This window comes from Fringilla coelebs, assembly GCF_963513975.1.
Source record: "Fringilla coelebs genome assembly, chromosome: 1".
Lineage (NCBI taxonomy): Eukaryota > Metazoa > Chordata > Aves > Passeriformes > Fringillidae > Fringilla > Fringilla coelebs.
Window position 1 is genome coordinate 136,907,126 of NC_140028.1, and position 52,068 is coordinate 136,959,193.

The 52,068-nt window shown below is 41.1% G+C and overlaps 3 protein-coding genes across 4 annotated transcripts; 1 reads left to right on the forward strand and 2 right to left on the reverse strand.

The window, feature by feature from the left end:
• Positions 1 to 1,227: 1,227 nt before the first annotated feature.
• Positions 1,228 to 14,364, reverse strand: MASTL (microtubule associated serine/threonine kinase like). Of its 2 annotated transcripts, XM_084213337.1 has the most exons (12): positions 14,227 to 14,364; positions 12,466 to 12,605; positions 11,635 to 11,723; positions 10,244 to 10,350; positions 9,803 to 9,938; positions 9,038 to 9,210; positions 6,631 to 7,866; positions 5,701 to 5,839; positions 5,119 to 5,133; positions 3,204 to 3,317; positions 3,011 to 3,112; positions 1,228 to 1,558 (listed from the first exon to the last, which is right to left on the reverse strand). In XM_084213337.1, the coding sequence occupies exons 1-12, from the start codon at positions 14,359 to 14,361 to the stop codon at positions 1,401 to 1,403; spliced, it is 2,544 nt and encodes an 847-aa protein (XP_084069463.1). In that variant the 5' UTR covers positions 14,362 to 14,364; the 3' UTR covers positions 1,228 to 1,400. The 2 variants fall into 2 exon arrangements, with proteins under 2 accessions (XP_084069463.1, XP_084069462.1); XM_084213336.1 differs by lacking the exon at positions 5,119 to 5,133.
• Positions 14,365 to 17,475: 3,111 nt separating this feature from the next.
• On the forward strand, positions 17,476 to 35,735 carry YME1L1 (YME1 like 1 ATPase). Its single transcript, XM_084204427.1, has 19 exons — positions 17,476 to 17,654; positions 19,191 to 19,322; positions 20,163 to 20,328; positions 21,227 to 21,325; positions 22,773 to 22,882; positions 23,906 to 24,056; positions 24,148 to 24,255; positions 25,055 to 25,137; positions 25,989 to 26,079; positions 26,868 to 27,020; positions 28,328 to 28,460; positions 28,935 to 28,997; positions 29,470 to 29,582; positions 29,929 to 30,084; positions 30,829 to 30,980; positions 31,866 to 31,992; positions 32,092 to 32,165; positions 32,807 to 32,893; positions 33,957 to 35,735. Exons 1-19 carry the CDS (start codon positions 17,625 to 17,627, stop codon positions 34,098 to 34,100), a joined length of 2,172 nt encoding a protein of 723 aa, XP_084060553.1. The 5' UTR covers positions 17,476 to 17,624; the 3' UTR covers positions 34,101 to 35,735.
• A 2,656-nt stretch (positions 35,736 to 38,391) lies between these two features.
• Positions 38,392 to 43,565, reverse strand: LOC311152125 (patched domain-containing protein 3-like). Its single transcript, XM_084202968.1, has 4 exons — positions 42,591 to 43,565; positions 42,193 to 42,314; positions 41,149 to 41,294; positions 38,392 to 40,123 (listed from the first exon to the last, which is right to left on the reverse strand). The coding sequence occupies exons 1-4, from the start codon at positions 43,320 to 43,322 to the stop codon at positions 38,544 to 38,546; spliced, it is 2,580 nt and encodes an 859-aa protein (XP_084059094.1). The 5' UTR covers positions 43,323 to 43,565; the 3' UTR covers positions 38,392 to 38,543.
• Between the last annotated feature and the right edge of the window lie 8,503 nt (positions 43,566 to 52,068).

The following is a 52,068-nucleotide window of genomic DNA, read 5'->3' on the forward strand; positions in this document are numbered from 1 at the left end:
TAGAAAACTTCCTTTTTCTTCACCATTCCCATTCCTTTCCCAGCAACCTGAGGGGACAGCAGAAGGCCTGGCAGACTCTGTCTGCTCAGAATTCCATCAATAAATCTTGTCTTGCAGGAAGCAGGGTAATGAAGGAACAACTCACTACGGCTACAAAAAGAGTCAGTTCATGAAACCAAAAGGCACTTGGCAAAAATCACTGGCAAAACGCTTGGCTTCTGGCACATGGCCCTTGGCTGGTAACACCATCTAGCACAAATGATCTTTATCTAACGTGTATTAACCTGAAAAATTAAAATCTTCTTTAAGTTAGAGATACATATGCAAGAAAAATACTGAAGACTACTTAGGCAGAATGATCTATAAATAAACCTCTAAAACCTAGCAGACACAAGATTTGTATTGCATTTAAAGATAAATTTAAATATACTTCCCCCTAATTTAGGTTTATGCAGAACATACACTTCTATTTTATATTCTAGTCAAAATCCAGGCTCTGGCTGTGAGTTTACAAAACAGTCTGTTAGCCTACAATATATTATAGTCTTTAATACTTGGCAGCTTCAGAATACTACTTGTTAGAAAACAAAAAATCACCTGTCACTTGTCATCTGACACAAGGGAACACACACACACTGGGCATTTTCTATATAAAACCAGTAACTGCTAAAATGTATGTTCAGTCCAGCTTCTTACAGCCCAAGTGGTTACAACACAACAGCTTAAGCAATGCATTTGTTCAACAGACTTGCCCCAAGTATCCTCTCCCTGTGCCATTTCTCTAGGACAGGATAGTCCCTGCCAGTCTCATGTGTCACTTGTAGCCAAATTAACTTGGAATAGGGTTCTATCTTCCCATCCCTTCTTGGGAATAGGACAAACAGAAGACAAGACATTGCAATGCTGCATTAAGATTTCAATCTTCCACCTTGAATAGAAATGACCAGTTTTGCACAGTGGATATATATTCACACTGCTCAGACAGGACTGCTCCCAAACCAGCTTGCCACCACACTGAACCACCAATAGGTAAGTTAATTAGATACAATTCCTTTATATCCTTTCCCTGTTATGTTTAGCTGGGAAATAATGCCACAGTTAATAGCTGGAATAATTAATTACTATTTAAAAGCCCCATTATTGCCAAGAGTTATTAGGTCCAAGAAACACAATCCTCTGGCCTCTTAGTAAGGTGCAGGAGATGATAACAAGTTGCACGAAGGCACTTGATACCAGTTTCATACAGTAGTTTCACTTTAGAATAAAGAAGGCTATAATAAAAATAGGCTGGTAACTTGGAACACACTAAATTCAGCAAGAAACTTAGTCAAGACCAAACTAGGGTTACAAGACAACCTATAAGTGTGCAAAACCATGGAGAACGTCCACTTATCTTGATGCTATAAGCTAAATCCAGACACAGTCAGGTGCTGAGCATTGTTTCTAGCATCAAAGTAAGAGGTGTCAGTCTCATCATCCGGCTGAGGTATAAATGGCATCGTCTGGTTCTGGAGATTATCCCAATCCACCCCGTGAAAGAGGGGGTGATACTTCAGTTCTGAAACAAAAGGTCACATAAGCCTTAGAAACTTCCTTATGTCCAAGCCCCATAGTCACTTTGTTCCCTCATCTATAACTGTCAGTAGATTTGCTCTATATTCCTTTTCTACAAGTTCATAGAAGTGCAAATTGCAACTGGGCTTTGATTAGCCCCAACTTTAGTAAGATCAAACTGTTGGCAGGACAAGTAGCTGCCACCCCCATCCATGGAACCTGTTCCATGCAGCTCCACTGAGCCAAAAGCAGCTTGAAAGCTGCTCTTACCCAGAAAGATTGAATTTAGAGAAGCACAGCACTACAACAACATAACTGGGATTTCCCAGTACTAAAGGCTTCATGCTGTAGTGATAAAAGGGAGAGCACAAATTTGGGAGAGGGGAGAGAAGATGGCAGTGATGGAAACTTAGGTACAACAAGAAAAACTTAATGGTTGTCCTGAAAACTACTCATCCAACTTCACTTCAGTGGACTATAAATTGGACAAAGAGGCCAGATACAGTTGTAAATCTTGACAAAGAATGAACTTCAAAGAAGCTCAGATAGGAAGAAACCACTATGTCATCTGTTTTAAAATTCTGCCCTTGACAGGCAATTAAGATTTCACTCTAAAACCCAGAAATAAAGACAGTAACTTGTGTTTAACTAAAACACCTTCAAATTGCTTTTCGGGAACTCTCAAAGCCACATAATTGTCTGTTGACATAATAATCTTCATTCATAATCTTGTGCCTTCTCTATTTTAATCTGGCTTGATTTCAGCTTCTAGCATTTAGTCTCTTTATGTGTAAGCCTTTCCATAGTAATTTCCTTCCCTAGTGATTTCCTAACAGTTCTCATAAGATTTCTCTCTCTATTTCCAAAACACCTCACTCTAAATTTCTTTCCATTATCAGCTTTTTTTAATCACTGTTAACAATAGGAAATGTTTAAGCCCTTCTACAAGGGAAAAAAACAAAGTAGACTTTGTACAGTATTTATTGTCCAACTTTGTATTCTCCTCTGCACTCAGCAAAGACAGACTTATCCCTAAGAAAAAACTGCTCTCTCTGAATTAGCTGTTTGTTGTAGGAGGCTTCTCCCCCAAAATAGCATCTTTTGATCAAGGTTCTCAACTTCGTTTAGGTTAAAAAATCCAAATACCCATTAGATAAGAGAGAACTTTGGTACATCAGATGTCAAACACTAAAAATGCATAGCGGAACAGCAGTAAAGCAAAACAGAAATTCAATTAAAAAAATTAAAACCAACAAAACAATCCAGCCCCAGAATTACCTTGTTCAGAAAGGAAAAGCCCCACAAGAAATACAGAAAATACCACAACTTGTTAAGTGCTGTGGTACTATACATGGAACCTAGTGAGGCACTGAAGTTTATCAGCCTAAGTTTCAGAAGGAGGAGGTCACCACTTCAAAATCTGCAATAAGTTGCAAAGAACAATTTTAATACTAACCCTTCAGTCCAGCTCTCTTAGTAGCGTCAATTGTAAGAAGAAGATCTATTGCATTCTGGGCATTATCAGACAGCTTTTCTTCACCCTCAGGCCAGGGAATATCTACAGACAAAGATAAGAGTTGAGTTGGTAACTCAGACTATAAAACAAATATTGGAAATACATACTTGCCCTGATTACTGAAACAGATTACCTCTTTTCAAAATATTTTGAAAGACCTGTGTTGGTGTTTCATCATTAAAAGGTGGAATTCCAGTTAGAAACTCAAACAGACAAACTCCAAGGGCCCACCAGTCTACAGCAGAACCTGATAAAATAAATCCACATAATTACACTACAAAAATGATACTTGCAAAGACTTTGAGATTAGCAAAAGCTGAAGAGTGCTTAAATTCTGCAAGTTTCTTGAAAATTATGAAGAGACTAGTTGTGTTTAATATTCATGCAGATTAAAAATATTTTAAAAGTTTTTTTATAGCCACTCTGCTCCTTAATTCATTATAGGTAACACTGGGGCTTACTGCTAAAACCAAGAAAGCTCTTAGTAACAATCTAATTATCAACTCCCATCACAGAGAATCCAGGAGCTAACTTCTTCAAGAGACTGTTTTGTGATAAGAAATAGATGCCTCATGACTAGAGCCTGGATGAGTGCTCCATGTTGCTGTCTGTGCCCTTCTCTCAGTTCTTTAAAAGTCTCCAAAACTTCACAATATTGAACTTCATTTTTGTTTGTCTAAATTACGATGACCGTCATGAAGACAGCTTGCAGAAACGAGCCAGCACACATGAAGTTGGCATTGCCTTCCATTACACTGCACTGACTGGGGCAATGTGTAGTTACTAGCTATCTCTGCTTTGTTATTAGATAGTTCTGGTTTTCCACATTCCAGGGTTTTGTCTTTTTGCCAATCTCTCCTATTAATGTACATTGAAACCAGCAGGCAAAGCAATCCCAGACACCACTGCATGCATCCTAAGCTTCCTGCATCTTCAAGCCATGCCCACTACACCATATAAAGAATAGATGCCACAGTTGCTGATCAAAAAAAAAAAAAAAACAAACCAAAAAAACTCTGAAAGATAATAAATTGTACTTGGCTTTTTTGGCATGTAAAAAAAACCCCTAAGACACCTCCAAGCAAATGAATGTTTTGAGCCATTTCACAAAGACTACTGTGAAGTTTAGAAATGCTGAAAACCAGAGTGTTTAACCAGTAATCTAATAAACTTCTGGCAGCTCCTAACAGCGGTAAGAGTGCCCACCAAGCTAAGCACATCAAAGCAGTGAGTTCAAGCCACTGTTATTAAGAGTATCTGGATGTTCAGTAAAATACTCCCAGCTCCAGTCAAAGTCTAATAAGATCACAACCTGAACAGTGTAATAACCAGGTTTCAGCAGCAGTTTTTCCCACACAAGTCTAACTAAAATTAGATTAACTCCTACCATATCCCTGCTAAACAGGACCTAAGGACAGCATGAAGCTGTGCTGGGGAGGTGGGATATTAAAAGAAGTTTTTTCACCCAGAGGGTGGCTGGAACAGGCTCCCCAGGGAAGTGGTCACAGCACCAAACCTGGCAAGGGCTCAAGAAGCATTTGCACATTGCTCTCAGGGACATGCTGTGACTCTTGGGGCTGTCCTGAGCAGGGACATGAGTTGGACTGAATGATCCTTGTGGGTCTCTTCCAACTTGGGATATTCTACGATTCTGTGATTTGCAGCAAGAAGCAGTAACACCAGGTCTTGAGCACCTGAACCTTCTGCACCCATAGACAAAGTAAATCAGACTGACTGCAATAAAGTGAAAGGCAGCAATGAGAAAAAGTGTCTCTGGCTTTACCTTGTGTTAAACGATTTAAGAATGCTGACTTTCCTTCTGAAGTACATGTTTACATGTGTAATTTCTGATAGCTTAGTCACACTGATATGATGTTTCCTGATTCTGTGAGCACCACACATTTTTATGTGGAGGCATATTGGACATGTCTTTCTATATAGAAACACCGTTCACCCAAACAATGTTCTCAGAAACTGTGATCTGGTTATACTTTGACTGTTCAGTTATGCTGAACATTTCAGTTCTGCACAGAATATAGAAAACTCACCAGAGATCAGAGTCCCTGCATATGAAAAAACAATGAAGTAAAAATATTACAATTATTGCAAAAAAAGCCCCCAAAATGTAACAAATACAAACATTAAATATCAAGTATGATTCTCCAAAGGCATAGGAATGAAGATTTTTTTCCCCTAAGGTAGTATTCCACAATAAGGAAAGATAGCAATGTTAAATCTAAGTGAGAAACGAAAATAAAATAGTTTTGTAACATGATTAATTTAGGATTTAAACTACATTTACAAGCAGTTCAACATGTGAAATATTCAGTGAGGGAAAATTTGAAGCTCCAAAAACCCTAACAAGCCTCAGGCTGCCAAAGCAGCTTCCAATGCTGATTGGCTGCAAGCAGGACTGTGATGGACAACCAAAACCTCTGGTTATGAGAAAGCAGTAAAGGAATGGAAGGAGCAGCTGAAGCAAACACAGCCACCCATGACGGCAGAAGCTTAGCACTAGCTATTTCTGAAGAATTCCCAAGCTTATTGTTTGAAGGGTTTAGAGTTCTACAGATATTTAGAAATATAAAGTGACATCTTTCAAGTACTGCCAGATGGCTGCTTTGCCTTACCATGAGGCTGTGTCAAAAGCAGCTCAGGTGCCAGGTAGTCTGGGGTCCCCAGGATGCGTTCACCTTCTACAGGGGCAGCTCCTCTTCGAACACTCTTTGGAGTCCTGTACGGTGTGCCAGCATCCCCTTGATAAGGGGTCTGAAAAAATGGGACAAGGACTCAGATGTCAAACAAAACCAGCTGAGAAACTCCCAGCTCCAGGTTTAGTCACAGATGTAATAATTGATATTTAAGTTCAAGCCAAGAACAAGTCACAAAACATTCCCTGAAAAGCATGTGTGAAATGTGCTTCCATTGCTTTATCTCAACAGTCTTGAAGCATAAAGATGCCTACTCTTGGAGAAACTTTTCTTTAAGTTCTTCCTCCAGTGACACATCAGCAGCTATCACTGTTCACATCAATCTTTGTAATAGGCTTGTAACTGGCACTTGACAGAATACATTACACCATCATTTTTAACAGGATTAAAAACAAAAAGCAGCAGGTACAATGGCAGCTACCAGCAGCTGAACATCATTCACACTGTCTTGGGAAGAGTGCAGGATAACAAAAAAACCCCAAAAAACAAAAACCAAAGACTTCCCATTACATTAGGAAACCTATAACTGCTCATAGAAAATACAACTCTGCAAGACAAAATAGCACAAGCTTTTTTTAATCAATTCACTGTAACAGCAAAGATTTCTCAGAGATGGACAGTCAGTGCATATTGAGCCAAAGGCAAACCAGTGAACATAAAGCTACTGCTAAATTCTTACAGGTATTATAATTTTGGCCACACAAGTGCAGCAAGTGAAACCCGGTCAACAGAGGTCATTTTGACAGACTACCACAAACTACTTGAGTTTTCCCTAAATTTACTACTGAAATAATTTCAGGTCCCTAATGTCCAAGCATGTACAAAGTTTCTATCTGCATCCTTACCTACCTGATAGACCTGATATGATCTTCCTTTCTGTAATGGAGTGATGGCTGTTGGGTAAGAGCCACTGCAAGCAGGCGAAAGATCCATTATATCTAAGGAAGCCATGCTGCATGGCTCAGATATATTGGATAGATTGATTGGACTATTATAACTCCGAAAAACAACAGCATTTTTTTTAAAGAGACTGAGTGCTTCCTTCATCTTTTCTGAAGGGGAAGATACTGCGTCAAGGTAAGTTTCTTCCACATGCTGCTGGTCATTATCATTTTTCTGATGTAACGGCTTGCAGTCCTGGACTGTATGTGCCTCCTCTCCACACTGTGAGGCATCTCGGGACCCTGGTGATGTTAGTAGCACACCTTCTGGTTTTAGTTCCTCAAAGGAGAGGTCTTTAACACTTCTGTCCAAATCTAAAAGCTGTTTTTCTAGATGGCCTTCTGTGACAGACACTTCAGGAAGTAAGTCAGAATCAGCACTGAAGACATCTAAAGGTTTTTCATCATCAGTGACTAAAAAGCTTGAGTTCATGTACTCCTTTTCATCATCCTTTCCGCAGTCTGCATCCAGATCACACATAAGATTTTTAGCTACAGTTGGAGTAAGTGATCTTTCTACTGTTTCCTGGTTACCAATAAAACTCTTAATTTCTTCCTTGCTTTCACAGGTGTCACATAGGCATCCATCATTACAAAGCATTAAGGATTGAATTTCTGTTGTTAAACCTGTCCCTTTGTTTGCTGGAAATTCTGAGATCTGACAGCCACGTTTATATTCTGCATTGCTTTTTTTAACATAGTTAAATTCCTGACAAGGACTAGTGTCAACTGATTCAAAGCTTCTTTTTACACCCGGCTTTTCAAACACTACTTCCTCTTTGACAGGCTCATTCTGCCTTGAAAATGACTGTTGTAATCTGGAAGTCTCCACTGTTTCAGAAGCGATGTCTCTTTTATTTACAAAGACTTTTTCTTTCCAAATCTTGTTTTCAGAAATACACTTTCTTACTACACCTTTCACATCCAGAGCGCTCACGGGAGTATCTGTTATATCCGAACGTTCACTTCCCAGCTTCTGCCTACTGCCAGACTCATTGCTGCTAATGGGAGAAACGGCAGACTCAAGTTCTTTCCTCTTTAAAACTTCAATACCTTTGCTATTTGGCAACATAGCATTTGAAAGGAGAGGTGACCCACTGTTACTGGTTTTGCATGTTGTAGAACGAGGTTCATCTTCACTTGGCTGCAAAAAAGCACATTAAGTTTTGAGTATCAAGAAAAATATGATTACAGCATTACAGAAACATTTAATTTGAAACATTTTATTACAGCCTCCATAATGAAATGCAGATTTGCAAGTGTTACTCATTCTAACTACTACTAGTGAGAAACCATACTTCAAAATATAAAAAAAACAAAACCAAATAAGGCATAAAAGAAGTCAAATTACCAAGTTAAGAACATAAAATAAGCTTACTATAATACAATAGAAAATGACATATTTTTAAATGCCAAAGGATGAAAAAATAGAGCAATTGATGTTGCATTTGTGATTTTATTTTAAGAAGTTAAGCTACAGAAGTTTTCAGTTTCCAAGAAAGTTCAAAGGAAAGAACCCCCATTATAGGACCCTGTGGTATATTACACTTCAGAGATGATAAAAGAAAAATCTGATATTCCTAATGTTTTGATAACACAATACTAAAACCAAGGCCTAAGAAACAGACAGGTGCAGAATAATATATTGTTTTAAATGTAAGGTGTTCTGTGTGTTCGAAATAGGAATCATGGCAAGGAACTACATAGCACAGCAGCATTTTCTTTTAGGCTTGTGTTTGTGCAGAATTTCACTAACAGATTAAGAAAGGATAAAGTATTTTAGGATAAAATATTACCAGCTATAATTATTGGTGTTAGGTTAGTTGATTCAAAACCCTTCAGTAATAAAAAGCCTTAAACTTATCAGTTAAACAGCTACTAGAAGTTTGAAGTGGATTTTATTGTTTTCCCAAGTTCTGTCCTTTAAATAAATTTGCACTCACAGTGCTGAGCAAATAAAGCTACAGGGACAAGGTCAGCTTCCAAAAAGCCACTCCTCCCAGCAGTGCCCACCTTGTGCAGGATAGGGCTAAAGCAGTGATGGTCAGTGAAGCCTTCTCTTTCACTCCTTTGCTGCAGGCTCAATAGCATTTGCTTCTCCTGTTATATTGCAAAGGACTAATATTTGTTTTAAAAGGTTATATCAGTTTGACCCAAAATCCTACTCAACACAAATTACAACCCCTGCTCCTTCTACTGTAGGAGCGTTTCTCAACACTTGAAATAACTGAGGCAAGTAGAATAAATAGAAGATATTTGCATACACAAGTACAAACTCATTTTAATTTAGAGTGGGAAGATGGAACAGTCCTGACCTCTACATCTTTCCCGCACCTAGGGCTGCTCCAGTTTTCCGATTCCACACTGGACAGGTGTGTGTGAGACTGACTACTGACACTGGAGGTACCAAACCTGTTTCTTGACTGAAGCAGAGTAGGAGTTAAACTCCTTGCTGGCATCACAGGTGTTAATTGAGAATTATCCAGATCTTAAGAGAAAAAGAAATTCAAATGTTGATACAAACAGGCAACATATACTGACTGACTTCACAGTATGTTAAGCTTTCACATCAAAGAAAGCTAAGGAAAGCTATGCTGACAACAATTTCTCTTGTCATCTTTCCTGCATAGTCAATTTACACATTTTTTGAATTAGGAACTTGCCAAGAAAGTAAAAGCAGTACAAACATTAGCAGCATAGTTGCCTTCTTTCTCATTTCAGGTTAGAAATGAGAAAGCAGCAAGAGAAGACAATTTAAATGAAAGCATACATTGCTATATTTAACAATTTCCACTGAAAGTATGTCAAGAACTGACACTATTTCCATAAAATGTTAAAGGGTGATTTTGAATTCAGGGGTCATGATTTGAAAAAGACCAATCAAACAAAACCACTTCAGAAGATGACATAAGTAGTGTACATGAAAACATGTCATATGTAAAGCACTGGAGAAATGGTAGAGAGCAGGACACCAACAGAATCACACCTTTTATGAAGTGGGTCCAAAGTACTCACATGAAATTAAAAGACCACAACCTTACAGCCAGAGCATTCCTCAGCACAAGGCCTGATATACTCACGTGTTTTGAACAATTTAGTTGAAAGAGGGGTATTTTCCTTTTGGGCCATAGCTACAGGAGAAACCGCTCCATGCGGACTGTCAGATGTTGGACTCGATTTGTGCCCTGGCACTTTCATTCCTACAGGAGGAGTATACTAACAAGCAGAAAGAAGCAGAGTTAAGTTAATGGAGTCTGAACAAATTCTCAATCCAGGATTGAGAGTGTAACTTCACCCATTCTTTATGTTTGCATTGGAGCTTGGCCATGCCCATTAAAAAGTCAGCAATTCAAAAGTCCAAGATAATCACACCAGAATTTCAAAGTACTCTAAACATATCACAAGTCATTCTACCAGCTGGCAGAAGAGATGCAAGAATAGCCTTATCATGCCAACTATGGAATTTAAGATAGTAAAAAAAATAAAATTAAATACTTCAAAGACAGTGAAAATTTACTTACAAAGCCCAGAGAACTGATAAGAGACAACAATTGTCCTGGAGTACGTGAATAGTCCTGTTTTGGCTTTGCCATTGATGGGGTAGTAAGGATATCTATCATATTTATCTCTACAGAAGAAAAGAAAACCCAATATCAAATAGATCAGGTTTTCATTTTGATATTAAACAAAGGCAAAGTTGCAGACATTTACTTAGGTTTCATGAAGCCGAGGAAAAAATTGAGTCACATACTCAAAAAATATACAAATGAAGCTACTAAGACCAATTGAAGACTTACCTGTACATTCTTAGTTAACACAAGGTTTTTTGTCTTATACATTTATACATACAGAAGTTGTAGAAGCCAAATTTCTTTTGCAACACACAGTGCAAAAAGCACTACATTTGCTAATTTGATATCAGCTTTGGTTTTTAGGCAGCAGCTAGCTTATGGCTTGCGGAATAGGATACTAAATTTGATTCCAAACCTGCCATCCCTCCAAAAGACATCTCAAAAAAGCTACACAAGAATTTTTCACAGGTGAAAACTCAACCTTTTTTTTTTGTTCACTAGCAGTAAGTAGCTTTAAAGCTTTCATATAATGTTCAACTACACACAATAACCTGTCCCATTAGAACATCAGTTAAAGTAGTATATCATAAAAAATACAGAATACCTAGGATTTCCTTTATATTCTTAAAACCATGAATCAAACTCCATAGACAACTCTGAATTTCAACATTCCTTTAACTATATAAAAAGGATGTACCCTCCAGCAGCTGTCTTAAAAAACCTGAACTGGTGCTGTGCAGCATAAGTTTGGATGATCTGGCTAAGGAGGTACAAACCAGCTCAGAAACTGGCTATTCACCTTAAGATCTGCAGCCTGTGCCAGACAGTCATGACTATTCAGCTATATTTTCTGCTTGAAAAGAGAACATTCACATGCCAAAGCACTGAGCTGATCTTCCCCTTAACCCTCAAACTAATGTCTGGAATGTTCCAGTTAATTTATTGGAAATTAATTTATACAGGACTGAGAGACATGAATTGAAGGCCAGAAGTAATCAGAAAAACAGGAACAAGCCAGAATTATTTATTTACCCACTGAAATCCCCTAGCAGACTTCAGAAAACTTTGAAATCCATATCCCTCCAAAGAAAGAGATCTAGATCATATTTCATACACCCTTGTCCCAAAGTACAAATATTTTACCTTCTGAAGTGCAATGCTAGAGATCCCCTACTAGTATGTAGCTAATCAGTACTTACCTATCAGAGATCAGGTATTACTGCAACATTTGCACTTATTTAATTGAAAGGTGCCCTTGAAAGGGATGTGAAGTATTCAAGAATATGGAAATGTGATGCAGAAATACATTTTAATACAACCAAAGGATAGAAACAACTCACCTCTGTTCAGAGTAACTCTAGAAAGCCCAAAGTCTGTCAACTTTATATGTCCCTGATTAGAAATGAGCATATTGTCTGGCTTCAAATCCCTGAAAATATGAATACAGCTGAAGTCAGCAAAAAGAGCACTGAGCAACACCAAGGAAGTTCACTGGCCAGAAACACTCAATACAAAACATTGGTTAGAGCTGTTTAATAGCAACATCTCCTAGCCAGCAAAAGATTCCAGTTTGAGGAACAAATCAAATGAATCAAAGATATTTAGCATTAAATAAGGCACAAACATCTCAGGCTTTGTAAAAATGAGCATGGATGCCAAGAGTTGCATATTTGGTGCTTCAGCAGGCTCAACAAGCGTCCTTCACAAGCAGCACCATCATAACATTCACTAATGTGCAGCTCCTACAGGTGACAAGCAAACCTCCAGCAGTTTTCTTGCGTGCTCTCTGTAGCATTGCTGAATGCAAAAAGAACTCTCACTCTGGGGGAGCATCAGGGTACCCAGTGTCCCTCTGTCCTACTGGCAGGCCCGCCTGTGCAGTACCCAGAGGGCTCCTGAGCCATCACAGCCTATCCAGTACTGGACTGGGAAAGAGCTGGCAGGGGAAAGCTGTGTGGGTTTGTGTGCTCAGCACACACACAGAGATTTGATTTTAGCCATTGTTTCACAGCATTGCTGCAGTGCACATGTGCCAAAAGAGCTTCCAGGAGTGCTAGGAAATGAAGTGCCTGTGGAAGCTGCCACAATAAAACGGTGATGGTTATGTGTTAGAGTGAAAAAATAAAAAACCCAAACTACCAAATACTTATTTGTAAGAAAAAAAAATTCACCTGTGGATTATTCCATGCCTATGAAGATAGTCAAGAGCCAATGCTGCTTCAGAAATATACTTAACAGCCATTTCTTCATCAAAATATCCATAAATATGGAGAAGAGATTTGACATCTCCACCAATAAGGTACTCCATCACCTGCCATTCAAGGATTTTAAATTTAAAACACATTCCAAAATTGGAAGTAAAATACAAAATAACTTTCACCCCTAGAAAAATATGATTTCAATGAGCAGAAGCAGATAGAAGTACCTTTGTGCAAACCTCATTTCCCACACAATACTTTTCCCTTGGATAAAATAATCAAGGTTTCATGTAACAGCAGACATGAAACATTTTTTTTTCCTGTACACAATTTGCTTCTTTTATTTGCCTAAATTACTTTTAGAAGCTAATTAAAAACCTGACTACAGCTTTTGAGACTTAACTACAGAAAATTTTCTATATTATAAATGTTATATATTTCTATGTTGAATATTATGTATTTTAACCTATATTTATATTCCTATATTAATCTACATTTAGCTCAATATTATTTCCATAGTATAGAAAATGAACTGCAAAGCATTCCTATGAAACTCTACACCTGAAGCCAAAGACCACCTGTTCTATACAAATCAAAATATCTCAATACTTCATCTTGCCATTATTTATACACAATATTAAATTATGACCTGAGCTTTGTGAAGTAAGTACAAACCATCAAAAATGCAATGAGAGTTACTGTGCATTTAAGACACATGAAAAAGAGCGAATAAAAAATACACACAACCAGTAGACCATTATGCAGGCACATTATGATGGCCCATGTCATACTCAAAATAAAATAGAAGTCAGCAGGGCTTCTGAAACTCACTCTTTGATGTCAAGAATGCATTTATGGTGTTTTGGTCAGGAAATCTGATCGGTATTTATATTCCAATACACAACACTCTTCCACATATGTATAAACATGTATATACACACACATACATATATACACACACATACACACACATATATATGCACATAGAAAACATATATATATATCTATATATACACACACACACATATCCAGACATGATTCTAGCATCTCCTTTACAAATCCTTCACCCTGAAGTCCTCTACTCCATGCAGCAGTTCAGAGACCCCAGAAAAAGAAGCCTTTGTTTACACTCAAAATGCATTGTAGGAGTGCACAGCAACCTTGTCTCAGAATTTCATCAAGCTGTTCCCTGGGTGTGCTTACAACAACAGCCCACACAAATTGTGCCAGGCCCTTTGCAGACAGTCTGAATCCTTACGTGGAAGCAGTATATAAACCCATGCACAAGTCCTGCTGGGCTCCACAATGCTCTGTGTGGACCAGCATTTAGTTTTGCCACTCAGTTATAATCTTGTCATGTAGGCCAACAACTGTAACAAAATTTGAGCACTGGCAATAAGTAAAATAGATTTCCTATAAGTGAGCCATGAAGTATCTTCAGTCACTTGGCTTCTGCTTGAATAGAACGATTTCTTGTTTTCCCTAAGATTTCTACATATTTCTAAGACAGAGCAGTTGTTAGAATTTCTAAGTTTCTCCTGTAACAGAGGAGAACATGAGTAGAAAGAGCCCAAAGACACCAGAGGAAGAGAAATATTTTACTTGTCCAACCATTCTGAGAAAGATGTAAAAGTGACTAAGGAATACCATTACAAAAATGTTTTGAGATATCACTACAGTTCACGCTCAATTTTCAAGACTACCATAATACGCCAGAGCCATTTTTTTACTCACTAAATAGATGTTGTTTGCTGACTGAAGTGAGTAGTATAAGTGCACAATGAAAGGACTTTTACTGAGAGCCAATGCATCCCTCTCTGCCTGCACCTGGTGAACCATATTTTTGTTGATCATGTCTGCTTTTTTCATCACCTGAAAAACAAAATGGAGCACACAAATTATTTAACCTCAAAATGCTCATAATAAAACTGCATAGAGATACATAGCTCTGCAGAGGGATGCCTATTTTGTATGACTGTTTTTATGTTTCCTATTCTTTGTGTACTATGTAGATTGTTATAATCCTTTTAATCACAAAGTCAAGTTTGCACAAATAGTTGGTAAGCTTCTTACTAACAACAAACCTAGATTTTAGCCCTTTGAACAATGACAGAAAACGCAACAGGCTTTTGTTGAGTTTTCTTAAAATAGTTACTCAGCAAGAACGTTTTTTATAATTCATTCTCGTCTTGTCTCTCAGAGGCAGTGCTTTACCCCCTGGCAGGCGCAGCAGCTGAGGGGGCTCAGCTACAGCAGCTGTTTACAAGCGAGAAGCCAGCAGCGCCCTGGCGCTTGGCAAGGTTTTTGCCGTTATTTCCCCTTATTTAAAATACTTATAAAAGCAGCTGTCGTTATCAGAGGTCCCCTGAGCAAACCCTCCAGGACTTCAGGGAGGGGAGAGCGGGGCACGGCCGTCCCAGAGCACGGGCCGCTCCGCGAGGAGGGCCCGGGGCTCACACCGGGGCCAGCCCTCCCCGCCCCCTCAGGACGCCCCTCTCCCGCACAGGGCTGCTCAGCAGCACCGCTGCCGCCCCGGCGACGCCTCACCTTCACGGCATAGAGCCGGCCTGCCTTGCGGCCCAGGTACACCTTCCCGAAGGCGCCGCGGCTGATGGGCTTCACGATGGTGAACTCCTCAATAGAGGGGGGCCGGGGGACCTCGACGCGGGTCGAGCCAGCGGCTGTGGCGGCGCTGGGGCTGGCAGCATCACCCCGCTCCCCGGCGGGCCGCTCAGGCGCCATGGCGCTCCCGGCCCCGGGCCCGCCGCGATTCAAAGCGGCCCCGCCCTGCCCGCGCCGTCACCAACGGCAACGGGAGCTCTCGCGAGACGGTGTGGCGGCCGCGGGAGGCGGCGGCGGCCACGGCGCGCCTGCCGCCCTGTGCCGCCCTCAGAACATGCCCATGACAAGCCACCGCCCGTCTGGGCCGGCTGATCGCCAGGGTGGGAATCTAGGTTTTCCTACTTGGCTATAGGTTGTAACTTGCTGTGAGCAGGTACTGTCCTCCCTTTCCCATGGGAGGTTTGAAGATGTCCTTTGCAGGGATAGGCGTTGGACTCGATGGTCCTGATGGGTCCCTTCCAACTCAAGGATATTCCGTTTTTGTATCATTTTCTCACACTTGCATACTTGATAGCTACAACACCTGTGTCGAAAATGGCACAGCCAGGAGGGCTTGTCTGCCAGAGAACGCGCCCTGTCCAGTTCTCACGACTGCCGTTCATGCCTCGCTGTCTCTGCATTTTCTGGGCTAGCGATGGCAAACCGCTCCCTGGGCGGGTCTGTGCTGATCAGGAGTTAGATTAATCCAGTCGGTTGCTTCCCACCAATTCTTGATTACTTCATCTGCTATTTATCTGAGACAGTTGTTCCACCGTTTGTTTCCTTATTTTGGGTATCTCCATGGCTACATTCTGCCTCCCTCTTGTGACAGCAGGGGCAGGGATGGCATTTACAGTGTACTCTGACCTGGCTGCCATCCTCCTGTTCCCAGAGCACAGGCCTTCTGCTCTGTTTACACTGCACAGCCCTCAGTGTTTACCAGTTTTACTGCTCTCAGCTGTGTTCTAGGTCACTCTTTTAACCCTTGCCTTACTGATTTTATGTTGGTCTCACATGAACAGGGCTGTTCGTGTTTCATTCACTCCGATCATAAATTGCTCTGTTCCAGTCTGTGCATCGCAAAGAGCTGTTGCAGAGGTCAGTGCACAACAGCAGGTCTCCTTTCACACAGCAGATTAGTTATTAGGCCCTTGTTTTGCTCCAAGATCAATCACTTACAATCTGACCCTGCTCAGAGACCTTGTTTGTGACTTGTGAAAGCAAGCTCCTATCCCACAGATCCCAGCAATACCTGCAATTTAATAAGCAAATGCAGAAAACATGTTTTAAATTAGCTTTTTGTAATGGTATTAAAATACAATTTATCCTTATCTGTGTGTCATTTAACTCTGCAACATTGGTTTAGGCATGTCACATGGGCTGCAATGCCAGTGGAAAAATCCAGCTGGGAGAGGCAGGGGGGTGCTTATTGTGCTGGCACCCTGGGCAGACATCAGGGTATGCCAGCAATGATGGTGCATCAGGAGCGTGTACTCCACTACAGCCTGAGCTCACTAGAAAGAGGGCAGCACTTTCTCTCTCTTCCCTCGAGGCAGCATGAGCCATTGTATAGTTAAGTGGAAAGCTGCTTCATGGAGTGGATCTAGGTAAATGTTTATCACCTTTTAGATTTTTTTTGCTGTTGTCAGGTGAGGTTTCTGCCAAATCAGCAAACAGCTACATGACTTTGATCAGGAGAGTGCTAGTGGAAAACATTTGGCCTATGTTTTGTTTTGAGGAAAAGGAAAGCCAATCCCAAGACAAATGGGCTGTCTGGACAAGAGACACCAGGATTGAAGTCAGGACTGAGCAGTAACTGCGTTAGGGTAATTCTGGCAGTGGGAGACCTGACCACCTACTAAAGATGGACCCCAGACTCAAATGGAAGGAAGAACTGCACCTACACACTGATTAGCATGAGAAGGGAGACCTATAGCTAACAAATACAGGGTTGAAGTCCAATTAACAAAAGACTTATGTAATTTGTAACCAATGACTGTTGATGTCATTGTTAAAATGTATAGTGTCAAGTTTTATGATTGGTAAGCCAGCCTTTCGTGGGTCACCACCTATGTCGCTACGTTGTGCAAACTAGAATAAAAATTAGAAATATCTCGCCTGGGTGTGTGAATTGGCGCTGCACACCGGTTAACGACCCGCGTTCCGGACAACACCCGGGGGCGATGACACCGAGCAGGGGCAGGACCCTCTGGCAGCTGCACCGCCGCCGGCTGAGAGCGGGTCCCCCACGGCGCCCTGCCCGGGCACCCCCGGCCCCGGCTGCGCTCGCTCCCTTCTTCCGCCTCCGCCTCGAGGCGGCGGCTGCGCGGGGCAGCGGCGGCCCGGAAGCTCTTGGGGCTGCCGCCGCTTCCGGGGCGGCTCGGCCCTGTCGGCGCGGCCGCGGGGCGGACATTTCCCGGAGCGGAGCCGCGGGGCCTCCTCAGCCGCCGGCAGCCACAGCGGGCGGGCTCCTGCGGCCGGGCTGCGAGGCGGAAGAGGCGCCTGCGGCCGCCGCCGGCCCCGCCGGCAGGATGTTTTCCTTCTCCACCGTGCAGCCCCAGGTGAGGGGCTGGCGGGGCGCTCGGCCCGGTGCCGTGCGCGGCTCGCCGTGCCCCGGGCCCCTCTCTGGCGGGGGTTCGCTCCGTGGCCGGGCGGAGGCGCTCGGAAGGCCCGGCGTTGGGGGCAGCGGCGGGAGGAGCCGAGTTCCTGCCTGCCACGTTCCCGGGGCTTTGGGCGTCGGCGGGGCCGCAGCTGGGAGAGGAGCGGGTGGGGGCCACGGCGGTGTGCGGTCCGCATCGAGGAAAAAGATACATAAATGTGGGAGAGAGGGAGGTACAGTAAAAGCATTCTGAAATGGCGAAATAACATTAGATGGCGCTTTTTAGTGTCTGTTTTTGTAGCAGAAGCAAAGGGTGGTGACGTGTTACTACAGTTAAACTATGCTGTTAATTTTAACGGGTTCTTGTGAAAACCAAGAGGAAATGACTTAGAAGACTTAGTGGAGGGAAAACCGTCGGCTGTTTATTACACAGAACAGTCCGAACGCAATCGGGAAGGCACCTTTAATTAGGCAATGAGTCTGATGGGACTGGTGAGTTTTATGGACTTTGATCTGAACCAGTGGTTTCGGTTTTATTTTTAAGTTTTGTATTAGTGTGTGATAGACTATAGGATTTGGTTGTTCTTTCCACACGTGGAGAATGTGTTTAAAGCTTTCATTAGAGTAGTGAAATGGAAGAGTTTGTATGTTTCTAGGGAGGTGTCATTTCACCGGAGTGGGAAATGCAGACGGTAAAGTTTGGTTAGTGGTTGTAATGTTGGGTTTGACCTCTAGAGGCTTTATGGTTTTACCACAAACTCTGAGTCAAATTACAGTTTTGTACAATTAATTATGAAGCAGTTTTCATGTCTCACAGCATTGTCTCTTTTGATCTGCTGTCTAGTCAACAGAGAGATGGTAGTCCTTGCAGGAGGATGTTCATAGACATACCCAATTGTGCTTCATCAGGAATTGCAATCAGGGATCATTCCAGTAGCCAGGGTTGTATGCCAGCTCCATCCTAGTGATGTGTACAGAGTTTGAGGAGGTTCGGAACTGCTGGGGTTGTGTGTCCCATGTGTTCACAAGAGATGGAGTCCTGTCAAGAGGAGGAGCCCTGATAGATGGTGCACCTGGGCTTCTGTACTGATTCATGAGGTGGAGTTGGCTGAATGCTGCGGAACTGCAGATTTCACTGTGTGCCTTGTGGAGTTTCATTTTGATCCTCAAGCTGAAAGTGTGATCCTAAGGAAGAAAACATAAAGGCAACATTTGGGAATGGCTAATAATAATGCAAGAAAAAGTACAGATAATTGAAGTTATAAAAGTATTGCTTTATTAAAGTAAGCTTTAGAGATGAAAATATGAGTTTCTAATCTGTCATACATACTTAAACTTTCTCTTTTTTTCTCTTTAAAAGAGGTATCAGCTAACACTGTGGTGTTGAAGATCATGTGGTTTATGTGTACAAGATATGCTATTATAAGTTAGAGTTTGGAACAGAAGTATATTTAAGTAGCTTAAACAAGCTTAAGTCCTTATCTGTTTTTTTTTCCAGGCTACTGTTCCTCTGAGTCACCTTATCAATGCCTTTCATTCACCAAAAAGCTCCAAAACTTCTGCCAGCAAAGCATCCATACAGCCTGTCCAGAGGGACATCTCCCCAGAGCATGATCCTCAGAAGAGTGAGGTACAAAAAAACCTTTTGAAAAAGTGATGGTTTATCTGAATAATATGAGTTTAATTGAATGTAATATTTGACTGGTCTATAAAATAAATTACTAATTTAGTAATTACATAAAGTAATATGACTAAACAAAACAGGATGTTAACATGTAGAATGTATCCTTTTGGCAGAACTGCAGTCAGTCAGTGTTTTACCAGTAAGGATTCTACAAAAATACAGTAATTCATTAAAAAAAAAAGCTGGTATTTGTCTCAGTAGTACTTTGCAAGTGAGGAAGGGATTTGTTTTCATTTCCAGAAATGGAATGGTTCTTTCTGTAAAGTAACAAGTTTTCTGTTAATAAACCCTATATGACCTTTTTATTCTGAGCTCTAGCAAAGTTTGTGTCATTATTGCTTGTGAGAAAATGGGAACTGTCACTTAAGATGTGTTGAAGGTTTTTGAGAGATTAAGTAGCATGGTTTCATGTTCGGTTTTATTTTTCTGTTAAAATATCTTTCCTTATCATTGGGTACTTCTTGCTTTTGATGTTAAAAATTAAAACAGTGCCAAGTAGTATTACATATTGCCACTTTTCTTTCAACTCACTTCTTATGAGTTTTGTAAGAAAGCACTTTTTTGGGAGGAAAACTATGGAATTTCTCAGTAACTGCAGAACCATGGAAATCAGCATGCGTTGTACTGCTCACTACTGTGTTATTATTCCATTGTTGGGTTTTTGTGGGTTTTTTTGGTTTGGTTGGCTTGGTTTTTTCAGTCAGTATTTGCTTCTGGGACTACTGGGAAATTTTTTTCTCTAGGGTAATCTTACATAAATTTTTAACATTTATTTCTATTTTTCAGTCTGTGTTTAAAAATTTAAGAGATCTGGGATTGTCTGATTTGAAAGCTAATCAGTTCAGAGAGTTGGTGAACAGGCTACTTCCTGGCTACTGTACAGAAAGCAAAGTCTCCTCGCAGTGGCACACGTCATATGTCTCTGCTCAGTCCTTCTTTGAAAATAAACATGGTATGTTTGAGTGACGTGTTTGTGAGAGTTAAATTATAAAGGTGAATACAGTTATTCTTCAGTTTAATCTCTTGTGCTGTAGTTAACTTGTAGTTAAATGTATTTTATAAAGAGTATTAATGTATTTTTTGTTGTACATAGCTTGTCTCTGTAAACTTGAGAAATTTAAAAAATTCAACTAATTGTTTCTTTGGATTCCAGTTTGGTTGCTGTTAAACTTTTCTGAACTCCGCTCTGTCTCTTATGGTGAGCCTGAGCTGTGAATATTTCCACCAGTTTGTTTCATCAAGACATTAGATTTTGCTAGTATACTTGTGTCACAGAAATCCCCAGGTTACATTTTTATCAATTTTTTCCTTGAAGGAATGTGACACAAAGATACTAATTAGAAAGGAATTCAAGGTAACAAGCTGTTAAAGCTCCATGTAGAGTATTTTATTGCTGAAATAAACAAGAGTAGTTCCTTGCAGGTGAAGATGTTTTGTTGGAATTAGTCTAAAATGAAGGAAGACCATTGCAGTGCTTAAGAATTTATTAGAAAAAGAAGTATATAGCTGGCATTTGAGATACTGTCTATATAGTACTGCATTAGAAAGAAGGAGCGTAAGGAATAATATTGCAGGGCTGCTTTTAGAGAAATGATTTTAAATTGCATTGTGTCATGAGATACAAAAAAAAAAAAAAAAAAAGCTCAGTGTGCCTGAAAGCAAATAAATACTTGGAAATTATTCAAAGCTTTGACAGATGTTCTGGTAATTTGTTTAGTTAAAGATGCCTGGAGTACTATAGTAAAATAGAATTAATATTTTAAAAACTAAAAAAACAAACTGTGCAAGAAATAATGTTGAGTTGCCATTTAAGACAGGATGTATTTACACTTTGTTGTATCTTTTTGCAGGTTTTGTGGATATTTTCAGTGCTTTACGTTCATCTTGTTTGTACGGACAACATCCTCATCCCCTCCAAAATTTCTGTTCAGATGTTCGGTGTTGGCCAGGTATAAAGCATTAAGCTACACTGGTTTTAATCTCTACAGAATTTGTCTGTTCTGGAAAAGTGTTTTTGGATTTGTTGCAGAGGCATCACTCAGGAAATACCAGTAAGCTTCCAGGAGACACTTAGGTCGATATTAACACTTTAAATCACAAAGTTATTTTTTGCACTTGAGTAGTGCATTTCCAGAATTTAGTAATCACTGTGTTGTTCCAAGATGTCATATTTGTGGATCATAATCCCAAAAGACCACAGATGAACTGACTATAAATATGTTGAATTCAGTACTCATCCAGTTGAATTTTCTGAGGGGTTTGGTGACTGCTGACATTAGTGAAAACATAATGAATAGTTCAGGAAGTTCAGGTATTGTCCTAAATTCAGTTCTTCTGATGCCACCTGTAGGTATATCTATGTTTGTAACCTGTGGCAAAGAGAAATGCTGACAATATGGAGATAGCCCAGTAATGTGTCACAAGGAAGGGTGCAGATTTTTAAGCATTTTATATAGAGGGGAAGCTGAAGGATCTGAGGTTTTAGTTAGCAGAATAAAAGGCAGGGAGTGGTCCAATTGCTATTGGAGCCGTATCAGTTACCCTTCTCACATACGCCTCAAAGAAGAGGCAACAATCCCAAGTAAAAGCAAATGAAATAGAACCTGTTTGAAAGTTTTCACATTGAGAATGGCTAAGTTCTGAAACAGATTGTCTGGAGAAGTTTGGTTATCTTAATCCTTGGAGGTTTTCAAAACTGAGCTGGACAAGGTCCAGCACTACCTGATCAAATGTTAGACCTTTTTTGAGCAGGGCTCAAGGGTCACCTGTGGAAGTTCTTTTTATCCAGTGCTTTTCTAGAACAACAAAAGTGAAATCAATCTAATTGACTGGTGTTGGTGTTTATTTTAAAATATAGTAGTAAAAGAAGAAAAACGTTGTTCACTTGTGATAAAATGTCCCTCCCAAGGTTTCTGATGTGGTAGGAGAGAGCTTAGAGTGTCATTAGCTCACTGTGTTTAAATGGTCTCGTTTCTTTTGTCACTAAAGAAGTTAACAGTGCACTGAGGCTATTGCAGTTCTCCTCAGGGCATCTTACCAGCCGAGCTCACTAAGCATTATTCCCATCTTTCTGCATTTGCTTCTCGATGTTCATCTTTGTCAGCCTGCCTGGATTTAATTGTCTGAATGTCTTCTCTTCCCTGAGTTGGCCAAACATGAACCCAGATTATTTTAACATGAAAATTTATGGGAAACGGAAGTTTGCTTGCAAGGTCCGATGACAAATAGAGTTCGTGATTACCTAACTATCCATTTACAGTACAGTGGGTAGGTTGGGAAGAATATATTCCATATTCTTTGATATAATAGTTTCAGAAATTTCTTAAGACTTTTTTTTTTTTTTTTTGTAGTAGTAATGATTAGGTTTTAATTTCTGTTTATTCTTACTACATAAAGTTTACATACAGACACGGAACTTTAAGACTCTGAGATCAAGAGCAAGACGTCTGCAGTCAACATCTGATCAATTCACAGAAACAAAAAGTTCACTTTCTTCAATTTTGAAGGTAAATATAAGTAACATTAAGTTGTTTTGGGCTTACTCAAACCATTTCTTTCTCTTGACTAAACCTTCAAAATTTACCAGAGGTGTTTTCTTTCACTAGCATGAAAATATTTCTTAATTCTAAAACTTGAGCTAATGGCAGTGTATTGTTTTTTCTTCTAAATGCATATTTTTGTTCCATATATCACCAATAATGAGGTTATTTGCATTTTTAGGAGAGCAGTTTCAGCATATAACTATGCTTTTAACTCTATAAATTAAATTATTTATTTTCTGTTTTAGAAACAGAATATAAACTAAAAATAGCTTCAAGTCAAAGGATTCATTTCTTTAATCAGAAATACAGCTAGTTTAACATACAAGAATGTGTGTTTTCAAGTCAGCAGATAATTATCCAAAGCAGTAACAAAACCAAGTTAACCTGGGTACTCTTTGCTTCTAATTGCTGATTGTACAGAAGTCAGGCTAACTAAGGCTTTTCATTTAGCTGTGTGTGTAAATTATCTTTGAACTCTTCCCTTCTTCTAGGCATATGTGATTTGTTTCATCTGTGGACTAGGTGTACTGTGAATGAAGATAAAACCAGAGCTATCTCCGTGCAGTGCTGCTCTGATATTTGACAGGGCATATGAGATGTATTTGCTTAAGCTCCATCAAAATGATACTTGCAAAGATATTTTGCAATTGGAAATAATGCAAGAAGCTTAAGCTGATAAGTCCCACTGAATGCAGTGTACAAAGCTGGCTGTGTACATATCTGTCTTAGGCTGTGTTTTCAGTTTGGAACTGGGATCCAGGAGGGCTCCAAAACTGATTTGCTCAGCAAAAATGGGAATGCCCGTGCTCAAACCATGGGGATTCCACACTCGAGCTACTGGCTTGTACCCTCTAACTAACCCAGTAGCACATGAATTATATGCTGTTCTAATTTTATTTTTTTCCTATCACCCATGTTAGCTAGGTGGTAAGTTTACTGTTTATGAAAACTTGGTGTATACTAACACTTCTTTGGAAAACATTGCAGGGTTTTATCCTGAGAAAGCGACGAATTGATGTTGAAAACTTAGACACACTAATGAAAACAAAAAACATCCCAGAGGCACACCAGGATGCTTTTAAAACTGGTTTTGCAGAAGGCTTTTTGAAAGCACAGGTATTCCTGCAAAAAACACTTGGTAAGTTGTTTTAATTCACATATCTTGTCGTTGCAATTAAAAAGTAGTTTATTTTAGCCCACGTTAAATATGTTTTTATTTTCTTTTACAGATTCCTTAAGAAGATCACGTTTGCTTTCTTTCTTTCTCTTGGTTCTTTGTTTTTATCTTGCTATATATTCATCATTTTTACCTGGGAAAGGTTCCTTTTCTGATGCTGGTTAGTTAATGTTTTTTTCCACACTGTTTCACTTGTGTTGTTTATTCCAGCAGGTTTAGCATAAATTAAATATGTTTTGACATTGTGATTGGTTTTTATTAGTACACTGAAAAGTTATCCTAAGAGTTATTTACTGTTTCTGGCTACAGCCTTTCAGATGACAGTGTAACAAAACATTTATGAAGACAGAAATGTTCTGTGTCAGTATAATTACTTTATTTCTTTTGGTGAAGTAGTTACATGGAACCAGAGAAGTCAGACTGGCCACCAGTTAGGTATTTGACTTTCAGTTTAGATGATGTGTTATCTAGATCAGCTGTAGGCAAGATGGTTTGAATTTTCAATCTGTCATCACAGCCTAGTTTATAGCAACTAGGAACTTGCATTGCTAAATTGCCATCTTGAGAAATCTGTTGGAAGTAGTGGAACAATCAAAAGGCTGAGCTAACGTAACTGATAACTTGATGCTGTTATCACCTGGGTCTCAAGAAAGTTAGGATATGTATAAAAACATTGAGGGAGAAGTTCTGGCTTTGTGTACATGTTTCTGGATGAGGAGCTTTCGTACTACATGTGACTAAAAAGCATATCACTGAATTAATTGCAAATACTTTAAAGATTTTTTTTTGAGACATGGATCTTATTCCTGCTGGACAGTTGTAAATGAACACATGCCCTATCAAAAGGGCACGTGTAAGGTCAGTGTCTTACTGGTATGTGTTCAGGTGCAGCACTCAGTCTTGCCATGAAATGACTTTGTGTGTAAATTTGTTGTTCGTCATCTGCTGTTTGCTCTTAGTACGCTTTCGAACATCAAGTATCTTTGATGCAGCAGTTGATCCAATCCAGTTGAAAAATGTCACCTTCGAACATGTTAAAGGGGTAAGATCAAAAGTAAAATGTGTGCTAGTTCTTGTTTTAAGTAATCATTGTGAGTCTGATGTTAACTAATCATAATGAATGTCTTAGTCTGTTCAAGAAATTTCTTTGTATGAAATGAAGCTTTATATGCATTGACCACTCCAAGGTGAAGGAAGGTTTTAACCACTCTTTTTCTACTTCGTTTTTGTGGAATTTTAGTACCTTATAAAAGGTGCACTCTACTTGTTGAATAACATTTTTTAATACTGTAATAGCAAATGGCAGGCCATAAATATCAGTATTAATCTACGTTTTGCAGAAGTTAATTGGCATATGAAGATGGTAATGCCTTTTGTTTGTCTCTGAGTACCATCTCTTTTAGGCAGTGTTATTGGTACAGGAGATATGGAGATTCCCAGAAAGAAGTGGGCATGTCACTGCTGATAGTATACCTCCTTTTTTTCTGTTCAGTTGTTCTTTGACTATTAGTGGCAAAATGAGGACCTCCCTCTTTCCGTCCCCTTGGACAAATAGATAGAATTAATAACTTTTTAATTAAGAAGACTAATATTTTGATTTGGAATTTTTGGTTTTGTGATTATTTTTTTGGTCACACCAGGTCTTGACCTGTTTGGTTGTTCCTCCAGTATTACTAAGTTTAATGTTTACTCAGTCCTGCGAACAGTTTTAGGATAAGTTGAATCTAATATTGGTATCCACACAAATTCTGTGGTACACTTAAATCTTTTTCTGTTTGTATTTTTGATCAATACACAATTAGGGACTTAACCTCTAATACAAAACTTACATACAAAAACATGCAATGTTTTATAAATGTTTAGTTACATTTGTGGCATGTTTTTTGTGTATAGGTTGAAGAAGCTAAGCAAGAATTGCAAGAAGTTGTGGAATTTCTGAAAAACCCCCACAAATTTACTGTATTAGGAGGTAAACTTCCAAAAGGTAAGAATAATTGCTCAGCAGAAGTTAAAAACCTATGTAGCCATAGCTGTGAGGCATGTTCTGTACTGAGTGACTACTTTACAGCCTAGTTTATCACTATTTTTTCATGTATTGTGTAAACTAAAATTTTGGGGGTTAGACAAAATTTTACTGTGCCTTCTTCAGTTATTGAACTAATAAACAGTAGTATTTTGTCCTGTAAAGCAGGAGGGTTTGTTAAATGAACTCTTAAAAGGCTTTTATTTCTTCCTTATGGCTTTTAGCACCTTTAGATAGTCTGACTGCTTTAGATAGTTCAGAAACAAATGTTTTTATGTAAAAGGATGATTAAGATCATAGTGGAAATCCACATAAATCTGAAATGCATAAACCTGAGAAATCTGTTTCCTGTTAGTGCCCTACACTGTTTAAAGACAGTTACTTGGAAGGATTTAATTATTAAAAAAAAAAGAAAAAGATTCCACAGAAACAGCCAGGAAAATGTCACTTTGAAGCAAACACTATTAGGGATTCAGCTGCTAAACTCAACAGTAAATCTGCAGAATACTTCAGGCTTCTGTTTTGATGGTCTTACAAGTCTTTGTGGTTGTTTAAATACGGATCAAGTTGTACCTGGATTTGTTCCAGGAAGCTCCTTCAGAGTGCAGTAATGAGCAGTACCTGAAATGGGATCTTAACAGCTTTTGGGAGCCAGGTGTACATTATTTCTTCTAATGCATGGAAGAAACTACTCATAAGAAGACTGTGTGGATGTGGTGGTTTTTTTGGGTTTTTTGTTTTTCTTCTAGGCATTTTGTTAGTTGGACCACCTGGCACTGGCAAGACGCTCCTTGCGCGGGCTGTGGCTGGTGAAGCTGATGTTCCGTTCTACTACGCGTCCGGCTCAGAGTTTGATGAGATGTTTGTTGGTGTGGGAGCCAGTCGCATCCGAAGCCTGTTCAGTAAGTTAAATAGTCTGGGTTTGAAATCTTTTCACACGTGAGATTGAGTATTCAGTGTTGTTTACATGGCTCGATTAGTTACGATTCTGGTTACTGGAAAGTAGTCGTGTATGTGACTAATAAATAAAGCTTTAATTGTGTAGGTAAATGTCACAATTCTGTGAGCATCTTCTTAACCATACATGAAATTATAGCTAAACTTGTAACTGATTTTACCATGGTCCCAGAGAGAGAAGTAGTAATTTAATTAGAAATATAATGTTCTGTAGACTAAATTGAATATTTGAAATTATAGCTTACTTAGTCATATATAAATTGTAGTAAATTTTAATTGTAAATGTAAGATTAAAAAATTGTATTCTCAATTACTGCCTTCATATTTAGATTTATTTTATTCTGAATTAAAGCTTTATGGTATCATGGCATGGTAATAAGCTGAGATTTCCTTTCTCAGACCCATCAACAGGCTCGGAATAAAGGGCGGGATAACAAAACTTTCAAATCTAATGTTTAGATTTATAGCTTTCACAGAAGAAATTTCCTATTTTAACTGTGAAAATATTATTGGGGAAGAGAAAATCCAGCTTGCCTCTTAAATGGAAGATTGATAGGGTCAAATATATACAATGTACAAAGTAGTTTGCATTTGTAGAAAAAATGTGAATTTACATGGATGGGGTGCAAAATATAGTACACATAGTAGTACCTTAAAAATGCATTTCCTTCAGTTGACTATGGAGTGTAGGTGCCTGACTGGTATATTAATATTAATGTTACAGATGTGTCTGGGGGGTGAAATTAATTGCATTCTGGTATATATGTACCAGTTGATGGTCTTCACGTTTATTACCGCATTTTTATTTAGTGTTTTAAAACCTGTAAACTTGAGTGTGAACCCTTTGCTGTAAAATAGCAAGTAAGTTCTATTAAAGTAAGTTAGTGTTGAGACCCATCACATTTCATACTGTTTTTATTTAATAGGCAAATATTCTCTACTCAAGCCTATAAATAAACTCTTGTAAGAAGTTCATACAAAATCCGACAATTTCACAGTTTATTTTACTAGTGATTTCTTGTAGCCTGATAAGAACAAGCTGATGAAGAAATATATTTTTGAAATGGCAAGATAAAGAGAATCAAGATTCTGTTTCCTTATTTTTAGGCTAAAAGCAAGACAGTTTTTGCAATGTCTAATGGAAGACTTTGTAATCCAGGAATAACAGAAACAGTAGAATCCTGAACTACCTGATAGACTGTCTGTTCCTTTGTATGGTTCAAGGTTCCTTCTGCTATTTTCCTTTTGTCAGGGGAAGCAAAAGCAAATGCACCTTGTGTTATTTTCATTGATGAGTTGGACTCTGTTGGTGGGAAAAGAATTGAATCTCCAATGCACCCGTATTCAAGACAGACCATTAATCAACTCCTTGCTGAAATGGATGGGTAAATATATGAATTCTGAGGGCACAGAATTCTGGCACAGAATGACTGGTATTTTGATATGTGGGTGAACTTCTTCACAGCTTTGAAGTTTTGTGTAATTTTTTCTAATGCTTTAAAGGATATATATTTAATATGTTTTTATGGCTGTTTTCTAGTACTGCCAACAGTAGCGTTAATGGACTTATTATAAAGAATACAGAAGCTTTTGAGTTGTATTTGTGCAACAGCAGCCATTTATTTTAAATAATTTTAAAGTTTTTTAGCCTGCTTATATATCTAAAGGAAGAAGATCAACACAGAGATTAGACCATGTTTTTAACCAGTTGCTGAGTTAACATGGTCATTCTTGGATCACATGTTGTAGTGTGGAAGCATGTCTTTGACTGGCCAGTGAGGTCAGTAACAGTAGTTATTGACAAAATTGTAAATTCTGTGTCCAGAAAAGAAATAATTCACACCCTGTTTTCCACACAGCTTTAAACCAAATGAAGGTGTTGTTATTATTGGTGCCACAAACTTCCCTGAAGCATTAGACAAGTGAGTATAATTCATTGCTTGTTTTACAGACCACGTAGTAAAAAAACCCTGCAACAAAACCAAAGTTGCTTGTGATAATCTTCAAGTACTGCAGTGTCATAGCTGGAGTTTTCCCTCTTAAAAAGGATGTGTATTGACTGGTTTTTGGCATTTAATAGGTTGCCGAGTTAAATATTGAGAAATAATTAATACGTTTCTAAACATTTGAAATTTCTGGAAGTTTTTAAGTTAAATTGATAAACTTCATTCCTTGTTCACAGTGCAAAATTTTCAAATGCAAAAAACCTTTAGAATTAGTTGTCAATAAATGCCTTTAATCTGTCTTTTTACAAGCAGATAAGAAAAACATATATTATTTTCATATGTGTGTGGATATTTTTAGAACCAGCAATGGATTTTGGTTCCTTGATATACATTAGTAAGTTTACTGGAGCATTTTTGAGTCAATGTGCTAAATTGTCATTTCCCTTAGTGCTCTAATACGTCCTGGTCGCTTTGATATGCAAGTTACTGTTCCCAAGCCTGATGTGAGAGGTCGCACGGAAATTCTGAAGTGGTACCTTAATAAAATCAAGTATGACCCATGTAAGTAAATATTTTACTGTAGTATCTTTTTAAGTAACAGATTTTTTAATGGATCTGCCCCCTCATGTTAGTCCTTTGTTCCATCAGCAGTTGTGGCTTTACTGCATCAATAAAGAAGATAAAAATTGTCTCATATGTCATGTTTCTCTCTAGTCCCTAAGAGTTCATAGTGTCTTGAGAATTAGGCTTAATTTATTTTAAAACTGATTTGTTTGTTTGTTATTTTTGTTTGTTTTGTTTAATGCATAATTTTAAATAGAATATGATTCTTACTTAAAATTTCAGGAGAAATGTGGACTCTAATAAACAAAATGGTTTTGCTTTGGTTTTTTTTCTTCCCTTACAGCTGTTGATCCGGAAATAATTGCACGAGGCACAGTAGGATTTTCCGGAGCAGAGCTTGAAAATCTTGTAAATCAAGCTGCCTTAAAGGCAGCTGTTGATGGAAAAGATATGGTAACTATGAAAGAGCTAGAATTCTCCAAGGACAAAATTCTAATGGGTAAGATTTTTATACGAAAGACATTAATGTATATTACAATACACAGAGCTTTTCTTGTGTGATAAGGACTTTCACAGGGGAATTGAGAAGTTTTTATGGTGCTGTTTTTCAGATTGTTGCACTATGGCTTTTTTTTTTGTTGGTTTCTTTTTTTGTTTTTGTTTGGTTGGGTTTATAGTGCAGTTGGGGGGGATTTCTTTGTTTGTTTGGATTTTTTTTGACAAAGTTTCCTGTTAGTTATTTCTGAAAAGAACCTTCTGAGACTAGAGAGTAGTGTGTAAACTCTAGTGTGGAATACATTCTTTAAAATTTCATACAATTTTTAAAGTTAAAAATGCTGCATGTCATACTTCAGCCTGGAGAGGGACACAGGCTTGATTTCTTATCTTTCCCCTACCAATGACCAGAAACCTGGAGCTTCTGTTAACTTCTCACGTGGTAGCACAAATCTTTAATGTCTTAGACATAACCACTATAAATCTAGTCTATTCATGCTTGAGAAGAAATGGAGTTTTCTCAGATACTTAGACTGCATTTTAAACCTACTACTTTAAAAGCAGCTTGTCTGTAGAATATGTTTGGGTCCATTTTTTAGACATTAAAATCTGACTTGTAAACATTTTGCACTCAAGTGTTGGTTCCCTTTGTTCCTTGGCTGCCTTGTGCCCTGTTTGAGTTTATGTAGGGTGTGGATTGTGGTGGCCAGCTGTACAAAAAGTTTAATTTAATGTTCTTCTGTTTAAGGACCTGAGCGTAGAAGTGTAGAAATTGATGAGAAGAACAAAACCATCACAGCTTACCATGAGTCTGGACATGCTATCATTGCCTATTACACCAAGGATGCAATGCCAATCAACAAGGCCACAATCATGACACGAGGAACAACACTGGGACATGTGAGTGTTTCTTCATTTTTTAGTATTTTTAAATTTTATTTAGTTTATTAATACTTCTTTATTTAGTTTTATTTTTATGTTGGTTTGGTGATGCAGAAGAATTTGTAATGATGCTATGTGCTGAATAATGAATATGAATGAATTAATGAATATTGTAGTCTGTGGAAATACTCAGTTATTGAGCAGTCTCTTGGAAAACCCAAGGTCATCTTTTCTGTGTGATAAAAAGCGTTCTTTCTTCATTTTCTAATAAATTACTGTGCGCTGGTATAACAGTTCACATGTACAAGGAAAGAGAAATATTAGTAAGTTTGATTTTGCTGCAGTTGAAATAGCACCCAACAGCAAAATTTTGAAGAACACCTAAAGGACTGGTAGGTAGAAGCTCAACTGTACTTTTAACACAGAATCCTTTATCGCGTTGTTCTTTGTCCAGTTTTGCTTTTTTAAGCTTTATTAGTTTCCTGCCTTGTTTTTTGCATAGGTATCCATAAGTTTTTCCATTTTGCCTGTATCTACCAAGCATTTGAAGAGAAAAATTATTATATTATGTCTCTTCCTGTTGTACTTTTTCAAGTTAATGTGTTCAGTTAATGAAAGCCATTGGTCTGAATCCTCTGGGCAAGTTGATTTGTTCTGTTTCTTCTGGCAGTAGATGTAAGTTACTCACATTGATGGGGTGCTCAGGGTCTGAGGAGGCTGTTTCAGTGGTTCCACTGAGCACCTCCAAGCAGTCCTGATAAATGCATATACTAGAGGCAGGCCAGAGCATGTGAAGTGTTACATAAGATCTTTATCTGCTTCAGATATAAGCAAGAATACTTTTGAGATTACTTCAGTACTTCTTCAGTTTTTGTTAGCTGACCGCAGTTCTGTATCTTACAGGTATCTTTGCTCCCAGAAAATGACAGATGGAGTGAAACTAGATCCCAGTTGCTCGCACAGATGGATGTCTGTATGGGAGGAAGAGTAGCAGAAGAGCTCATATTTGGAAGTGATCACATCACAACAGGTCAGCTAATTGGTAGTTAAAAGAGTTTTTGATCAAGGGTGTGGACTGGCATGTTTAATGTGGTTTCAGTAATGTAATTGAGATCTGTTTGCTCTCTAGGTGCTTCCAGTGATTTTGACAATGCTACTAAAATTGCAAAACTGATGGTGACTCGATTTGGAATGAGTGAGAAGGTAGTATCATCAATCCTTTAATATTTATATGGAGTAAAACCAAGTTCTGTTCTCTAGCTAAAGCCTATTTGTCTGTCAGTGATCTCTGAGATTAGGGTAAGTAGTTATCACAAAAGGAGTAAGCCTTATGACCTGGTCTGCTATAGAGAGCTCAACTAGAAAACCTGTATATTGACAGTTTAAAAAATTACCTCGCAGGATTTTCACTTCAAAATTGCCTTGAAAATCACAAATATCTTCAGGAAGTAGTTATAATAAAGCCAGACATTTTGGAATTGAGGGTAATTCTGAGTCGGGGAGGGCAAAAGGGGTAACAACAGTGAGTTTTCTAGACTTTCCTTAGAAGCTTCTTTAGTCATGTTGATTGTCTATCCAAGTATTAGTAGTCTAGGCATTTTGATTTGTTTTTTATGTAAGAAAGCACCTAATTAGGATCTGTACTGTGACCTATCGAAACACAATTCTGCAGTAACTACATTGTTGACGGATAGGCTTGTTTTGCTTCTGCTTAAAGCGCTACAGCAGGCATTTGACTCATGATTTTGTTTGCATGCAGAAGCAATAGGTGCTGAAACTCATAAAGAGTTTTATGTGGATGACTGCAACAGTAGCAAGCTAAAGATATTCTTGTTGTTGTTTAGCTGGGTGTTATGACCTACACTGATACGGGGAAAGTCAGCCCAGAAACTCAGTCTGCAATTGAACAGGAAGTGAGGACACTCCTACGGGTAAGAGCCTCTCCCCCTCCACTCTCATATTCTGAGATCAATTGAACACCTGCTTGATTACTTCATTTAAGTCATGTACACTGGTGAAAATACACCAGTGGATGGAAGTATTCCCAAGTATTTAATGTAGCTGCAACTTTGAATCTCTGCACATCAAAACTTACTGGTGATTGTCATGCACAAGTAGTGTAAATCAAGTTGGTGTTGTTGGGCTCTTTAATATACTCTTTAACACTTCTCTTATATTTGGTCAGGATTTGTATTTTTCCTATTCAATTCACAGGAAAAGTATGGCTACAGATTGTTTTAGAACAGATGTGGGTATTTCATGTTACTTTCACATTTCATAATGCCCAAGATAAGTAATTTTGTATAAAATCACAGGAATGGCCATATCAGATCAGTGTTGCCTCCAGTATCTTGTCCTGGTAATCGTGATTTAGTTTGGTACAGGCAGGAGAATTACTTGTATTGTAACATTTAAATGAGTAACACTTCTGCTGTAGTTGTTTTTGAACTGCCTTGGCCTTGTGAGAACTACCAGGGTAGAACTAAAAGTTGAAGCTGGTGATGCTGGCAGTGCACATCTACTTGCAGCAACTGGTGGCTTAGTGTAGCTGGTAGCTTTCAGCTTTCTAAAACTACATAGTGTTTTGAGTTTTATAAATATTTAAAAATGCTTGTCTTTGAGGAAAAATCTGTGAATGCTGTAGCTTTGCTCATAGTGCAAAAAAATTGTTATAAAAATCAGGAAATTTTCAAATCTAGTAAGTCTTTTCTAAGTTATATGTAACAATACTAAGGTTTATCTCAGGACTTTGTTTTCAGCCTTACTTGTGCAAAATGCCCAGGTGGCATAAAGTGTTTGGTTGCTTTTTATTAATTATGCCAGCTGTATTTTAAAGTTTTGTGAATCAGGAGCCCTGCTAGCTTTAAATGTAAGGCACAACTTTAAATGTTTGTCTCAAGCTGTATTTACCTGGAAACAATTTTTAAAGTGGAGTCTTGCCATTGTTTTTGTTGTAAAGTCTTAAAATCTCCTTCTACATGTTCTTCAAATTAGGACTCCTATGAACGAGCGAAGAACATCCTGAAGACTCATGCAAAAGAACACAAGAATTTAGCAGAAGCTTTATTGAAATATGAGACTTTGGATGCCAAAGAAATCCAAATTGTTCTAGAGGGAAAAAAACTAGAAGTAAGATGATAACTTCTGAGATATGTAACTGATAATTTGAAGAATGTACATCTAGCAATGCAGTAGTCTTACGCAGCATAGCCTTTTTTTCTCTTCCTGATGTGTGTATGGCATTAGTGTCACTTTAATATTAGTCTGTCTCTTGTGAGCTTCTGTTACTCATCTATTTGTTGTGTCTCATCAGAATAAGACACAAAATAAAGCAAGTTCCTCATCCTCTGCTCCTTATACTCTTCGCACAAGAAGTTATTCAGAAGGATAAATCTCAGGGTTGAATTCAGCATTTTGATTCAATCAAATGTGTTGAAGCTGAGTAGAAAAACATGCAGATCCACTGGTCTGTGTAGGCACAGCTTCCTGAGCCGTGCTGCTACATGTGTGTTTGAAGTGATACCTCACAATATGTGCTCTGGGATGTTATGGAGAGTGACAGGCTGAGATGTAAAGCAATAGTATGCCATGTATGAGCTATTGCTTATACTCTGTTTGAGGTTAGAGACCGCTATTAAAGACTTCTTATTTAGAAATGTAGCAAAACATCTCAAAGAATGAACAAGCTACATGCTAGACAAAAATGTTAGTGGTCATATTTCCAGTACTCTTGGGGTTAAAATACACATATGTGTGGCTGGGAGAGAAATTGCAAAAACAACAGGCTAAATGTGTCTAAGCCTCTTTGGACCATGTTTTGGGTAGAACCATAGCAGGGATAAGAGAAATACCTGTGACCTCTGATGTGCTGCTGACAAGTTTCTTAAAATTTTTATTACTGCAGTAGGCAGATAACAGTGCTTTGATGACAGTACTTTTACACTGCTGGAGATTCTACAGAACTATTTCTATTAATACTATGTACGGTGTTTGATAATCCAACAGATAATCTCTTTGAAAAGGACAACATCGCTCACTGAAAAGTAATTCAGAAAATGCTTGAAGCATGTGTTGTTTCAAATAACATTCCTAGTTCTGTTCTATGGTAGGAGTAGGGAAATAAAATATTTTCTTTCAACCCTTACAGAAACCTTGGGAAATTCTAAGAAAATACAAAAAAGGTTTTGAAAACAAGACTAGTTTCCAATCAAGTAGAAGTGATAGCTAGCAATTATATTCCAGTATTGCTCTGATCTCATGGAACTGGATTTTAGGAATAACACATCTTGATCATAATCCTTCTGCACAATCAATTGTAGTGTTATGGGATTGCAAGCTTCTGTTGCAGAGAGGGCATGTATTAGCATATTAATGCTGAGGGTTACCATATCTGGACACTAAAATCGTTGGGCTGGTGACAAGAAATGTGAATGGAAACTGGTAGCTACACCTAAAACTAGAAGTAACATAGTATTTTAGAATTTTCTGAGTGTAATGCTTGATTATAACCTAGTTTTTTTAGTAAGAGCACATGCTTTTTTTTCCCTTTCAAAACAAGATCAACTTTCTTTTTTGCCTCTTTTTGTCAACTTACTATAGTGGCGTCCCACTCAACATGGGAGAACTTCCAAATATTATAAAACGGAATAGGAAATGTCTACGCTGACTAGTTACAGTTGTACATGTATTTTGGAAATATGCCAATAGAGACAGAAGTATACTGCATATTTGACATCTGGTTTTGGAGTAATAAAGGTTAATTTTTATTATGCACATTGGTTTTCTTCTTATTCACTGTAAATTGACATAAAATGTAATACCAAGGTCCCTAGTATGTAGATTGAGGTGTATAAAACATTTAAAACTGCAAATAAATTTAAGAATTATGGCAAAATTGCACTCTCTCTAAGTGAGATTTCGAGGGAATGTTCTCCCTAGAAATTCACACCTTTTTCCAATTGCTGCTTCAGTAGTAGGACTTGGAAGGTATCTTTTCTGGCTAAATAATGTGAATTTGCATTTAAGAGAAGCAAAAAAACTTTTTCTTGTTTGAAGTTACTAAAATCTGTATTGAATGATCTTGTTTAGGGGGGTAAGTTCTTGAAGTCCAACTTTTCTTATTCAAAAGCTTCTTGCTATATGCATAGGATAGTATCAAAAAGAAAAAAAAAAGTGATGTATCATTGGGTCATGAAAGATTATTACAAGATTAGCCATAAAGGGTATCTTTGCTTCCTGGCCAACTTAACAGCACAAATATTACTGAAGAGTTTACTGCCATTCCTAGTTGGTTCTGTGCATGTAACACATGTGTAAAACATTCCAAGAAACTTGTCTTTTGAGGCATTGGATTTGATGGCTGGTGCTCTTGGGTGCACCTAGGAGCTAGAATTTCTCCTTTCATATTATTGGGCAGAGATAGGAGAGCACTGGGTTGGGTTTGTGTGGCATGGTGTTTGTAGTGAGGAGGCTACATGGGTGGTATCTGGGAGAAGATGCCAGAAGCTTCCCTGTGTCCAGTAGAGCGCTGCCAGACTGCTCTAGGAGGACCTGCTCCTGTGCAAGGCTGAGCCCATCAGCCCCGGTGGTAACGCCTCTGGGCCAACATGCTTAAAGAAGGGGAAGAAGCTCTGCCCAAGAGTAATTGCAGCCAGAGAGAGAGAAGAGTGAGTGGGTGAGAGAAACAGCTCTGCAGACACCAAGGTCAGTGAAGGAGAGGTGGCAGGGTTAGAGTGAGACTTGCTCACCCTGAGGAGGGAGGAGTGGCGGAGGTGGCCTGTGATAGATGGACCACAACCCCAGTTCCTGTCCTGCCCCCACCCTGCTCTTACTGCCTGAGGGGGAGGAGGTAGAGAAAAGTGGAAGTGAAAATGAAAAGAGGAAGGAAGAGGGGTAGGGGAAGAGGTGGTGTTAAAATTTGGTTGTATTTCTGATTTGATTGGCAACTAAACTCATTTTACCAACTCAAAACTCTTTTGCCCATGATGGTAAGTAGTGAGTGATCTCTCCTTGCCTTCATCTCAACACACAGGACTTTGGCTGTGTTTTCTCTTCCCTGTCCAGCTAAGGAGGGGAGTGATAGAGTGGCTTTGGTGGGCTCCTGCTGTCCAGCCAGGGTCAACACATCACAACCACAAAAGCAGCTTCCAGAAATCTAGAGAGGTGTTCCTTTAAGTAGGAACAGCCTCCTGCTGTTGAAAATGGGGCAGAGCTAAGTGCTTAGATACACTATATGCTTTTTAAATACCTCTAAAGTGGTCACAAGCAGGGTGGCACATAAAAATAAGGAATTAAAACTTGGACATAATTCTGAATTTTCTGAGATTCAGCATGGAGTTTTGACTTTGAGTTCAGATTTCTTCTAAGATTAATACAAGATACAGTCTTTCACTACTCTTTCAAAAACTGTTCTGGAGGAAAGAGGAGGATCCTGCTCTGTCTACTGGGTCTCATGAAATGGGCCTGAAATCACCGGAAACAGAAGCAGACCCTGTCACACTTGCTCAGTCAGAAGAAATCCTCCACAGCAGCAGATTTGGACTGAATGGTTTTATAAGTTCTACACCAATTTTTCCAGAATTACATCAGTTACCATCATTCACTTTATTTCCAATGGGTCACTCATGATATTGGCAGCAAATTATTAATTTACTTTTATCTTCCATCTTGTCCCTACAAGTTAGAAGGCCACTTCTCTTATATTCTTGGTTCTTATTCAGTGAAAGCTTCTCAGGATGAACAGAATGGAATTTATGGATTTACAGTTTTAGGACTGATCTGCTTAAACCTGAGTTGCCTTTTCACTTTGTCTCGAATCAGGCTGTGATTCTCTCTAGAGAATCCTTGCCCTGTCATACTCAGGAGGTCCATGCAAGTTCAATAACCTACAGCACATCCTTTGCAAACTGCAGGCAACAGAAACTACACACAAACTTCTTAATGGTACCAGATGTTCAACCTTAGCTAGAAAACAGGACACCAAGAAAAGGCTTTGAATAGAAAATGAGAGTCAGCTTGGGGTGAGTCTTCCCCAAGGTTTTCCATGCTGCATTAGGAACTTAAGAACATTTTGTCTCCTGAAGGCTTATGAGTTATTGCAGTCTGAGACAGTTCTAACCTCTTGTAATTTTGCTGTAAAACATCCAGATTTGAGCCTCCTGGGTAAAACTGTCTTCTAGCTCAGTATTGGGATGAGTTACAGCACCAAGGCAAACAGGTGGAAAATGCAGTCCCGTGGAAGTTACTCTTCCCCACTGTGCACATGTCCTGACAAACATGTAATGTAGTACATTAAGCTGACACAGTGGTCAGTGTTTAGAATAACTTTAATACATTCAGTAAACACAAAAATATACTTAACAACATTAACATGTTGACACAAAAATGAAAAATGCAAATGCAATCTCTTAAGTTTTAATTTATTGTTTTTCTTGCCTGGCTTTTCTGAAGCCTTTCTTCCCCGTTGTGTTATTTTTTTTCTTTCATTTTCTTCATGTCTTATATTCCCTGACAGTCATTACAATTGAATCCACATTAAATAAATATAAATTATAACACATTAAACTTAGACACAAACAAACTTTATAATTTCTCAAGCTCAAGTTTTTTAGATTTGGTATTGGGTGAACTGCCAAAGTTTCCAAAAAATGTTAAAAAGACTGGAATAAAAACAAGACCATGAAGAGCCCCAAACAAAATAACAAGGAACATGATCTTGAAGAATGTCCTAAAGATGTAGGTGCTCGCTGCAGCCAGGACAACTACGCCCAATATGGTAGAAACTGCACCTTGTAGAACTGGGTAACCGAGCAGGGACAGAGCTTCAATTGCCCTTTTATTGGCTGATGACTCTCCACTCGTAACAAAGGCATAGGAAATATGAGCAGAAAAATCTACTGAAAACCCAATGCAAATGACCAGGTTGATCATGGATATGGAATCGAGGTTGACGTTCCAGAACGTCATGAAGCCAGCAACGCCAACTATGACAGAGGCTATGGCAAAGGTCACCCACAGGCAGCACAACGGGTTGGGAATGAGCAGAAGGGAGACAACGAGCATGGCCCCGGCAGCAACGACAACGTTCTGAACAGTGTTCTGCACTATGACCAGGTACTGGTCGTAGTAGATGAAGGCTGGGTGATACACCTTCAGTGGAATGCTGCACTGCTCAGCTGCCTCTCTCAGCTCATTGAGGAGATTCTTCTCATCCACTGCTGATGTCACGTTCACTGTCTGGATGAAGAAACGTGAAGCCTCTATTTCATCCTGAGTCTTGTTTATGTCCCACTCAAAACTGGGACGAACACGGAACAGTACATTTAAGTTATTTAAGAAGTCAGTCTTACTGTTTATATCTATAAGACCCTTTTTGTCAAGTTCTGTGTATACTCTCAGCCATGACTCTGAGAGGTTCTTATCTACATAGGAAATGCTCTCTAAATTCTGTGCGCAGCTCTCAATGCCAAGACGCACCGACTCGTTCCAGTAATCCACACTCTCAGTAATGACAACCATGACCCTGGGTCCGTATGTGGAGAAGTATTTGTCATCATCGTCATAGTATGGAATAACGTAGGAGGCATCATTTGCCAGATTTCGGAGATCGATGCCTTCCCTGATCTGAGTACACCCATAAATGCCGCCACCCAAATACGCTCCGTAGAGCAACACCATGAGCACCTTGATCCATTTATTTGTAACAAAAGGGCCATAATACTTTTTAAAGAATACGTTCATGGGATGCTCACCTTCTGGCTGAGATGGCTGCCTAGAACAGCTGCCGATACAGCAAGCATTGTACAAGCAGGAGTTCTCAGCCTGATCTGTATCTACATCCACACGCATACAAGTCAGCCAGTGTCGGTTCCCTTGCTCCCTTTTGTGATTTAATACCAGAACTGCCCCAAAGAAGGTCATGGTATATACATAGCAGAAGACAAAAGCTGTTCCTGTATAGAGGCAGAAAGACCTCACAGATGGAAAAGCAGTCCACGTGCCAATGAAGAAGGCCAAAACATCCGTCAGAGTGGTGATGGTCACAGAAAGTGCTGCCTCTGCATAAGTCTCAGCCAGCAGAGATTTAACACTGGACTGCTCTTTTTTCCTTGAACTTTGTTCCCAGGAAGCAATCATGATGAACATGTCATCAACACCAACCCCTGCAAGAGGAGAGACTGTTAATGCTGCACTGCAAATGGAGCCAGGATGCTGCGGAAAGCAAGCAGCCCTCAAAGCAAATCCTCTGATGTACCGAGAATTTGTCTGCTTTAACGCAAGGAAGACAAAAGTCTGCATGTTATTTCTGAAGATCTGAAGAGACTGGCTTAAGCCCTTTCCCAGGTATACAAAAGGGGCTTTTTGGTAATCAGAGCCCCTGCAATAGATGAGCAAGCAAAAGTAAATAAGAATTGCATTAGAATTACACAGTAAATAAAGAAACAATGCCTGCCCAAAGGAGCATTTGCATTGGACATCTTAGGATGATGCACGGCCTCCATCAACCTGGGAGCTCCATGTGTCTTCCTCAGCACAAGACCAAGCCCAAGAAAGCATCAGATGAATGTATGATATAGGAGACCAGTAAGGATTGTAAAAGCAGTAATTTGTTTGCAGCAACATTATGTAGTTGGAAACATTATCTAATTGCAGCAACACTATCAGTACTTGGAAAGTTCAGCACTGGCTGTTAAGCAGCCTGTGTAACAAGGATGCAACGATACCAACTCCTTGGGGGGAGGTGCTTGCCCAAATGGTGCATCACTTCAGTTGTGCAGCTGACAGAGACTGGTTTGTACATTGATGTTTTACTGCAGAGGATTAATCATCTTGGCTACACTTCCAGGGACACTAGAACAATGCCAGAAGTGCTAACCTTACCACTCTCCCATTTACAGTCTTCCTGCTGTAGCAGTGGATCTAGATCAGACCTTTTCTTCTGGGGAAAGCTGCCCTTGCACCAGAACCCCTCTCCAGTCCTACGGTGGGCACACTGAGCTGAGCTGAGTTGAGGGGCTTGCCCACCTCTGTAGGTGTTCTAAGGGGCTGCACCTCTGGGTATCTCCTACACTCACTTCAGGAGAAAATGTATTATCTGGCATTCACACCAGAAAAGACTGACACCATTAGGTTGTTTTAATGTCACTCTGGTCTTTGTATCTGAATACAACTCACTTTTTCTACTTACCCAGAATCAGGAATGGTGCATTTGCTACAGTGATCACAAAGGGCACTCCACAGAAGAGCATCAATCCAAAGCTGCTTAATACAGCTAAGCCAGAAGAAAGCACTCCACAGCTTGCAAGCCAGATATTATTTCTTATACAGCTCAGTCTGAAAACATTTCAAAGAATATCTTAGTTATGTGTCAAATATTCCACCAAGGTGTTTGGCATGAAAAGTACTCACATACCAGTGAAACCCTCTCTCAGAGTAACTCCTGATGAAAGCATCTAGGAGAGTTCCCATGTGTCAGCATTACACAAAATAATTTTTCTTGGAGGTGTTATACACATTATTACCACTGCCCAAGTATATTCAGAAGAGTAAGGATGTGTACTGAGCTTTACATCAATAACAAGAGATGGCAAAATAAGGGTACATTAGCTCTACTAGTGAGGCGCAACTTTGGGTGACCCAAAAAAATGGTGAATTTCTAGAAGGTCTTTGCTTTTACATGAGTTCTTGCTGTAGCATATCAGTGGAAGCACCCTTCAGGCAGTACATGCTGTGTCGAAAAACTTTCTCACCAGTCAGGTTGGCTATCAGCCTTTTGCCAAGACTCCCCGGAGAGCTGGCTCAAGCATTTCACAAGAAATGCTCCTTGATGCAAATACTAAACCAGCCCACTCACCCTACAAGTCCAATTTTTGGAAGTAAAGGACAGAGACACTGCTGTACAGCTGTTGAGTGTGCAAGAGTTCACTTTCCATCAGCACAAAGAAAGGGCAGGTTAAGTTCTCTGTGGACAGCAGGTAAGGCTCTGACTCTACTAGCAAGCAAAACAACTAAGGCTGTACCCAGACTTGCAGGAATCTATGAAGACACTGCTCATCCACCTGAACCTTAACTAAGTACTGAACACTTGTTCAGCTTTTCATCTACCATCTAAGCAGCTGGGAGATACACATATGTAGACAATAAAAGGCAAAGAAATACATTTTGCCAACTGAGGGAGGTAAAGAATGGCAGAGATCACTGTTCATTGAGCCACGGCTTAGAGACATTTTACCTTAGGCAAGAGACGACTGCAAAAGTTATTGTCAAGAAATATGTCACGGAGAAGAGTGGAATCACACTCTTGGCATTTCCTTCAAACTCCTGTTGTCTTGACAATGAGGTAAAGTAAGTCACCTGCCATTAAAAAAACAAGAAACGTTGAAGCACTTTTCTTGGGCTTTCTGCACAAGCACAAGCAAGGCCAAACACCAAGTTGGCAGAGGACCATTGGCCTGGCCCTCACTGCTCACCTGCCTTCTCTCGCCACTGTCCCTTTCCCTTTCCTTTTCCCTTTCCCTTTCCCTTTCCCTTTCCCTTTCCCTTTCCCTTTCCCTTTCCATTCCGCGCCGGGGCTGCCCGGACATTTCGGGTTCGGCGGCTCCGCACGGCCGTACCCGGCCCTTGCGTTACCTGAATGGAGCTGAGGCGCAACTCCGCCACTTTGGACGAGATGTTCTGCAGGAAGCCCTCCAGCCACTGCCGGCTGTCCTGCGCCTCGGGGCCGTCCTCCCGCAGGTAATACAGCAGCTTCAGGGCCCGCGCCCCGAGCACCCGCCCGCCGTCCGTCTCCACGCCGCCCAGCGCGGTCCCCAGGAAGACGCTGTCGTTGACGGGGAAGCGGAGGCTCCCCGGGGCGGGCGGTCCCGCATCGCCCCGCCGCGACAGCAGCTCGTTGGGGCTGGCACAGCCGCCGGCCGTGCGGGCGCAGAGCCGCTCGTACTCGGCGTCGTGCACGGTCGCGTTGAGCCGCAGCACCTCTGCCCACGCCGCTGCGTCCAGGACCGAGGTCCCGTTCGTCGCCACGGCGATGAGGGCGGCGTAGGCGCCCTCGGTGGGCAGCCGCGGGGCGGAGAAGCGCTCCGAGTCGTTGGTGGGGAAGTGCCGCCGCACGAAGTCGCGCTCGGCTTTGGCGGGCCCCCAGGTCGGCGTGAACTGCCCCTCGATGTCGTTCGCCCGCCGCTGCGGTAGGAAGACGAAGCCGGCGCCCAGCCCGCCCGACAGCAGCAGCGGCACCAGCACGAAGGGCCAGGGGCAGGCGGCCACGCCGTTCGCCAGCCCTTCGAAGAGGCGGCGCAGCGGCCGCTCCACGCAGTTGGTGTTGCGGCAGGAGCAGCGCTCCGCGGGGTCCCGCGGCCCCGCCATGGGCGAGGCGGGCACGGGCTGCCGGCCGCGGCTCCTCGCCGCGGGCGCGTCCCACGCCGGTGCCCGACGGTGCGGTCTGTGCGGCCGGCGGAGGACAGGAGAGAGAGAAGAGAGAAAGAGGGAGAGGAGGTGAGAGCCGCCCTCTGCCCGGCAGAACCTCGGACCACATTTTTCAGCGTGCGGAACCGCCCCTGCCGTGACTCAGCGGGGTTTCCGCCGCCTCCCTGGGACTGACAGTGCGAGCCGGGGGGGCAGATCAGGCTCCCCCCGCCGCGCCCCGCCCCGGGTTTGTGTCCCCCCTGCCCTCCGTGTCCCCCCTGGCTCTGGCTCCGCAGGTTCCAGCCCGTTTGCAGCGCCCGCCGTGTTGAAACGCTGTCCGGATCCCGGCTTTGGCTCGGTGATGACCCGGCCGCTTCCCGGCACGGCCCCGCACCTTCCCTTCAGCCTCTAGACGTCATCGGCTTTTTTAGTGTTTTCCCCGAAGCTGCTGCAGTTGCTGCTTCGCTACTATGCATTATTCTTCCATCTGAGAGCAAACACAGACAGTGGTGATGTGTATCTCTGAGTGTACTGGTTTAGAAAACAGAAAAGTGACAGTAGAAGAAATAAAAGACTTTGAAACAAGGGTTAGCTATTCCAATTGGCATGTCACAAGAATATCACTAGTGACATGTGCCAGAGCTTTATGCAGTAGCAATGATAGAAAGAATCTTTCCAAGTCCAAAAACTGTCCTGCAGCCTGCTGTTCTCGACACTGGTGGCAGTGATTTGAGTGGTTTCAGGCTGAGAACATTAAGCTAAGATGAGACATTACTAGAGAGGTGTCCAGACAATATGTCACAGGCATGCACTTCTCCTTGCCTTTGAAGAAGCAACTCTCTCCTCTCCTGCCAGTACTTGCAGAAAAGTTGTAGGTATTTCTTCTCTCCCATCTAGAGAAGACAGGCTTGGCACCTGTGAGTATAAAAGTGCCAGCCAGGCTCTGAGAAAGGTTATATATCTCCTGCTGCACTCAGGGCAGGATGGATCCTGGTGATTCCTTTTTCCATGCACAGGTTTTCTGAGACACGTGTGTCAGACAGACACTTAGAAGCTATTTCCTTTAGCTCCTAACTTGTTGAAACCTAGGTACTGGCCTGGTGGCAGTAGCTACCCAGTCAGGGTACCCTCTGGGCACAGGCCAGTGCCTTTAGGTAAACTCTGAGGCTTGGGAATCTGCCTTGCAGCATGGAAAGATGGCTTCACCAACTCTCAGTTCAGAGTGGTGTTCAAACAGCTGGTGCATGCCAGTCTTCCCCCAGATTCTGAATGCTTATCCTTGTTCCCTGGCCTATTCATGCACTTTATATAAAATTCTAATAAGATAAAATATACTCCTTGGGGCAGGGCCAGAAACTGCTCATAGGATTTCCAGCAAGTCAAGGTTTCTGGTATTTTTTGGTTGAAGGCACAATCTGTCTTTGTTGTTATGTTGCATTTGCTGGAAGTTTCAAAATGAGATTCCAGTGAATTACTGTTTGTCCTTCCTTCCTTCCTTCCTTCCTTCCTTCCTTCCTTCCTTCCTTCCTTCCTTCCTTCCTTCCTTCCTTCCTTCCTTGTGCTTGTATAGTAGCTCAAGGCCTAACCCTCCAGTTTCCATGCCAAGTGTATAATAAAACTTAGTGATTTTTTTGTGGACCCCCTAATTTTTGTAGTTTCTTTCAACCATGAGCATTTACAAACCTTGGCTGCTCCCTTCATATTAAGGGTGTGCCATCCCTTTTTTGGCATCATGGATAGGATGCCATACCCATGAATTCCAGACAGGTAGTGATGGGAAGAATATAAGGTGTGCCCAACTCCCCCAGGCACAGTATGTGCAAATTCGAATTTTCGCTGAGGCAGGGATAAATTTGGTGTTAAGTAAACAAAAGGTATGGAAGGGGAAAAGTAAATAAGTTTTATCTGCTATTTTTTGCCCAAAAAGAGAGGTATGCCAACAAACAGGCAGGGGGAAAAATGACTGGATCTCAGCAGGGTTTGGTGAAAGGACTGCAGGTTCAGTTAAATGAGAGGAGAAATAGGCTTCGGTAGCAAGTGTTGCTTGCTGCCCAGTGTGATAGTGAAAGGGAGAAGAGACTGCAGGCTGCTCGCTGCTGAGCGCCGGCAGGAAAAGGAAGAGAGGCTGCCGGCGGACGCGTTGCTTGGAGCGCTCCAAGAGGCTGCAGGCGCAGGGGCTGCTCGCAGCTCAGCAGGGTCAGGAAAGGGACAGTGAGCACAGGCGGAGGCAAAGCTTGCGGAGCGCGATCGGAAAAAACTAAAGAGGAGGAGGTATTGAGAAGCGGATGTCAGCTTCTCACTAAAATTCATATTGAAAACATTCTGGGTTTTGATATTCCATGCCTTTAACCGCTGCTGTGCTAAATTTTGCAAAACTGGTAAGGCAAATTCAGAGAGCATCCCACTTATGGATGGCAACCGTTATCACAGGAGCCGTCTGCCAAAAAGGTGGAGGAAGCAGCAACGAACGGTAGTATGGCAAGCCAATGAACTGAAAGTTGAGATTCTACCTGAGGAATGTCAAGGCCAAACTGTCCCTGAAAGACCAAGGCGATCTTTACTATTCAGCTCTGCTGCATTTAAAGAGACAGAACAGAGATATCCTCAATGGCAAAAAGGACTTTTGTCACTAGCCCGAGCTGTTCAACAACTTGAGCCCCTGTCTGGACTAACCCTTCCAGGACTCGTATTTTTTTCTCTTCTCAAGAATGATACTGGTAATGATGCCATGCATCTGCCCTGAAGGTCAAGCTAATCCTCGAAGGACAGGTTATCTTTCTTGCAGGAGCAATCATTGCCAGCACAAAGCAAATTTGGCTCACACATAAACAAACTTGACCCACAAGGCAGAGGCCCTCTGTGAGGAGCCAATTCAGTTTTGCTATGCCTCACCAATAGTTCTCAGGGGCACATGGGGGAGGGGTGCATGCGTGCCATGTCCAGGAGGCAGCTAGGAGAAGATGGAGCGAAGCCTTGTCTCTGGGGAGACTTTGCCTGGAAACCATGTCATGTCTCATATGGGACAGAGGCAGTCAGCAGGGGAACACCAAAGGCGCTGTACCCCAGAGACACTCTCCAGTCAGGTGGCAAAAGGTCTCTACCAATAGACTGCAGTGGGACACTGGACTGGGCCAGTGGTCTCCTGTCACCACATGGTCTTTGGGAGGACCCAGGGCCATAAAAATAACTGCATCACAAGCTTTGGGTGCTCTTTGGGGGCTGTTGTGTCCTTTGGCTTTTGATGGTCTTTGGGGGCTTTTTGAACTTGCTTTTGGAATCCTGCCTTTTGGCTCTTCTGCCCTTGCTGGTTCTTGCCCGCCCTCACGTCTGTCCTGCCTCCCTGTGTCCCTGACTGACACTCTGCCTGCCTCGTCTCTGCGTCCCTACCTGAGCCCCCTGCTTCCAACCTTGCCTGCCTCCGAGCCTGCCCACCACCGTGATCCTCGTTGTGACCCTGTCCAGACTTCTGGGCCTCCTGCCTGACCGCCCCTCACCTTGTGTCTGGTCGCCCATCGCCGTGGGATCTGTCCCCAGGCAGGCAGCATGCACAGCCCCTGCCTCTTGGATGTCACGGCGCTCCCCATCCTCCAGTGGTAATTCCCTCTTTTTCCCTCTGTCTCCTTTCTCTCTCCCTCTCCCTCCCATTTTTCTTTCTCCTGCTCTGTCTTCTTTAGCCCTCTTTAGTAGGGTAACTCCTTTTTATTTTTCTCTTTCATTACCAACAACAGTTCTCAGATACAATGTTTGCCTTGTTTGCCTTAATTTTGCTCCTGACCATCTATTTTTAAAAGAACTCCTTGCAGATTCCCACATTGTAACGCAAGACTGTCCCTTCTTTATTTGTGTTAATCAATATGGCAACTCTAGTATATTCTGCACCACACGTGCTTCTCAGTTGTGGGTGCAATTGACTGTGGCAGAAATGATAAAGGAGATGAAAGCAATTTGCCCACTGAAATTCAAAAGGTAACTTGACATAATGCAAGTAGATTTGAAAGGGAATTCCACTCTTGGTGTTACCTAGTTAATTTCATTTATAACCCAACCAGCAGTAAGGACACAATTTTTGTTTAAATAATGAGCAATGCTATGGCATATACTAAATACCCAATCATTGTGTCAGAATTAAATCACAACAGAGCTGCAGCCTACCCCCTGGAGAACAGAGTATGGGAGGGAATACTCTGAGGGAATGGATGTGCCTGTTTGAGAACCGATTGTGACTTTCTTTGTACTTGTAGACAACCTTACAACAGATTTAAGTAATCACTGTTAGATTTGTGTGTGCAACTTTGTTGAAATTATAAGATGTGATTTTAGTATTCAGCTCCTGTTATATCTTATCTGTTGTTATGATTTAATTGTGCACTTATCATTATTACTTAATTATATATAAGATCTAGATCCTACCCCTCTTGGAAACAATCTCACCTTGATGAGAAAGCTCCTATTGAAGCAAGTACAAGAGAAAATACAAAATACTTCAATTACTGTTCATCATCTTGTGGAAAAAATCCACTGAATGATGGTGCAAGTGAAGAGAGATGGGGACCTCGATTGTTGGGACATTTTATTTGGATGGTCAAACAAGCTGATAGATACTTGACATGCCTAAGAAGAGAGCTGACAGGGATAGCTGGTGCCCCACATTTAAGCGGGTTGTATTTTCCTCTTTTCAAGATCTGTGGGGACCCAGCCCTATAATCAATTAATTTCTAATATTCCTAGTGGCCTTATCTCTAGGTGTTGTGAGACTATGCCTCACACTGTCCACTTGAAGTCCACATAAACCAGTCAAGAGCAGCTATAACAAAAAACCTGAAAAGCAAAAGAACAAGCAGATTGTTCACCATTCAGGTGACTGAGTTGTGTCTCTGTTGCACAGCACTCAAGGTCAGATCATTTCTCAGGAGAGCAGAAGATCCAGGCTCAGCCCCATTCCAAAACTGCAGTACCAGAACTTTCTCTCTTCCACAGCAGGGGAATGTCTCTGGGACATTTTTACCCTGCCAAGAAGCAAGAAGAATAATTCAGCCCAGATGTTTTCAGGAGCAGCCCAGGCAGGGTTGCAAATGCAGACATGACTTAGGTTGTGGCCTAAGTGTCACCATGGCTCCAGGGCTGAGCCAGCTCCTAGCTGAAGAGACACGAGGTTCGGGAGAGCAAGTGCAGGTTCTTACATGTGTGACCTTCTGCACAGTGTTTGAAATTAAAAATCAACATCTGCCTTGTTGGTGAAACTCCCTGCTTCACAGATTCACAGTCTTTTTTTTTTTTTGTTTGAAAACTCTTCTTCAGTTTGCCTCTTCAAGCTCCATTTCCCTCTGCTTGGAGCTGGGCTCGCCTCCTGCTCTGCCCGTGGCTCCTGTCGTCTCTGCGCACAAACTCTGTGGTAATGTTTATTTATTTTGAAAGCTAAAGCTGTCCCCAGTAATGCTAACAAATGTTTTCTGCTTGGCCTCTGTATTTTTGTGTCTTTCAGATGTTTACTGAGCCTGGAAGTGATTCCAGCAGTTTTGTAGAACCGTGGAATACCTTGGGTCGGAAGGATCCTTTGGCACTTATCTCCCATGTGCCCTGCTCAGAGCAGGGCTGCTGCGGGTGCTAGGCCGCACCGGGTGCTAGGCCAGGTCACTCAGGCCTTTGCCCAGAGGAGTTGGAGATATCTCCAAGGGTACACATTCCAGAGCCTCTGGGCAGCCTGCCTCAGTATTTGACTACTTCATCATGACTTTTCTCCTCATAAATGTCAAGATTTTGGTAGAGGGCCTTCAGGGGTGGCCTCTGTGAGGAGAGACCAGGCCTGCCCTCAGCTGGTCACAGTCAATGCCAGCAGGATCCAACCTAAGCCTGGCTGGGCCCATCCTCAGGGGAGTCTGTGGCACCTCTGGAAAAGTGTCTTAAAGTGATGGCGGCAAACACCAAGCAGAAGGAGAAACAAGGCCAGGGTGAGAGGAAAAGGAGGAAAGAAATCCGCAATGGAGCAGGAGGAGGGAAGAGAGAAGAGCGTACCTGAGCAGGGCTTGTATCCAAGGTTTTGGCAGAGCAGGAGCTGAAAGGTGCAGCCTGGAGAAGCTGCTGCCCGTGAAGGAGCCAGCCCCATGTGCACCAGTGCCCCTCCTGCACTGGCCACTGCCTCAGCAAAGGAGCTGAGCATGGCCTGGGGTAAGGGCACTGAGGAGGAAAAGGTCTGAGGGGGGAGGAAGAAGTATGAAGGAAAGCAGGACTTTTCCTCAGGGTTGTTTGGTTTTTTTCAGTTTCCCCTGATGCCAGAATCTGTAATTAATAGATTGTTAATTGGCAAATAAATTAGATTCATGGAAATTCCCTGAAGGAGGAAACAGTTTTTGCCCGTGACAATATCTGAAATTTCTCTGATACAATTTGTGACTGTTGGTCCTTGCTCTTTCCCAAGATATCTCTGAGAGCAGCCTGGATGCGTCTTCCCTGTACCTTCCCATCACATGTCTGAAGACAGCAAGAGGATGCTCCCTACCCATGGTAATCTCCAGACAAGATCCAGGTCCTGTGCCATGGTACATTGGGTGCTCCGGGTCCCAACCATTGTGGTGCCCCTTCACTGGTCGCATTCCAGTGATATCTCTCTTGTGCTGGGATGCCCTGCCCTGAGCACTGCAGTGATGATGAGGTCTTGTGCTGAAAAGAGGAAGATAATTATTTTCCTTTAAGTGCTGGCTACGCTCTCGCTAATGCAGCCCCCAGTGTGGCTGGCTGTCGCCTCCACAAGGTCGTGTTGTTGACTCATGTTCATGCAGTGCTACCTCATGCTTAGTGTGAGTGGTAAATGTAGTCTTAAAATAAACCTGTGATGTGTAAGTTGTTATGAAATGAGGAGGAAGGGATGTAAACAAACTTAGCACTTTTTTCTTTCTCAGCTCCGTGAGTATTTATTCCCAAGCATAGATTAAGGAAAATCCCTATCTACTCTGTGTTTCATAGGTAGAAAATATCTTTGTGATTTCTGTCCTTTCAATAAATCCCTTTAGCCTAAAGTAATCTCCTTATACAACTGCCAAGATCTTTTGCAACCATGTTATTTTAAATAAAATGCCATGAGATAGCATTTCATATAAGTTTTCCCAATTTCTTGAAAACCTTGTCAGGAATTCTAGCTTGTATGGTCTGTTGTTTGGAATGTTTTGTTTACACAGGAGAAATGACAATTTTTCTGTGTTTTATTTCAAGTTATGTTAATACTGTTCTTCAATTACTTTTCATTTCTTAGCTGTCTGCTTTCATGAAAAAATTGGAAATCAAAATGTCATAATTAATTGTAAAGCAAAATAAATTTCCCCAAATCATTCCAGTTGGAAAGCTGTCTAGAGATCTAGTCCACCCTGCCCTTCTGAAGGGTCAACTAGAGCAGGTTGCTCAGGACATTGTCCAGTTCAGTTTTGAACATCTTCAGTGGTGGATCCTCCACAACTTCTCTGGGTAACCTGTTCCACTATCTGAGAATCCTCACTCTAAAAAATTCTTGGTTTGATTCTTACTGTAGAGGTAGTCAAGAAAAGTTGTAAAATCAGCTGTGAACACCAGTGCCGCTCTCAAGAAGCTAAGGTCTGAATTTGTCTTGTTTGTCTATTTTCACAAAGTCTTTGAGCTCAGTCATAGACTGTGGTGAAGTGCGACACAACCAAGTCTCAGAAAGCAAGGTGTATTTTAAATTCAAAATGTTCTTACATCAGGAATGGATGGTTGTAGTTCCAAGTTCTCAGTCAGAGCATAGAAGGCTTATTTCTGACCCTCTCTTTGGAATGCCAGGACAGAGGGGCATTTCCAAATGCGTCCAGTCTGCCCTTGGAAAGTGCTTTGCAAATTGTGTGAGACACACTGGACACTGGGGTAAAACAAAGTGACATCAAGAAGTCTTCTATCCCATTTCTTCCACCATGATGCAGCATAATTACGCCAGTGCCATTTCTAGAGGACATTTGATGGACTTGATCTTTACAGCGCCCTCCAGAACACCTGACAGAGAAATTATATCTTATGCTGTGCCATCATAGTCTTTGCATGTGGGAAATGCAGTGCCTCAAAGCCCTGTGTCCAAAGGGAGCAGTTTCATTGTCAAACTGGGGGCTGCCAGTGGGAGATGTGTGCCCTCTGTGCCTTCACCAGCCAGCGTGCCAGAAAGGATCACATTTTCCTTGGCCTTCAGGAAAATGCCCACAAAGGAATGATGGGCATGGCTGGGTGATGGGGGCAGCAGAATGGGGGGTGAATTCCTAGTTTCCTCTAGGGTGGCTCTAGAATATAAGATTTCCAAGAAACCCCAGAAGTTATTCTGGCACCAGGACCCAGAATTAACAGATGTTTATTCGTGTTGAGGAGGTGCTTTTTCTTTCCTCTGGGAGCACACAGAGACACTGTGAAATTGCTACGTGCTGGGTGCTGGCAGGATGAGTGGCTCCTCTGCTGCATGATGAGATTGCATTCATTTGATTTTTCATTTTTGTTTCTGGGAAGAGTGAAGGTGCCTAAGTGTTTTAACTCTCTGGGTGATAGAGTGGATAGAAACTGTCTGTTTCAATTGAACATTGTCATGATGAACAGAATTTCAGCTTATCAGTGTAGGATACCAGAAAGGCAAGGTATGCTGCCACATTTTATTATTTTAATTCTGAGGAATATTTCTTTCCCAGCTGACTTAAAAAAATGCCTGTCTCCACAGTGATTTTGTAAT

Coding starts and splice junctions, on each gene's coding strand:
- LOC311152125 (XM_084202968.1), bottom strand. CDS start 43,322: ATGGCGGGGCCGCGGGACCCCGCGGAGCGCTGCTCCTGCCGCAACACC. Junction 41,295..42,192: donor GCAGTCGTCTCTTGCCTAAG/GTAAAATGTCTC, acceptor AAATGTTTTCAG/ACTGAGCTGTATAAGAAATA. Junction 40,124..41,148: donor TGCACCATTCCTGATTCTGG/GTAAGTAGAAAA, acceptor CTCCTCTTGCAG/GGGTTGGTGTTGATGACATG.
- MASTL (XM_084213337.1), bottom strand. CDS start 14,361: ATGAAAAAAGCAGACATGATCAACAAAAATATGGTTCACCAGGTGCAG. Junction 7,867..9,037: donor GGTGCGGGAAAGATGTAGAG/GTCAGGACTGTT, acceptor GCTTTTTTGCAG/CCAAGTGAAGATGAACCTCG. Junction 1,559..3,010: donor TAAGAGAGCTGGACTGAAGG/GTTAGTATTAAA, acceptor CTTTTGTTTCAG/AACTGAAGTATCACCCCCTC.
- YME1L1 (XM_084204427.1), top strand. CDS start 17,625: ATGTTTTCCTTCTCCACCGTGCAGCCCCAG. Junction 19,323..20,162: donor ATGATCCTCAGAAGAGTGAG/GTACAAAAAAAC, acceptor TCTATTTTTCAG/TCTGTGTTTAAAAATTTAAG. Junction 32,894..33,956: donor AAGTGAGGACACTCCTACGG/GTAAGAGCCTCT, acceptor TCTTCAAATTAG/GACTCCTATGAACGAGCGAA.